Source organism: Ipomoea nil, unplaced genomic scaffold (assembly GCF_001879475.1).
Source record: "Ipomoea nil cultivar Tokyo-kokei standard unplaced genomic scaffold, Asagao_1.1 scaffold0188, whole genome shotgun sequence".
NCBI classification, from domain to species: Eukaryota; Viridiplantae; Streptophyta; class Magnoliopsida; order Solanales; family Convolvulaceae; genus Ipomoea; species Ipomoea nil.
Genome location: NW_017616616.1, coordinates 908,259 through 969,206, shown reverse-complemented (window position 1 = coordinate 969,206; position 60,948 = coordinate 908,259). Strand labels below are relative to the sequence as shown.

Below are 60,948 nucleotides of genomic sequence, written 5' to 3'. Positions count from 1 at the left end.
GTAAAATAAAAAATAAAAACAAAAACAAAAACAAACAAAAAAAAACAAAAATTAAGAAAGGACCATGAATTAGTGACATGCAAAAAGTATATTATTAAATAACTTTAAGAGGAGAATATAACATTAATCAAAGATATTTACACAACCAGTCCTTAAATTTATTATTTGAAATTACATAGATCTTTATGAGGTTTGAATTTTCATTGTAATTCATAGTAAGACAAACTCTTGGATAAGCACAAGTAATGGACCAAATTAAACACCATTGACAGTCTGACAATAGTTTAATGAAAACATCAAATAGAAAAAAAACCCTAAAATTAAGGGAATGATTCCCTTTTATTAGCTCATTCCTAGACAGAATCTTGTCAATAAACTACATCAAAAGCATGCAAATGGAGAATCTCAAGACAACTTCCCCAACCCTAATGATGGTTGGGACTTGGGGTTAGCAATCCCACATGCTTTCCACTGCTTTTCCCTTTGTATTCCAACTTCTGTCAGATAACTAACTCCTCAACCCTATCCATTTTTAAATTCAATTTTCTTTTATATATAAAATAAAAAAAAATCGCTAAAATATTACACAAATCTGATCTTAACTCTTACAATAAAATTTGTTAAAAATTTTTAAATCAAGAGTGTGGATATTATGAATAACTACTCTTGTGTATGTATAACTGTCGAGAAGAAAGGAGGAGTGAATCGTGTGTCTCACATAATTGAACAGTTGAACCACACACCACCTTTGCACTTTTTAACTGTTATATTCGGAAACATTAAGGCCCTGTTTGGTAAAATGACTATTAATTGTTAGCTGATTGTGTTAATTAGAGGGGATAAATAGTTGATAACATTAGCTGATTATTGAAAAATGTTTGGTAAATTAACTGTTAGCTGATAGTTGTTTGTATAATTTCTTTTCTCAAAAAGCTAATTGAAAAAGTTGCTTTGAGTAATTTTTTGAATTTTAGCCTTTTGGAGTTGCAAAAAGCTAATTAACTAAAGATTTATATTGATATTTTAACTAAATTAAACAATTAATAGTGGTCAAATAAGCCAAAATTGGTCTATAAGCCAATTTTTTTTACCAAATAGGGCCTAAGACTTTCTGAAAGTTGTCAAATATTTTTAGATCAAGAGTGTGGATATCATGAAGAACAAACTCTTACATTATTATACGATTTTTTTTTCCTCTTCCTCGGAAGAGGGAGTGAATCACGTGTATCAACATTTTACATAAACAAAACACCATATATTCTGTGCGACTGTCAACAAAGTAAAACGCTTAATTTTTTCTTATGAATTGATCAATCAGTTGAGTTATCTTCGAGACTATTACAATTATTTTTTGGAGGGGTTGGGGAGCACCAAGAGGAAGAAGATGGAGAAAAAACTAATTGAAACATATATATATATATATATATATATATATATACACACACAAGTATTGAGATTTGAGGAGAAGAAAACAAGAAATAAGATATTCATTAATGTCAATCACTCAGATCTACTTACAATACAAAGGATGAAGACATAAATTTTCTTTACCCCCCTCTGCTATATATGTATGAAATCACAAAGATATAACAAATTAAAACTACAATATCTTTGCCTTTCCACCTGCTAAAAATCCCAGCAAATTAAACCTTTCAATGCTATCAAAAAATTGAGAAAGAACCAATAGAAGAATGATGTCAAAAGGACTGCAAACCTCAAAAAAAAAAAAAAGGGATAAATCATAAATGCTTCTGATCTGATCTTCATTCACTGACAACCTCAAAAAACATCCTAGGACAACAAGAACTTGGGATTCTGCAGATCTGTACTTTGAATCATCTGAGATGATTTCTCTGTTGTATCATAGTTTGGAACCCACCATACTCTCAGGCTTCTGTCAAGGCTCCCACTGTACACCATAAACCCACCCCCAACACTAACTGGAGAAGCCTGCAAGCATCTGACAGCCCCTTCATGCCCATTTATAACCCCAACATTAACCAATCCTCCATTCATTCCCTTCTTCCAAACCCTAATACTCTTATCTGCAGACCCACTGCACAGAAACTCCCCCATCACACACAGTGAAAGAACAGCCATTTCATGAGCTTTCACCTCACAAACCTTTTTCCACTTCTCTGAATCTCCATTCCTCAACCACCCCATCACATACCCATCTGATCTTGCCCCATAAACCAAACTCCCATCCCCAGAAACCACCACTCCATTCATTGAAACATTCTCTCTGTGCCCCTCCAAAACCCCCTTCAATGAAACCATGTTCTTCCCTTCTTTCCCCCACGCTTTGATCTTCCCATCTGCAGATGATGAGTACACCACTCCCTTGCTGGCCACCAGCCCGTTTATCGCGTCGTCGTGAGCCTTTATCGACTCCAAACACTTCAGATCAGATATTCTCCACACCTTGAGAGTCTTGTCCCAAGAACCTGAGTAGATATACCCATTGGTGACAGCCAAGCAGGAGATACTGTCCGCGTGTTCTATCCAGAGCTTCTTGTGGTGCCTTCTGGTTTGGACATAGTTACTCTGCCTCAAGAACTTGCGGAGATAGTCTTTTGTGGTGGGGAGCGTATCGACCAGGCGGAAAACATTCTCGGATTTTCTTGAAACCTTCCAAACTCTGATTTTGCTGTCTTGATGCGCCGTGAAGACTTTGGTCCCAACTGTTAAAACCGCCTTAACTGACCCATCTCCCTCTCCGAATTTCGTGAATTGGCGTAAATCTGGGTTTTGCCATACGATGATGTCTTTGCCTTGGGAAGCGCTGAGGACGAACTCCCCGCACAGGGCTATGCAAGAAACGGCGCCGACGTGGCCGGAGAGAACCGCCAGGGGTTTGTGGGATTGGGGGGCCGGGACGGGCATTCTTGAAATCTGGAGATCTTGGGAGTCGTATCTCCGCGACGGCGCGGGGCTTTCGTCCAAATCGCTGCTGGCGGCGCTGCCGTTGCTGCTGCTCGTGGCGGAGAGAGATGAGAGAGACGGCGGCGTTGAGTGTGGGGGAGTAGTGTTTGGAACTGGGAGGTTTGGTCTTGAGTGCGGCATTTTCTTGATTCTTGATCGATAGAAAGAAGGATTAAGGAGTGAAATCTTGGGAAGAAACGAGCTTTTACAGAGAGACGTTAATGGAAATGCAAGATGGAGCCAAAAGCCGGTACGCATAAATAGACCTCGGTAACCCTTTAATTAAGAAAGCAACCACCATGTATATTTTATTAGGAGTTCTACTATACGTACTCTCAAAAATAAATTTTATTTATTTTGTATTCCAAGAAGAGTGACTGAGTGGATAGAGCTAGGGGTGTAAATGAGCCGAGCAGCTCGTGAGCCGCTTGCGAGCGACTCGGTCAAAGCTCGGCTCGAGCTCGGTCAAAATCGAGCTCGAGCGGCTCGTTTAGTAATCGAGCTCGAGCCGAGCCTAGATATTCTAGGCTCGTAGCTCGTTGAGCCGCTCGCGAGCCATATAATATATAATATATATAATACATAATATAATAATATATAAAAATAACAATTAGAAATTAAAATTTTAAACTCAAAATCCCTAAAAGATTTCTATTATTTATGTATGGATAAAACAAAGTAGTTTGAATTTTAAATCAAAAGTATTAAATAGGTCAAATTCAATGTCAAAATCGAGCTCGAACTCGAACAATCGAGCCGAGCTCAAGCAGCCCTTAAAATTACCGAGCTCGAGCTCGAGCATCAGTTCTCGAGCTCGAGCCGAGCCTCCATTAACGAGCTCGAGCTCGGCTCGGCTTGTTTACACCCCTAGATAGAGCATGATCATGAGTTTTTTTTAAGGAATTCATATATAAGATTTTCTTCTCTTGAAAGGTTGAATCTCTAACCCTTAAGGCTCATCACGCTTCCTTCTGATAGAGCATGTGAAATGAGGTAAATCATGGTAATGTGATTTATAGAGGAATAGGGTTTACCTCATTCGTAACTTCGTGTAATGACTACATGGTTCCTTCATCATTCAAAAAAAAAAAAAACCATTTTTTTAAAAACGATTTTTACCTTTCTTTTCAATACTTATAAAATTATTTTTCACTTTATTGTAGTGATAAACGAACTATTAATGCATCTGTAACGTTAGAATTTTGACTACATACAAATTGACCAAGCATCCTTAAAAGATGTGTTTTTAAATAAGATTGGTTGAGTCTTGACTGAATTAGTTTAGATACCATTGCAAAATGAATAGTTAAAGACAAAATTAAATTAAATTAAAAAATAATACATTTTCTTATTTTTCTTAAAATTTGTACAAATAATTACAGCTACTATTTCAAAACAGACAGATATATAATATTAAATTTTGGGATGTTGACAAATGACATGCACACAACATTTACGAAACATCATAATGACGCTTCTGTTTCATTTAAGGAGCGTACATTAAACATACGAGACATTAAAGTTGGTGCTTTTAATATTTATTGGTCCAAATTAAAGAAGTTGGTGTATATATTTTATAAATTTTAAGATATATTTATGTTTTTTGAGTGACGAAAATAATTTACAGTCATTTCTAACTACTGAGTATTAGTGTAATTTTTATATTTAGTTAATTTTTTCTAAACATGATAATTTGTGAAAATAAGCCTGTTAATGGGTTAACACGATAATAATATAAATATGGACACGACCAATCAATGTTAACGGATTAAAGTTCTAAACATGAATTACTATACAAACATAATTTTTAAATAGATTGACACAATATATACATTTAGTAATAGGTTTTGAGTCTGCATTACAATAATTTGTTTAGAACCCGTTAGACATATTAATATAAGTTTCTTTTTTAAAAAATAAAAGTTTAGAACAAAAAACGTTTTATTAAATATAATAAAAAACTAGTAAAAATATTTAATTCATATATAGCATACCATAATATTCATAAAATGGTAAAATAATGTTTAAAAATCATAATTAATGCTAATAGTAATGGGTTAAGACGTTAAGCGGATTGAACCGTTAAGACACACATGTCAACTGATTAATGACGACGGGATACATTACAGGTAAAAACTAACTCATTATTTTCATGTTTGATTTTGTATTGTGTTAACAGGTGCCGTAAATTATAAGCTCTAACCTATGCACATTTTTAGAGTCAATATTATAGAAAAATTTTTTATATAAGACACTAATTTTCATATCTTTTATGTCTCAATCAGAAATAAATTTATCAATTTAAATACTCTTTTTGTTCACACTCGTATCTATATACTAAAATGGATAACCAACCAGCATGCATGTAACGGCTATTTGGAAAATACTACTACGAGGACGCCGCCGGTTCAATTAAACCGCTCTTTATGGCATTTGACCACGACCTAACCACCTTGCTTTGTTTGGGGGGTGTGGGTGTGGGTGAGCTAAGTATTTATGGTCTTTTTTTAAAGATGGAGATGAATTGAGTATAGTTTCATGGCGGAATTTTGAATAATAGAAGGGTTTGTAGAATAATATTGAAAAATGATATATAAAAGCATGAGATATATCGATCTATCTAATGATCGAACTTATAAAAGTGTTCATGCACTGCAATTGAATTTGTTTCATTAGACATGGTAATTTATATGTACATGAATATTTTTGATCATGTATTGACTCTCAATCTCTACTCCTTCATTTTTTACTCCATAACATAGCAACTATTGATAAGTTATCTTTATTATGTGAGTCTCAAGAAAAATGTTTATACCAAAAGTTTATAAACAATTATCACAAAGGGCAAAGAACTCCCATGCATAAAAAGTCAGAAAAAGGTCCATCTCTCCCAAACCAGCAAATCAAGTTGTGCAATAGTTGCATCCACAATGAAATTAATATTGCCGGTAACTATAAGGTGTCAAACTTAAAAACTTATTATAATCAACTTGGTTGAAATTGCTCATATATTATTATATTGCTTGGTAGTTGGTACATAATTACATATATATATATATATATATATATATATATATATATATATATATATAACTTTATCAATACCTTAATCCAATCACCAAACATGCATTATATTGACTAGAAATTTCCACTAATCCACTAGTTCGAAATTTGACTAGTAAACTCCACTAATCAAGTTTAAACTTCAATAATCATTAATTAATCACAAAACTTTTTTTTTTTAAAAAAAGAAGTAGTCCAAGAATAACAATCAAGGTGTAGGCAATTACTATCACCTAATTTGCATGCACTAGTGGGTAACTTTAAGTTTGAACAATTTATAATAAATTATCAATATATATATATATATATATATATATATATATATATATATATATATATATATATACACACACACACACACACGTTATATTATATTCACACACACACACACGTTATATTATATGGAGTATAATTTAACATATTTGTTTAATTATGTAATGATATAAACTTGTTTACTAAAAGTCTAAAACATAACATATAAGAATAAGAATATGATAATTCCTACTGCCTAGTAAGTTAATGCACAAAAAAAAAAAGGTAATAATATGGATATTATGATATTGTGTATATATTTCTGGAATATAAAATTACTTCATTTTGTTTTTCTTTTGACCATGATAGCCGACCAAATTAAGGTTGTTTGGTGTGATTCCAACAAGGGTATCTTCGTCCATATGGAGCTTGCTTGTCTGCTAGGAAATTTACTTACACATTAAAAAATGATTTTAAAATATATAAAAACTAATTTTTATACGAATTAAATAACAACAAATGTAAAAGATATACACTTTAATCTTCGAGTTCTTGAAAATAATTTGAATACTAATAAATTAAAGCAAATTCTCTCTCTCTTATGTTAATTGATTCAAAACGATGGGACCAGATTTGAATTATAAGCTATGGTAGGGAAACTATACAAAAAAAGATGAAATGTCATTTTTTCTGTCAAGATATATAAAAAGGAATTTTTAATACTGAGGTCTATTAGTTAGGCTTAATTGGTAATGAATTAAATATACAATTATATATCTTCGAAATGTTGCACAACCGTGACATGCCGAAAGCACGAAGTTTAATGTGGGGAGGACCACACTCAAATTTGAACTTTAAAGTTTGAAATTGTTAAGTGTATAAACTAGGCTTCCTCAAAAAAAAAAAAAAAAAAAGTGTATAAACTAGGCATCTATTACACTCCATATATATATATATGTGTGTGTTTGTTTGTTTGTGTGTGTGTGTATATATATATATATATATATATATATATATATATATATATTATGGGAATATAAAATTTACAATGTTTTATATCCTAACATAATAACAATTATTATACGGTGGATCATGGTCCAAAAATGCTATCAGGGCAACTGTTATGTTTACTAATCTCATATTTATAATGTGTCCAGAATAAAATGAAATTGAATAACATGTTTTATATATTGAATGTATATTGTCAAATGAAACTGTAGTTGAATTAGAACGATACTTTAGTTGTGTTATGTTATAATGAAACTATAATGTATTTAAAATAAATTGAATACTAGGTCTCATATATTGTGTGTATATTGTCAAATGAAATTGTAGTTGAATTAAAATGATAATTGAATTGTGCTATAATGAAACAACAATATGTATAAAATGAAACAGAATAACATGTCTCATATATTAAAATGATATTTTAGTTGTGCCGTAATGAAACTACAATATATATAAAATGAAATTGAACAACCGATTTCACATATTTGAGTGTGTATTGTCTAATAAAACAGTAGTTAAATTATAATGATAGTTTAATGGTGTTGTAGAGTGTATGATGTCAAATGAAAACTATAGTTGAATCAAAATAATACTTTAATTGTGTTGTAATAAAATTACAGTGTATATAAAATGAAACTGAATATTTCATAAAATATAATTAGTTAGTCAAAATGGGTACTATTTCTTTTTATTAAAAGAAACGACATCATTTTGGATTATGATCCACATTAAAATTTGCACAATAATAAATGTGTGATTTTGGGAGTAAAACCCAAATCAACCAATCGTTATGCTGTGCATCCGTATGCACCATGTATGGTGCATACGGATGCCAAAACGACGTCGTTTTATTAAAAAATGCGCGTCTCCCCTTTAAAAAAAATTCAGGTTCGATTCCCAGCAACAACATTATATTGTTCATTCATTCTGGAATTTTAGTTTATATGAACTAAAATTCCATAATCGATGAATTATAATTCCATAATTGATGAACTATAATTCCATAATCAATGATGGTAGGGAATATCCCGACCGACATAGCTTCACCACGACCGAGGAGCCCTCTGTCCTTGTCTCTCTGTCTTTGCAGGTAACAGGTCGGGCTCTTTGAGAAGAACCCGGTCGGGAACCGACCGGGAGTTGCCCGAGCGATGGTGTCAACCCCGAGCGGTAGTCCTTCGGCGAGAGAGCTGACTAAAGACACGTGGCGGTTCTCTACGACGACAGACAGGGCACCCGGGAGGAGGACACGTGGAGGCTACGTGGAGAGCATGCCGAACGGTTGGAACCTTGTCTCCGGCGTCGCGGCTATAAATACCCACAGTGGCTACAGTGTAGGGGACTTTTGGACGATCGATAGGTTGTAACTAGAGACTCCCGACCGCAGTCAGTCGGCACTCAGAGCAACCAAGTAGATTGTACTTAGGAACTCTACCTTGATCAATAAAGACTTACTTGCTTTACTTGGTCTTGTGTTATTTATATTACTTACGTAGAATTAGCAGTATCATTTTGGCGCCGTCTGTGGGGATCGTGCAACAAGCCAACGTCTTGACGAGCACCCGATCACCATATCAACATGTATCCGTGGGCACACAACAACTTCGCCGACGACCAGGCGGATGCGGCGAGCTCCTCCGACCACTATGCTACCCAACAGCAGGGTCAGACGATGGACCTCAACCTCAACCTTTCACCACCGCATCCGTCAAATGCATACCCGGCCGCCCAGCAACCGGTAAATTACATACAACCGGGATACCCACCACCCGCTCTGCCATACCAACAGCAGCCGATGATGTATCCCGCCCAGTATCCATACCCGGTCCCACCTCCACCGTATGGGTACTGGCCAGGCCAACCGATGTGCTACACCTCCCCGGTTGGTTATCCACCATATACGCCAGCTTATACAGCTCCAGCCGCCGCCCCTCCAGTACAACCGACCGCACAAGTAGAGCCGCAGCGTCAGTCCACTTCCCGGGCTCGACGCTCGGCTCATTCGCGGTTGGGGTCGGGGGGTGCTGATGCGATGGAGGCACCAGCTCAGGCCGTTCGAGCGGAGGACCCTGAGGAGGTTGCCCGCGCGGTAGCTTTCGATCGCCTCCGACCAGAGATGCGCCAGCGTCTGGGACCCCAGGACCCGAATCCCAGGCAAGAGGACGTACAAATGCAGGAAGCTAGCCATGAGGCTTCATCCGGGTACAGCGGGTCGAGATCACATCGCCGTCGACGCGCTCGGGATATAGCCCAAGCCGCCCAGAACGCCGAGCTCAACGAGACCCGAGGATTGCTCTACAATCTCCAGGCCGAAGTTGCGCAGCTCAGGAGTGCGTATCCTACAGCACCCCCGACCGACCGATCGACCCTCCACCAGACGCCTTTCACAGCAGCGGTAATGGCTCAGCCTTACCCGCTCGACTTAAAGGTCTCGGGAGAGAAGAGCTACGACGGTCGGACAGATCCTGAGGCTCACGTGAATGATTTTTTCAGCAATATGATGCTGAAGGGCGTTTCAGACGCCGTGATGTGCAGGGCCTTCTACTCAACCCTCACCGGTCGGGCAGCAGAGTGGTTCCGCACCCTGCCCCCGGGGTCGATCGACAAATTTGAGACCCTGGCGATCAAGTTTGTACGGAAGTTCATTACTTCCAAGGTGGTGAGGAAGTCCTATATGTACCTCGAAAAAGCCAAGCAGCTCGAAGGGGAAAGCTTGACCGACTTCCTCATCAAGTGGAAGGCAGCGGTCGGGGAGGTCGAGCCCATGGATGATGCGACCGCCACTCATATGCTTCACATCTCCCTCCGGGCGGGGTATCTGTACCAGGATTTTATCCTCCACCCCCCGACCACATACGAGGAGGCCCTCCGAAGGGTCACGGATTACGCCAATGCTGGTGAGGCGAATGCCGTGAAACGTTCACAAGAGGTCGGTTCTTCGTCCCGTAAACCGGCCGGCCGGGCGGAACATCGATCGGGAGACGATCATCCCCGATCCCGCACCAGGCCTGGTGAGTTTACGGCCTTAAACCGATCTGCAGCGGAGGCCATGCAGTATGCCCAATCCTGCAATCTCATCAAACTCCCCCATCCCGATCGAGACGGTCCCGACAGAAGTAAGCATTGCGCTTACCATCGATGCGCCGGGCATGATACCGAGGAGTGTACCCACTTGCGCCAATTATTAGAAGATTTGCTCAGCTTGGGGAAATTGGACAAGTGCGTGGGGAAGAGAGAAGACAGCAAGAGAAATACCGATCGGAGGGATCACAGGCGATCTCATCACCGCTCTGATCGGTCGGGTCAGGACCGAAGAGACGACCGAAGGGACGATCGTCATGATGACCGACGGGACCCTGACCCTCCGTCTGGTAGCCGCCCGGCCGGAAAGCCTACCATCCACGTTATTTTTGGTGGGCTAGAAGACGCTTCCCAGCCGAGGACGAATTGCCCGGTTGCGATTGTGGATTCCCGAGAGACCGGGAAAAGACAAAAAATGGAGCCCATAACCTTCACCCTAGAGGACCAACCTAGCAGCAGTGACCACGGCATGGAAGCGCTCGTGGTCACGATCGACGTCAAGGGAACGGACGTCCAGAGGGTTATGGTGGACACGGGTAGCAGTGTGAACGTCCTATACTTGGACGTATTCGAGAAGCTTGGCCTCGACAGGAAGGAGCTGACTCCGGTCGGTGTACCACTGTCGGGATTTACCGGGGCCCTCATTTACCCTGAAGGCAAAATCACTCTCCCGGTCGAGATCGGCACCCCCCCGAAGTCGATCAAGACAGAGCTTGAATTCGTTGTGGTCAACCTCCATTGCGTCCACAACATCATCCTAGGCCGACCCGCCATCATGAAGATCGGTGGGATAATTTCCATGCCCCATCTCTGCATGAAATTCCCCACCCCCAATAGGGTCGGCGTGGTCCGTGGCGATGTCCAGTCCGCCCGGAAGTGCTACACCCGAGCGGTCAACAGACGCGATTCCGGTCCGTCTTCCCGGGTGAATACTATAGCCAAGGAAGAGGCTAAAGAACGGAAGGAGCAACCCGAACCTTCCGAGGAGATAGAAGAAGTTCCCCTGTCCGAGGACCGCCCGGATAGGAAGATTAAAATTGGCCGGGCCCTCACCCCCGAGCTCCGAGCAGAGGTTCTGAGCATACTCAGGGAGTATGCTGATATTTTTGCGTGGGGACCCGAGGACATGCCCGGGATCGATCGATCGGTCATTTGCCATAAGCTAGCCGTCGATCCCGCAGCGAAGCCGGTCGTGCAGAAGACACGACACCTATCTTCCGATCGCCGCGAGTTTGTCAGAGAGGAGGTCAAGAAAATGGCGGCGATCGAGCACATCCGCCCGGTTATTTACCCCGAGTGGGTGGCAAACATTGTTCTAGTTCCAAAGCCCCCAGCTTGGAGGATGTGCATAGACTTCACGGACCTCAACAAGGCCTGTCCGCTCGACCCGTATCCACTACCAAGCATTCATCAAATGGTCGACGAGACGGCCGGGGCCGAGTTGATGAGCTTCATGGATGCCTTTAAAGGGTATCACCAGATTATGATGCACCATGAAGACGAAAGCAAGACAGCCTTCGTAACCCCGGACGGGCTGTATTGCTACCGAGTGATGCCGTTCGGCCTCCGGAACGCAGGAGCGACCTATCAGAGGATGGTCAACATGCTTTTTGCCGATTTATTGGGCCGAACGATGGAGGCCTACATTGATGATATGCTGGTCAAGAGTCGGGACCGGTTCGACCATGCTCGGGACCTCCGGGAGTGCTTCCAGATCATGAGGAAGTACCAGTTGCGGCTGAACCCGACCAAGTGTACATTCGCGGTTCAAACCGGCAAGTTCCTCGGCTACATGATGACCAAGAGAGGAATTGAGCCCAACCCGGCCAAAGTTAAGGCGATTCTGGACATGCAACCACCTTCTACCGTTCGGGAGGTCCAGCAATTGACCGGTCGGTTGGCGGCCCTTAGCCGGTTCCTCTCCAAGTTAGCCGAGCGCGCTTTACCCTTCTTCAAGGTATTGCGAAAAATTAATGGATTCGTCTGGGACGAAGAATGCCGAGCGGCTTTTGACAAGTTGAAGGAGTACCTCATGTCACCTATTGTGCTCTCAAAGCCCGAGCTCGGAGAAGAGCTAGACGTGTATCTCGCCGTCTCCGATCGTGCAGTAAGCGCAGTATTGTGTCGAACCGATCCGGAAGGGGTCCAACGACCGGTGTACTATGTAAGCCACGCGCTACATGGTCCCGAGCTCCGGTACTCCCGGCTAGAGAAGGTTGTCTACGCCCTCTACATTGCCGCGAAGAAGCTGGCTCCCTATTTCCAGGGTCGAGCAATTCGCGTGTTGACCGATCAGCCGATCGGACCAGTTCTCCGCACCGCTTCTTCGTCCGGTCGCCTAGTCAAGTGGGCGTTAATGCTGACCCAGTACGCGATCGAATACCGACCGAGACCGGCAATCAAAGGTCAGGCTCTAGCAGATTTCTTGGTCGAGTGCACCGCCCGGGATACTCGACCCCCCGAGGTTGCAGATCCCGAGGCTGAGTGGTGGTCGTTGGCTACTGACGGGTCAAGTAGCAAAAAAGGAGCGGGCGGAGGAGTAGTGGTCACGAGCCCAGAAGGTTTCAAGGTGTATTTCGCTCTGATGTATCAGTTCCACCCGACCAACAACGAAGCCGAGTATGAAGCATTTGTGAATGGCTTGCAGTGTGCTCGGGACTTGGGGGCTGAATATATCCAAGCTCAAACAGATTCTGCGCTCGTGGTCGGTCAAGTTCTCGGAGATTACGAGGTTAACGGAGAACGTCTACAACTATACCGAGACCTCGCCATGGAGAAGCTTGCACAATTCCGGGGATACACCGTCCGGCACATACCCCGATTGGATAATGCCGATGCGGACATCTTGTCCAAATTGGCCCAAGACGCCCCGGAGCACATGTCAAAGATAGCCCGGATCTTGGTGATCCCGAGGCACAGTATCCACCGTCTACCGGTCAATCCGATCCAACCGGCGGACGACAGTTGGATTACCGATTTAAAGGAGTTTCTCGAGCACGGTCGACTCCCAGACGACCCGCAGCGTGCTCGAAAGGCCAAGCTGAGAGCCCCGAGGTTCCAGGTCTTGGACGGTCGTCTATATCGACGATCGTATGGAGGTCCTCTCATGCGATGCCTGACCGCGTTTGAGGCGGATTTAGTGATGAAGGAGCTTCACTCGGGAATATGCTCCTCACACCAAGGAGGCCGATCACTGGCCCGTCGTATCATGCTGATCGGGTACTATTGGCCGTCCCTCCAGCTAGACTGTGAAAAGTTAGCTCGGGAATGTGAGACGTGCCAACTGTACGCCCGGATGCCTGGACGACCGGCAACGTTCTACCAACCTGTCACGACCGCAATTCCTTTCGCTCGTTGGGGGGTGGATATCTTGGGCCCTTTCCCTCAGCTTTCCGGTCGAAGAAAGTTTGTGATCGTCGTCATCGACTATTTCTCCAAGTGGATAGAAGCCGAGCCTTTAGCCACGATCACTTCTCAGCAGTGTGCTCGGTTCCTTTGGCGCAATGTCGTCTCCCGTTTTGGCGTGCCCGTACATCTCATCAGCGATAACGGTCGCCAATTTGTGAGCCAATGTTTTCAGAATTTCTTGGCCACGATCGGGACAACTCATGTCCGGTCGTCGGTCGCTTACCCTCAGGGAAACGGTCAAGTGGAAAATGCTAACCGGACGATTTTGGAAGGTCTGAAAAAGAAGTTACACTCGGCCGGTCGTAGTTGGGCCGATGAGTTGCCATATGTCTTATGGACTTATCGGACGACCCCGAGGGAAGCTACTTTGGAGACCCCTTTCGCCCTGGTTTACGGAGCTGAAGCCCGACTCCCGATCGAGGCTTGGATCCCGACCGATCGAGAGAGAACCTACAACGCGGAGGACAATGAACACGCCATGGCTGTGGATCTCGATGCGGTCGAAGAAAAAAGAGAGCTAGCCGCTCGGCGTATGGCCGAGTACCAGAAGCGCGTCAAGAGCTCGAAGGACATTCGGGTCAACCCTCGCTATTTTCAAGTTGGAGATTATGTCTTACGACGAAGGGAGGCCAGTCAACCTTTAGAAGGGGGAAAGCTAGCTCAGAACTGGGAAGGGCCGTACATCATCAACGCTGTCATCCGGCCGGGAACGTACCGACTAGAGACAACGACGGGTCGGCTAATAAAGGGGACTTGGAATTCCGAGCACCTCGTTCTTTTTAGGCATTAGCCTATTTTTTGTATTTTTAGACGAAGTGGGGGCTGGACCTGCGAGTTAGTCCCGGTCGTCATTTTTATGTAAATTTTATGGTTGTAAAATTAGTTCAACCGCCTGCGAGCGGGAAAGTTTAATGTATATACGATCGATGATTGCTCGACCGTTTGCATGCGGCGGCACGATCGGTTATTTTCTATCACCCTCGTTATGAGCAGATCAGTTCAACATTCAATCGATCGGGCGAAGTCTGTCGACCGGTCAAAACGCGCTCCACATAGGCGGACACTCAAGTCACGCCACCGATCAGGGAAGCCAGGAGCTCTCGGCATTATTCCCCGATCCATCCAACTTCTTTCCACGACTGCACCCATTCGTGCCTCGAGCGCACAATCGTGTGGGGGCTGGGATGAAGGAAGTGTTTGCAGGCCCGTCGCTCGGTTACATCCTGACCGAAGAGGCTTGCGTATTTTTCAAAATTTCGTCAAGGCCTAAGAACCGGGTAATCCCGCTCAGGTTGGCCAATTTGACGGCGAGTACTTACGGGCCCGTCGCTCGGTTATACTCCGACCGTAGGGGCTTATGCATCTTCACCATTCTCGGCAAAGGCCTCGAGATCGGGTAAACCCGGTCGTGTGGCCAAGTTGACGTCGAAATCTCAAAGCTCCGATCGGGCCGTTGGGGCCATAGGATCGGGTCTCGAACAAGTCGAGCTATGCAAGACCGGGCCATAAGGCCGCAGGGTCGAGCATTAAGGATCGACATTTCTACGTTATTTAAAAGGAAAAGTACGAAAGGGAAGGCGAGCGGCGTAACTTTAGCAAAGTAACTTTTTATTCATAAAAAAGATGCCCGGTACAACTCGGGACCGGGCTCCCGACTAAGGTCTCTTTCAAAAAGAAGAAAAGAAGCCTAAATCTACTTCTTCGCCTCCTGAGCACTGGTGGTCGCCTCTTTCCCGCTCGAGGCAGCCGCCGACGAGGCCCCAGGCTCGGTTGCCTTGGCTTTCGGGGTCGGGGTAAAGGGTGAGGGACCGGGATCTGCCACGTCCGGGGGTAAGGCCGACAAGACCAGTTGGAGATCATCGGCGTCGAGGGCCTCCTCCAACCGCTTGCGGGTGCGTTCAAGCATTTTCTGCTTCCCGGCCGTAAAGGCCCATTTCCCGAACGAGACGATCAACTCGTTCCCGACCTCGTCTCCTCGGGCTGCTGTTAGGAAGGCCGTGCCCAGCTCCTTGTCCTTGAAGGCTGCCCGCACCAGCTCGCTCGGGTTCTCGAGCTGGGCCTTTAGCTCCTTGGCCTCTCCTACCGCCCGGCTGGCGACCTTCTCGGCGAGAACCCGGTCCTCGTCGCTCTTCTTCAAAGCCTTCTGGGTTTTCTCCAGTTCGGCTTGGAGCTCCTTGATCTCCTTCAAGCGACGGGCGGCCGTCTTCTTGTGGTGATCAGCTTCCTCGGCCAGTATAGCCCGACCTTGCAGGAGCTGAGCGGCCCGGGAAATCTGCGAAGATAAAAGACACTCGGGGTTAGCCCGATCAGCAACGCATCAACAAAAAAGCTGTTGGTTAAGAAGAGATTACCTCGGCCAGGTCGTGGCCGATCCGTTCAGCCACTTGGGTCGGGGTCATCGTCCCCAGATCCTCCTTGACCGGCGCGGTGTTGCCGATCCGGGCCAGTATGGACGAGGAGTCCCTTTCTCGCCCGACCGAAGGGCTCGGGCTGTGCTGATCACGGCGGCGCTTCATGCCGCCTACCTCGGTCACTCCCCGCTCGGGGACCTTCTCCTTTCCCCGGGCGACCTCCACCCGAGTGATCAGAACGTCGGAGGGCTCGACGATGAAGCCCTCGCCCGTCGTCACGGTCGAGGCGCTCAGTGGTCGGCCGGAGGGGATCTCCTTCTCCCCGGATGGTTTGGTCTTCGCCTTCTTCTTGCCGCCAAGAGAGATCTTGGCGGGCGGGGGAAGGGGGGCATCCTCATCACCGAACTCGGCCATTGCTGCAAACAAACAAAGAAGAAAACCCAAGTTAGTGCGAGCGTAATATAGAGTTCAGGTCGGGATAAACGGCTCGGGTTAAACCTTTCTTCCTTCGCCTCGAGGGCTTGGCGACCGTTACGCCCATCGGCACGGGCAGGTACTTCTCCCTTAGCTCATAGGTCGGGGGCGGGAGCTGGGCTGCTTCCAGACTGTCAGCCGTCCGGAAGATGGTGTACTCATGAATCTCGCTCGAGATCCGAGCAACCGTTCCCTTGAGCGCCTGAGTCTCGCCCGGCACCACTTGTTTCCGAAAATGTGTGCTCCAGACGCGATCGACCGGGAAGATCCAGGGCTCGTACTTAAGGGAGAAAATCCTGTTTTTCCACCCCTTGTTGTTCCCGGGCAGCCCCTTGATTGCACACATGTCGGCCCGGGATTGCAGCATCAGGAACCCACCCCCGTAGCGGCCCGGGAGAACCTTGATCTGGTAGATGAAGTTAAACAACTCCATCGTGCACTCGGCCTCGTGCCGAGCGCATATCTGTGGGAAGCAGGCCAGGATCCGATGTGCGTTCGGGCAGATCTGGGCCGGGACGACCCGGTAATAGGCCAAGAAGGCGTTCAGGAGGGGGGTGAAGGGAATGGCGATCGGGGCCATCAGGGAGTCGTAGTGCATCCCGATCCACTTGCCCCGATGCCTCTCAATCACGTTTCCCAGTTGCCGACTCGTGTCGAATTCTGCCCGACCCCGGAGTATTTCAGCAATCCGAGCCGCCTCGCCTTTGGACAGCAGGCTCATTTCCTGCTCGACGCTCTCGCTGTTCAAGAACTCGAGCTCGACGGCTGGTGTGGCCGGCCCGGCCGGGTCTCCTTCGGTCTGTTCGGGGGTATTTTCTCGATCACCCCCTCGATGAGCAGCCTCCGGGTGGTCCCCAACCACCCGGGTAGGCGTTTCCCTAACGCCCTCGGTTGGAAAACCCCGCCCGCTTGACGTGGTCCTCTCTTCCTCTTCTTCGCTGGAGCTCCCCGATCCGCTCGAACTCGAGCTTGACGATCCAGAGGAGCTTGATGCATTATCTCGCTCGGCGGCTTGCTCGGGGGCTGGCGTCGCTCGGGGACTGGCGTCCAGGGTGTAGGACATAATGTCCACCTCTTCGTCGCTGATGTGCTCGACGCCCTCGTCGTAATCAGCAATCGAGGCGTTTTGACTGTCCGAGTCCGTCATATCGATCTACTTAAAGGTCGGTCGGAGTTAGTAGGGACTTGAGACGTCCGGGACAGTTAGTTGACCTAACAGTTCTACCTATAAATGAGAGCCTAAAGTAAAGAGGAGGGTTAAGAGCTTACCGATTGGAGGAAGATTGAAGTTTGAAGCTTGAAAGTTGAAGTTTGCTTGTTCGGCTGCCTTGCTAAGCTGCTCTGCTCGGGACTCTCTGAGGGTACCGACTGATGCGAAAGAGTGAGGAAAGTTCAAATGAGGGCCTCAAGGGCCTATTTATAGGAGGGCATTTAGGCGGGAAATGGGCCAACTTGCCTGACACGACCCGCGCTGAATCCGAGGCGACGGATGGGATCGCCGAGGCCGGCAGGGGCCGACACGTGGCGTAGAAGGGAATGACAGCTGGCAGGTCGGCTTGGTGGCTGACGGTTGGGCTTCTTCATCCCGTCCCGTTTTTTCCCGACTGATCAAAAAGGCCCGGGCTGGGGGGCTCTTGGTAGGGAATATCCCGACCGACATAGCTTCACCACGACCGAGGAGCCCTCTGTCCTTGTCTCTCTGTCTTTGCAGGTAACAGGTCGGGCTCTTTGAGAAGAACCCGGTCGGGAACCGACCGGGAGTTGCCCGAGCGATGGTGTCAACCCCGAGCGGTAGTCCTTCGGCGAGAGAGCTGACTAAAGACACGTGGCGGTTCTCTACGACGACAGACAGGGCACCCGGGAGGAGGACACGTGGAGGCTACGTGGAGAGCATGCCGAACGGCTGGAACCTTGTCTCCGGCGTCGCGGCTATAAATACCCACAGTGGCTACAGTGTAGGGGACTTTTGGACGATCGATAGGTTGTAACTAGAGACTCCCGACCGCAGTCAGTCGGCACTCAGAGCAACCAAGTAGATTGTACTTAGGAACTCTACCTTGATCAATAAAGACTTACTTGCTTTACTTGGTCTTGTGTTATTTATATTACTTACGTAGAATTAGCAGTATCAAATGAACTATAATTCCATAATCTAATCTATGAATTATAGTTCATTGAATATGGAATTATAGTTCATCGATTATAGAATTGTAGTTCATCGATTCTGGAATTTTAGTTTATAGATTATGGAATTTTAGTTCATTCATTCTGGAATTTTTAGTTCATAGATTAGATTATGGAATTATAGTTCATCAATTATGGAATTATAATTCATCGATTATGGAATTTTAGTTCATATGTTGTTGCTGAAAATCGAACATGATTTTTTTTTTTAAGGGGAGACGCGCATTTTATTAAAACGACGTCGTTTTTGCATCCGTATGCACCATGTCCGTATGCACCATGCATGGTGCATACGGATGCACAGCATAATTTGCCCAAATCAACTTTCTAAAGTGATTTTGATTGGGCCGTATTTGGTTCACCCCACCGAGGTTTTTAATGGCCTGCTCTGTCTATTGCAGGCTGCATGCCCGGACCAGTGTAAAGAACAATGGGCCTACGTTTTCTCATTGGACAAAACTGCCTACAAATTGGTAAAAGAGAAATATATTTTTAGTCCATCGATTATAATATATGTATTAATTTTAATTAATTGACTATTACAATCATTAAATTAAATATATGATTATTCAATTTGTATTATATCTAATTCTTGACTATTAATATTTTCAAATTAAGTGCATGACTATTCAATTTGTATCATATTTAGTCTTGTATTTAAATTTTTCGGCTAATTTTTGCCCAATTCACCGTTAATCGGTTACTTTATTTAATTTGTATTTTAAAAATTATTTTAATAATTTTTAAATTTATATATATATATATATATATATATATATATATATATATATATTAATAATAATAATAATAATAATAAACGCCGGTCACCCCCATCCTCTTCGGAGACGGAGGAAGGGGGTCGGGGATAGAGAACGTCTGCCACCTCACCCCTTCTTCCCTCGTATCCGGTGTAGACGAAGGAGGAGGGGGTGGGGTGGCCCGTCGTTTTTTTTTTTTTTTTTTTTTTTTTTTTTAAGGTTTTTAATTTAAAAATTATTAAAATAATTTATTAAAATAAAAATTAAATAAATTAGTCACTCACCGGTGACTTAGTTGGAAATTTTAATGGTCAGGACCAAATGTGATACAAATTGAATAGTCATGCACCTAATTTGAAAATGTCAATAGTCAAGGACCACATGTGATACAAATTGAATAGTCATTACCTAATTTAAAAATTTTAATATTCAAAGATAAAATTAATACATATATTATAGTCGAGGGACTAAAAATGATATTTACTCTTGGTAAAATCACTATACAAACTCTCTTCTTCTTTTTGGTCGAAAAATCACTAGACAAGGGGAATTGGTAACTTCTTCTTCTTCTTCTTCTTCTTCTTCTTTTTTTTGTTTTTTTTTTTTTTTTGTTTTTTTTTTTTTTTTTAACAATGAAGGCATAGTTTTTTCTTGTTCCGTGTAATTTGATTGTATTCTTCTTTGTTGTATTAAAAATAAAAATAAAAATAAAAATAAATTTAACAGCTAGAGGTGAATGTTTATATATATCATGCTTTCTTAAGTTCATTCATCAAATGTCAATAACCTTGTGATCTACATTGTAATAGAATCCCTTAAGTAGGAGGTTATGGGATCGAGTCTCAGTGGAAGCGATATTAGCTCTTTGTGTTTCAATTGGTTGAGAGAATAGTTATGAACAAATACTGCATTGTAATAGAGTCCGTAGTATTAAAATAAAAATAAAAAATTCTTTTGATTATTACTGGCCATGCATTTATGATTTATCTATTAATTAATACTCTATTATTTGACTTAGCTTGTTAGTTGGAAAGGAAGTCCTTTGAGTTTTTGCTACGGAGATAAGGCTTCAACAAGACAACACAATTACTTATGTATATATTTAACATCATATTTTAAAGATATTTAATTTGCATTTAATTTATAGTTATCCGCTAATAATTGATTTTATATTTTCATATAATTTTCTATCAGGTATAATCAAATATGATACACCCAGTTTTACTAGGTACTATTAGAACTTGTAAATTATGTTGTAAACTAAAATTTACTATGAACATTATGTAATTACTGAAGGTATACATGTCAATTATAGGTAAATAAATTGAATATGTATAATATGTTAATTGTATATACATAATTTGAATTAGAGTTAATAATGTACATGACGAATCTTAGTCCACGATATAATGATTGATTGGAACTAGTCTTTATTATAATAAAATATGGTATCTGTTAAAAATTTACATCACAAATAATGAAAAATTAAATTCATGTTACGAATGAATAAAGATGTCATTTTCCTTCTAAAAAATTAAAAAAATTTATAACCATGGAAGTGGTCAGCCCTCAACCCCTTCATTGGCAAGGCATCATTTTTGTTAGTGCCACATGTCACATGGTTTTTGACATTTTGACACAAATCTTAAATAGTCATGCATGACCATGACTAGATTCCATGCTAGTCAATTCAATTCACTCATTTTCTTGTTCACTATTTAATTATGCATTAACTTATGTGAGAAGTTATTGGTTACTTATCATTTTCTAACAATTAATAAAATGGGCAAGAAAAATAATTGAACTTATGTTAGTTACTTGACTAGTTCAATTTTTTTGAAAAAAAGGGAAAAAGACAAAATATAACACGTTTTGTGTTATTTATAATTTGTACCTTACGAAAGGTATTGTTAATTGTTGTTTATTGATCGATAGTTGCAATAATAAGTAATATAAAGAGGGAATGATATATTTTTATTAAAATTAAGACTATTTCGAAACATATATAGTTAGCTTATTAGTTAATGGTAACTTATTTAATCACTATTAGATGTTTGACTTGGTTAAATACTTAATATGAGTGTCTGATTAATTAACTTTTGTAACAGTTTATTATTTTAAAATGTTAAAATTTAAAAAGCTGCTCAAAACAGTTTTTTTTTAATCCTTTTTTAGAAAGTTATTTTTGCATATAATCAGTTATCAGCTAACGGTTAATTTACCAAATATTTTTTTACAATCAACTAATGATATCAACTAGTCAAATTCACTAACCCAATCATCGAACAACTATTTACCAAACACCCCCTAACGCAGCGTTTGGTTGGAGGGATGGAATTAGGTTGAAAAAAAAACTGTAATTCCATGGAAGATGAATAATGTGAGATTAAAGTGATAATTTAAATTCCAGTATTTGGTTTGCAGAAATAAAAGTACTGAAATTCTGGAAATTTCAATTCCGATGTTTGGTATATATGGAAATTGAAAGGGAATAAGTAGTATAAAGTCCAAAATGTCCATACTTATTATTATTATTATTATTATTATTATTATTATTATTATTATTATTATTATAAATTCTGAATAACCAAATTCAAATTTTGTTTTTGAAATTTTATGTAACACGATGTAAATAAATCATAGAATTGCATAACAAAAGCAATAAAATAGATAAGAGAGTTTTGAGAAGACATATTTGATTGAGGTTGAACTACTAATTGACGTTCTGTTGATAGTAGAAGAAGAAAACGCGCTATAACTGAAAGAGAGAGATCAAACATCAATTTTAGGTTAAAAAAAAAAAAGAGTTGTAATTTTGTCTCAAAGTTATTTTTTCTTCATAAAATCCATGAAATTGAAATACCAAGGGGGGGCATGGGATTCTTTTTTGAATGCTACTGGTTCTATTACAAATACTTTCTCAACCTACTAAAACACAAAGAACCAATAACACTTCCACTGAGGCTCAAACTCACATCTTCCAAATGGAAGTCCAACCTGGATACCATTAGACCACATAGTCTTGGTGGAACATGGGATTCTAATTCCTTGAAAATGAGGGAAAAATTCCCTCAATCAAACGAATGCATTTGCTTTCTTTCAGAATTATGTGAAAATTAGGTATAAATAGAATTGTAATTCACTACCACCAAACGCCATGTAAATTGTACAAATTATGTTAATCAAATCGACATACAAATCAAAATGCATCGACCTAATTTAAAGAGATTTGATTAAGTAAGATTCGATCAAAACTCGACCAGATTAGTTTTAAATTGCGAAATAGGTATACGAATATAGTATGCAAATCAGACGACATACATGATACAACGTATGTATACAAAATACATTTTAAGGTTTACGCCTACTCCCGCGCAAATACGGTTTTGCCAAAAATGGGTTGTTGCATCAATAAAGATCACGGAACGAAAATATAGGCCGTCACGCATCGTATAATTTCTCCTCAATCTATCTTCCGATGATGTTCGGTTGTGTTCCCAAACAACGAAAAGGCACGCCCCCGAAGAATCTGCAATTGAGTCCCCACAACACACTGATCATCAACACTGCCCTTTGTCCCCTCTTTTACTGAGAGAGAGAAACAAAAAGCAAAAGAAAAAGAGCGAAAGAAAAAGCATTCCTTTTTCAGAAAGAGTGAAAGAAGTGAAGGGCGGGGACGGCGGGGTTCCTTCAGCCGCAATGAGGCTCACCGGAGACGATAATGGTGGTGGTGGGGAAGGAGCTTTGACGGTGGTCGGGGTGAAAATGGATGGCCGGAGTAAAGAGTTGTTGACTTGGGCTCTGGTTAAAATCGCTCGGCCTGGCGATCGCGTCGTTGCTCTTCACGTTCTCAATCTCAATACAGGTATGTATATGTATATGTATATGTATCTTGCCGTAATTCATCTTCTGGGTGTCGATCAATTTCATTAATTTTTTTCATTTCCAGAAGATAAAGGGGAGTTGCTTTCGTTGGTGAAGACGTTTGATTCAGTGCTGGCAGATTACGAAGGCTTCTGCAACTTAAAGCAGGTGCCTTTATTCAATCTCTCTCTCTTTCTCTCTTCAAATGTAATTTCTCTGTGAGATTGATTGTTTATGGATACATGCTCGGGGAGTTTAGTTGGTTCTAGGGCGGTAGATTGTAATTAAGGACACAAGATAGCCTTGTAGGGTGGGAGGTACAACTAATGTGGTGGGCTTATAGCGGGCCCAGGCCAGCCTCCCACCTAATGGACAGTTGAGTCATCGTAGTTTCCCACTCCGGGCCGGTGTGGGCGGCTGGGACGAGGGAATTTTGCGGGTTGAGGTGTGGGGGCTGCTAGTACGAGGGAATTTTGCTTTTTGTGGGCGAAGATATTAGTTGTCATAATTCACACGGGCTTAATTTAATGTTTCAGTAGACAGAATTTGAGAGAAGATACTAATGTTTGAACCTCGGCCCCAGCAGTGTGGGGGTTATACTTAAAGTGGGCAGATTCCTTGTGAGTATTGTCATTTGCTCCTATTTGCTAAGCGTTGCTCTGTCGGGCCGGGGTTGGGGATTCAACCTTTTAGGATGAGAACATATTAGTTGTCATAGTAATTAGGATAATAAATGTTTCTCCATTGTGGTGATGATGATGATGCAAAATAATTGAACTGTGTAAGTTTCATAGTAATTAGGATAATAAATGTTTGCAAGATAATTGTTGTATATAATTATCTGCAAATAAATGCAGTTTTAATTTTCATCTTTTGCTGATACCCTTTCTGGCATTACAATAATTTAGGAATGATTAAGGGTGGTTATTGTTAGTCCTATGTTGTTCTCTGAATTGTAAGCTGGCAACTGCTCTTAAGTAAGGTGAAATCTTTTACAGGTTGATTTGAAGTTCAAGGTTTGTAGAGGATCACCGGTGCGTAAGATCCTAGTCCGGGAAGCGAAAACTTATCGAGCTGCAAATTTGGTTGTTGGTACTTCATCCACCCACCATACTATCCGGTCTTCGGTTTCAGTTGCAAAGTATTGTGCCAGGAATGTCGAGAGGAGCGTCTCGGTTATTGCTGTTAATGACGGGAAAATTGCCTTCCAAAGGGGAGCATCGGATTTGACTGGCCAAACGTGTCACGTTGATGTTCCCGGAACAGCACAAAGTAGTGGTGGCGGTAATGAGAGTAACCCTCTAGCTTTGGTGCCCGTCGAGTCTATGGACCCGCCTGAATCAAAGCCGGGAATGGGATGGTCGTTGCTTAGAAGAGTGCATCTTCAAAACGGGAAGAAGTCTGGAAAATCTGCAAAAATGTCGTCTTTAGTGCAACGGGTTCTAACTTTGCAAAGTAGGCAATCTTTTGCAGCTATCTACCCTAGAACGGATGAAAAGAACGATGAAATTGCATCTCTTTCCGTTCCTAAGGAGCTCGAGGATCTTTCGAAAAAGTATGCATCCGTCTGCAAATTGTTCAGCTACCGGGAACTTTTGACAGCAACGTCTAATTTCACATCTGGTACGTGGTCATTCTTGAACCTTTAGAGACGTTCTTTAATGCTAGTGAATCACTAATTCTTCTAAATCACACTTCCAGAGAATATAATTGGAAAAGGCGGGAGCAGTATGGTTTACAAAGGGAGCCTTCCCGATGGCAAGGAAGTAGCGGTGAAAACGCTTAAGCCATCACAAACTATGGTGACCCAATTTTGCTCAGAAATCGAGATTCTTACAACTTTGCATCACAAAAACATTATATCGCTTCTGGGGTTCTGCTTCGGAGACAGCAATCTTTTGTTGGTTTATAATCTGTTATCCCGAGGAAGCCTCGAAGACAATCTCCATGGTAGATTATCAGTTTGATTTTCTCGAAGTCTGCATTGCTGATATCATTACTGACACCTGTCTTATGTATACTAGGTACCCCAAATGTCGGGAATACATTTGGTTGGAGCGATAGGTACAAGGTTGCTTTGGGCATTGCTGAGGCGTTGGATCATCTGCACAGTTCAGCTGATGAACCTATTATACACAGGGACGTTAAATCTTCGAATATTCTTCTTTCTGACGATTTTGAGCCACAGGTGCGTATTTTTCTTGTATTTATTAACTTAAACACATAATAAGATGATACTAAGAAATATTTTGGTCCGACAGCTGTCTGATTTTGGACTCACAACAATGGCTTCAAGTTTATCGTGTCACCTAGAAAGCATTGATGTTGCTGGAACATTCGGGTAACGAACACATTACTGAATTCAGGTATTCCAAATCATTATGAATTTCTGCTAACTAACCATTCTCGTGCAGCTACTTGGCTCCGGAATATCTTACCCATGGAAAAATAAACGAAAAAATTGATGTGTATGCATTTGGTATTGTGCTGCTCGAGCTTTTATCTGGTAGGAAGCCAATTGATAATCGGAATGCCAATGCACAGAAAAGCTTGGTTTTGTGGGTAAGTTTTGTCTTCCCGAACCAAACTTGAATTCAATCTCCAATTTTACGTACAATCTAACTTTGGATTGGCCGACAATGGCTCAGGCGGAGGAAATATTGAGGGGCGGGAAAGCTACAGCGTTGCTAGATGAAAGGTTGGTTGAGGCATACGACCATGATGAGTTCGAGAGGGTAGTCTTGGCAGCAAAACTTTGCATCAACCATGACCCGAGATTTCGCCCTGAAATAAACATTGTAAGTCTTCCATACCTTGCTTCCATTCAATGGCCCCGCTTTCATTCCCAACCGTGGTATTGATCAAATGCTCGGGCAAATTTAAACAGGTGGTTAGACTTCTCGAAGGCGAAGCGGATGCAATTGATTTGGCGAGGCAAGATGTGGATGGGTCGGAGGAATTGGATAGTGAAAAATGCGGAATTAACATCCAATCGTTGATTAATCTTGCATTGTTGAATTTGGAAGATGATTCACCTGCAAGTAGCAGTAATGGTCAAAACATCTCAGTGGAGGATTATTTGCAGGGGAGATGGAGTTGTTCCTCAAGCTATGATTAGGCTTTCTAACCAACATTTTGGTCTGCAGACAAGCTAACAGTGTTGTTTTATATGTAAATCCCCCTTCCCCTCCCATGTAGTTTCTTGGTTTGGTTTTCTTGTAATTATGGATGGGTATGCAAAGCTGCCTCATCCTTGCTTGATTTGTTCTTAGTTAAGTTCCTACCAGAGTGTGTATAATCAACATTCATGTTTGTAATCATGCTGAAGATGAGATGTAATGGCAAATTATACCATGACCAGAGTTTATCTTGCATTGTAGAACCTGGTCCAAAAATAACTTTCAGAATCTATATCTATAGTTAACATTCATGCCTTTAATAGTATCTGTACATGTAGCTATCATATTATGTATGGTTGACACATTCTGTACGTGTCAACAATTATCAAGATATTTGTACAGAATTTTTGTATCTAGATTTACAATGTAATATGAACCCTGGTAAATAAACTGTGGCTTCTTCCCATTCAAAATAAGTGATGAGTTCATAGCAGGCCAGTTACATATATGTAAAACCTGTCCAAAACAGCCAGTGAACACACTACTATTTAGAAACCAGTACCACAATTGATCAAATTTTGCATTGACAAAAGACTACATTTACACATTAATCACCCCCCTCCCAGATATATCTATCATCCAAGTTGATGACTTCATTCCCTTTTCCTTCATTTCGAACCACGACTACATTCACACATTCATCACCCTCTCCAACTTCCCAGATATATCATCCAAGTCGATGACTTCATTCGCCTTTCCTTCATTTCGAACCATGTCCAGCTCTGCATACAGCTCAGCTATTTGCTTCTGCAGCTTCTCTCCTCTATCAGGCAATCTCATTCCCTGAGATATTAATAAAACAAAAAAAACTTCAATAGTTGAATCCATGTTAAAACACATGTATAAAAACTACTGTTGCAAGAGATTCTTCAACACCTTTTCCGCAAACATGTGTGACAGTCTTTTGATTCGATCTCTAATTTCAGACTCAGTTGGATGAGAAACGACATTGTATGATTTCTTTGGCGCATGTGACTTCACCACGTCTTTTGGATTGAACGCGAATTGTGCCCCTCTGGAAAACATACCAATGTAACAATGTTACAAACTCGTAGAGAACATGATATTTTCAATTCAAAAAAATATGATGTATGCCTAAACAGTCCGGGATTTACCCAATGACATCAGGCTCAACTGATGAGCGTGATGGTGCATTTCCCACATACACAGCAGCCGCTCTCACACTGCATCCAGGAATAAAAACGTAGAGTTAGCATCCCAAGTTAATGCATATATGCATACTCTATATGAATGTGCAATTTAATATCTGACTCACCTTCTAACATCCTCATCATCCAGATCAACTGTTACAGGGGCTGTTTTGGAAAATAGTAAACTATGTTGACTAACTCCTGCTATATCCAACGTCTCCAAAAACTCCATTTCGGCTTTTGCTGACCCTTCCCTGCAAACAAATGACATAACATATGAGGAAAGGGGCGAGAAAATGCATGCATGGCCATAAAATCAAAAGAAGAAATTTTAGAAGCATTGGAATACATTTTGTGGTGGTGATCATGCTCTTCATCCAATTGTTGTTGAGTCAAAGATACATCAAAACCCTGTTGAGGAATACTGAAGAGCTCCTGAAGATCCTGAAATTTAACGCACATATTACATATGTATACAATGTATATATCACATACATGCATAAGCATAGATGGTGGTCTTAACAAAAAGTGGATAACATTGTATTCTGAGCACACAATTTACACATACCCCTTTACTGAAGTAACGGACTTGTTCTCTATGCTCAGTTGCACTTTTGAACAAACCCCCCTTGAAAACCTGTATTAGGATTTTTTTTTTAATAAAAATAAAATTAGAGAATTAGGTTTAGAAGTTGTCATCAAAGCAACAACCAAATTATGAAAATTAACTAGAAAATTTCAAATTCTTCAAATCTGTATATATTTCAGAAACTTAAATAGACTTCTCAAGAAAAGTTAATCAATGATTTCAGATATCAACTTGTAATGCATTTGCCATAATTAGTATCCATAGGCTACAGGATTTAATTGTAGAAGTACTCTTGAAGAAACAGAAGTTTGCAACTGCAAGTGTTAAATGAATAAATAAATATGTATGGACCTGTTTTCTGTAGATCTTCTCCTCAACTGTACCACAGGTCATCAATCTGTATACAATCACATCCTTTTTTTGCCCAATACGATATGCTCGGTCAACACTCTGATTGTCAGTACTGCAAAGCATCAAAACTCCTCTGGTAAGATTATGCATATGGAAAGCACAAACATTTTCAACAATTAATTGTAAACTTAGCATCAAATGTCACCAAATATGCATATCAGTAAATATCCATACAACACTGAGTCATCCAAAAAACCTAAAAGACAGATTTTCAACCATGTACCTTGGATTCCATGCTGGATCAACCACAATCACACGATCTGCTTTTGTGAGTGTGAGACCCAAACCACCAACTTGAGAAGTTAAAAGGAAAATAGGAGCACCGCAACCCTCTTGAAAATCCTATAAAATTAAGAAACCAAACATAATTATGTGAACTTGTAAAAGCATAAGATAAACTCTAAGAAGAAGACCAACATTAACAATCTTCAATCTATCAGCAGCTTTAGTAGTCCCATCAATCCGCAAGAACTTAAAACCACTGCAGTTTAAAGAAGCCTGGAACAGAAAATGGTTAAATAATAATCACATCTACAGTTAAGGAAAAAAAATTTTAAAAAAAAATACATTAACAAAAGTGGTAGTACCTGGATCTGATCAAGCATCCTACGCGTTTGTGAAAAAATAAGAACATGGTGTCCATTTGGAATCAAAAATTCCTACAGTAAAGAATCACTGGCATTAACAAAATGCAATTGATGTAGGTAGGAGATATGTATTAATGTTGATGATAACTAACCAATAATTGCATTATAAAAGTAATCTTGCACGAAATATTTTGATTCTCCTCAATATCAAACTTCTCAGCTGCATCTGCCATTTGCATTACCAATCTTTCAGCCATAGCATGATCCTCTTGGCCTGGGACTGACATTGATTCCATTCCTTCCAAAACTTCTTCAGCAGCTCTTTTGGTTAATAAAAGAGGATGATCACAAATTTTTTTCAAAATCTGCATGCAGAAAATTGTATTTCCAATCATACTTCAAAGTTTAAAATATATTTTGAAATTGAAAAATAATAGTACCAATAACTTCTTTTAAAAATTCAAATCTTCTTTATAGAGAATTAATTTGTTTTCATTAATATATGATGTTTTCAAAGAAATGAAAGTTTCCACAGATATTGGAAATATAATTTTATAAAATTTAGTAGATAAAATTAGCATTATATTTAGTAGATAAAATTAGCATTCTAAGTTTCCACACATGCAAGTCTGTAGTAGCATTATATTGTGGTTCACTATGTCAAATATACAAGATAGCATTCAAAATAAATTAAGAATATAACAAAATAGAGCTCTATATACTATATAGAATACAATGAGTGAAAGTAAACTTTCATTTAGAGCATTACCGTTAATGCTGCCAATGGCGAGCTATCACAAGCTGAAAGTACTATCTCACTCTTTAAAAAGGCAACGTACAGTTGTCGCTATACCAAATAACAGAGTATAAGGTGAGGATCACTTCAGTTAAAAAAAAAACCTTCAGAGGAAGAAAGGTGCATATTTATACCTGGCAACTAGTTAATTTTAGCCACACACACATCTCATTTTTCTTGGAAAGCTTTGTGCTAGTTGAGGCATCTTCTGAAAATACCTCACTTTTAAGACGTCGCAAAAAGTAAGGTTGTATACGATCTCGTAACTCCTGTTAAAACAAAATTTAAATTAATAAAAAAAAATTAAAAAAAATTAAAAAAAAAATTAAAAAAAAAAAAAACCAACAACAACAACAACAAATTATAACAAGACATAAGCAATCTATATGGTTAGAACTTAGAATTTAACTATGTCAAATTGTCAAGTGCAAAGTCCACTTAGTTAAGCTTTAAACCTAGTTGGTGGATTGAAGCATTATGAATTATGAAACACGCTATAATAGAACATATGACCATACATGCACTAATGTCCAGAGTCCAGTTACATTTGTGCATGTGTATCAAGACATATGCAAATACATACATTTATTAGAAAAGAAAAAAGAAAACAAGAATAGGAGATTTCAACATGCCTAAATGAAGCCATAAATATGCTAAATAGGGGATAAAGAATCAAAAGAGTGTACAAAAAGCACTAAACAGGAAATACTATTACATGGATGTACAAACTTTGTTTGGTATACAAACTTAAGTTCAAAAAATAAAATAGAAACAACAAGAGAAAATTGAATCTACACCGAACCATTACCTTTGCCACTGCTGAACCGATACGCTTTTCCCTATCAGTTGCATTTTTTTCATTTCCCCGAAGAATATAATGTTCATATTTTTCCTTAAACCTGAAGTGAAGATATAAAATAGGTTCATGTCTATGAACTTAAGATCTTAGCAAAATTAGATTATTCTCAAGAATGATGATAAGTACCACTTATTGTCACCAAGCAATCCAGGTGAACAAAAGTTGAATAGTGCCCACAGTTCCTACATTAATAAAATGAAAACGATTAAAAAAGCTGCAGCAATTCTTGACATTGACATCCCTTAAAGTGAAAAGGACAGAAAAAAAAAAATTATATAGAGCTCAAAAGGAAATAGTAAAGGCTACTGCAAACAAAAAATACCTTTAGATTGTTCTGAATAGGTGTTCCACTAATGATGATACGATGAGCACAAGGTATTTCATGCAAACTTTTTGCTCTCTGTGTACTGGGATTTTTTATCAGATGTCCCTATAAGGATTTAAAGTTCACGCATAAAAAGGCAGAAGTCAAGAATCTTGTATGCGCTGTTTAGATTCCAACTTTTACAGAATGTACTATCAAAATTCGCACCACAAATCCAAAGGATTGAAACTGTTTTCTCAAGTTATAAGGATGAAAGTGAATCATTCTGGGGACATGGATACCACCAAAGAAACAGAAAACAAGGCCCAGAAGAAGTTATGGAAGCTGACAGATTAAATTAATTGGAAGCTGACAGATTAAATTAGTTGGTTACCTTGTGTAGCAGAAATAAACAATGAACTATTCTGTTTTTAGTTTTTATTAGTGGTGATCAGGAAAGTTGGCGATATTTATTATTAGTTATGGAATCCTTGTAATAGCCCGATAAAAGGGAGTGTTATTGGGAATACTAGACAAGCAGAAACTTCACCCTAAACAAAGGGGCAAGGGGGTTTGGGGTCTCAAGCAAAACCCAGTTTTTCTTCTTATTTTTCCAGCAACCCCCCTTCTCAATTTTTTGCCTGTGATGTTTATATCAGAAAGTCCTGCTATAGTTTCCAAATGCTGATCATCTTGGAGCAATCATGTTAGAAAATACCAACATCTTTTAAGCAAAAAAGTAACAACATACATACCTATATATTATCAATACCCATTATGTACAGTGTAATGAGTTCAGCCAAAAATAATTTCTTGCATGGATCTCAAATATTGGACTAGAACTCACTAGAATTATAATGTTTAAATCTCCTGAATGGCCCAACCTTTTCTTACTTTCGTTGAAAAAGCAAAGGCTAGAAGGTTATTGTACTTAGACCTAGAGACCAGCATGGTATCCAACGTGATAATTTCAACAGTTTCTAAGTTGCTAATGGAACTTTGAAATGTAAAAAATGCACACCAGTAAAAACCCAACAAATATAGACATAATCATAATATATTATTTACAATTATAAGACCTGTCAACATATTGAAATTGAGATTAAAAAAAATCTAGATTAGGACCTACCTCATCAAGAATCATGTAATCCCATATAATATCGTCCTCACTTCCATCACCATAGCGATAATAATCCCCACACAAAGATTTTACATTATTTCGAACAATGTCATAAGTTGTGAGGAGAACACCTTTGTCCTGAAAAACGAAACAGAAATCAGATCCCATAACTAAGTATATAATAATAGAATAAGATCAACATCAATGTTCTCAAATTAAAATCAGGATTCAAACTCAGTCATTGATAAAACAAATGAGCACTGGGTAAAGAAGAGCAGAGGAACAATAAAACATTAAATGAAATTTAGTCAACAAAATAAATTAATTTCACTCTTGTTGAAAATATATTTAAAATATTAAAAGGCATGAACAAAGTGGGCATTAGCTCTATCAAAAATTTGGAAAACTCAATAAAAATAGTTTCAATATGATGATAGTATGAAGAAGACATAGACTAATTGTGTTAAATACTTCATTGCACGAATTTTGAAGATGAAATCACGCACCTGCAGTATATATTGGAGTTCATAGTCCCGAGCTTTCATACTAGTCCCAAAATATCTACAGCAAAAGAGGGCAAATCACTTCTCCATACAAAATATGGTGCAATAAATAATAAAGCAAAGAGAACTATGAACACAAAGCCTTACTCTCTAATCATCTCAGAGAGCCCCACAACAGATAATTCTTTGATCCAATGAGGCATTAGTGTTTTGGGAGCAACAATCATAGCCCTTTTAATCAACTTTGAATGAAACAACCCAGCTAAGAAGCCACATATCTGAAGCAAGGTACACGTACAAATAAATTTCTATCCACATAATGATGTTAATATTATTCTTTTAGGGGAAATGTAGGATCTTAGGATTCATTACCTGCATTGTCTTTCCTAGACCCATATCGTCACCCAGAATGCCTCCCTTCCCCTGACAGTGAATAGACCAAAGCCACTTCAAACCATCACACTGATGAGGGTATAATATCTTTGCAACTTTTTCAGGTAGCTTATAACTATAGTTTGGGCCATCCAAAGTGAATGAATGTTCTTCAACTGAGACAAAATCATCTCCATCATCCCAGTCACGGGGCTCCTGTGCAAAATTCTTATTTGGCCTTCCCGCTCTTTTAAAATCATTCTTGTCACTCATAAGTACACAATCATCATCACTGTCATCTTCTTGAGCATTATAAGAAAAACTAGTCTTTTTCACATGTTCTGATTTTCCCACCACTCTTTTAGCTTCATTTGTTTTTTGTTCTTCCCTTAAACTCCTGATCCTGCAATCTCTTCCACCTAGACTCTGAATCTCCAGGTCATTCCTTGACCCAATATCCAAAGGAGACTGCTCCTTAATTGCATCACCTGATCCATTGGCAGAATCAGATGAGAGAGAAAATGAAGAATCAGCACTTTGGTATTCAGGAAGCTCGTCCTTCGTTTCAGTCCTGTCAATGTGCTTTTTAACCCCTTTCCTATCAATTGAAAGAATCTCGAGTCTTGAACTTAAATCATTCAGGATATCCCTAATTTCACTCCCACCACCAGCATATTCACTCTCAACTGCATTTTTCACTTGGGGTGGTGAGTCAAAGTCTGAAATCCCCAAACCATTTGCCCCTTCATTGCCATTCAGATTCTTTTCCTTTCTATCAATTTCATCTGAAATTTTGCACAGGCGACGTCGACCTTTGATCCTCCTCTTTACAACTTTTTCCTTCTCTCCTGCAAGGTATGCACCCATTTAAACCTCACCAATGTGCAAAGTAAAAAAGAAATACAAAAGATAAATTCTGGGTTTTTATCGCAGAAAAAAAGACAAAGTCATATATACATATTGGCTGGGGTAATATGTAGAACTGTAGAAGGTTATTACTTCAACCATTACTGGTAAAAGGATTGTATTTTTTTATGGAATCAATTCATACTTTTTGGAAACTTTTAGATTTTTAGTGTAAACCAGCTGAACTGCTACTGCAAGTAAATTAATGATTAATTGGCTTGATGATCAACAACTTTGCACATGGGAGATTGGGAATTCCAAGATTCAGTACCAGGTACATGTGTGCTGGTATAAGCAAAATCTGATAAGTGCAAAAAATCTTCTGTCAATGTACTTCAATTCCAATTTTGGAGTGAACAGCTAATTCATCTTCAAATGAATTATCAAATCTTCTATCTAATCTATCTAAATATGTAAGACTGTACGATACTGGAAACTAAGACAGTGTGTAGTGAGTACCAGGCAGATTAGAATCAATATGAGCAACTTCTGAGATGCGAGAAAAGTCTTCTGTCAGTGTATCTTCAATTCCACTTTTGGAGTGATCAGTTAATTCCTCCTCCTCAAAACAACTCTTGGGCCTTGTATCTAAAGCAGCTACTTCAGAGCACTGAGGGACAAAAGTGTCTTCGAGAGACTCTGATTCTTCGGTTGGTTCCTCTTTATATTTGATTAATATGCATTCAATACATAGCATATGCGTCAATAATAAACTTATAAGAATCCTTCTAATTAATATAAAAATGCAGACCTAGCCCTACACAAACATGAATTAAAACATGAAAAGTAAGACATACCAAGAGGAGGAGAAGCAGTAGGAGAATCAAAACCAATTCCAAAATTAGGAATATCGTCATTTAACTCATTTTCATCTTGGAGATTTTTCCCAGCTGTGATCTCCTTTTCCTCTTTAAAACCAATCAGACAGTGAGTATACACAAGCCCCAAAATATGCAATGTCTAAAACATCAGTTTGATAAAAGGAAGCCATACCGAGAGAATGAGAATCAGATGGAGAGTCAAAATCAAATCTAAAACTAGGAACGTCATAGTTTTGTTTTTCATCTCCAGAATCACCCTGGGCTCCGATCTTCTCCTTTTCCTCTTCAAAAGACAATCAGACAGTGAGCATATGCACACGCACCCACAAATGCAATACATTGATATGTAGTAAAAGACTGAAAGATCCAATTTTTAACAACTAAACAGCAGTCTGTGATCTATAAATGCTGTCAAATCAAATGCATAAACAAACAAACACAGTCATGTTTGGGGGCGGAAGGGATACTTACGATGGAAGCGAGAAGATGGAAGGGGTTTGGAATGGGATGCAGAAAAGTCTAAGAGGACGCGGTTGTGACGTTGATTGAGGCTCAGGTGTTGTTGCTTCTTCTTCTGATCGGCCATTTCTTCTTTCGTTTGCTGCAGTGAGTTTCTGCAACTCCGTGAAATGGGGATGCTAGTCTGGCGTGGGGTTTTAAGGTCGCTCTTCCTTCTTAGGTTTTATACTATTCAGTTTGAATTTCAAATTCTATGGTTGGATTGGTTGCCCGTTGGGTCTTCCCTCTACAATTTCCTTTTTTATATATAGATTTATTTATTTATTTATTTATTTATATTTATTCTAGGATTTTATAAACAACATGAAATATCTTTTGTTAAAGTATACTTTTAGTCACTCAAACATCTTCTGTTCAGACGACGGACTCTCTAGAGAGAAGGTTACAAAATGGACTGTAATATATAGAAAATTTATAAAATAGATACTACATTGTATTTTTGTAATATACTCAATAATACTCAAAAAAAAAAAAAAAATACATTAAGTCATTGTATTATGATTATTACATTACGTTACATTCTATTCCTAAATGTTCAACTGATGAAAGAATGGGTTGACCTCCCAACACATCGTATTAGTTATTTAATTTGTAAAAGTATTTAGTAAAATTAATTCTTCATCCGTTAACATGCAAAGTGATATAGAAGGGGTCCGACTGCTTTAGCCGAATTCCAGCCGTTGAATAATCAACTCTGCCAGCTGGAGGCCCAGGAGGATATTTATTGGAGGCAACGAGCAAAGCAGCACTGGCTACGTGGAGCGGACTCCAACACAAAATTTTACCACAGGTATGCTTCTGATCGTAAGAAAAATAACTTTGTTACTAGATTGAAGAATGTGGATGAGATTTGGGTGGAAGGGGAGAATATGAATTCAGTTATCCTGGAATACTTTAAATATATTTTTGGCTCTAGTAATTCTATGTGTAATGATCCCCTGTTTGATAACTTTGCCTCTCGTGTCATCGTGTGTCTCCTGCTCAAAATGATACTTTATTGCGCCCGTTTGAGCCTGATGAGGTTAAGCTGGCAATTTTTTTCTATATTTCCTGATAAAGCTCCAGGCCCAGATGGACTGAATCCAGGTTTTATCAGCATTTTTGGGATGTGGTTGGGCGAGATGTATCTACTTTTGTGGTTAATTGCTTAAATTCATGTGTTTTCCCGGAGGGATTAAATGATACAAATGTTGTTTTAATCCCAAAGAAAAGTGTGCCAGAGACAGTTGCAGATTTGAGACCTATTGCTTTGGGGAATGTTTTATATGGAATTATGACAAAAATGATAGCCAACAGGATGAAACCACTTATCGGGGAATTAATTTCGGAAACCTTGAGTGCATTTATTCCAGGACGGCTAATCACTGATAATATTCTAATAGTTGCTACTGGTTGGGAGCTTTAAAATTGAATATGGCAAAGGCCTATGATAGGATGGAGTGACAATTCCTATAAAAGATGCTTGGGGTTATGGGATTCGATGACCGGTGGATTAAGTTAATTACGCTTTGTGTGACTACCGTAACCTACAATATTACGGTAAATGGCGTGAGTACTGGTCAGGTAATACCTACTCGTGGCCTCAAGCAAGGAAACCCTCTATCACCCTATTGATTTATTATTTGTGCGGAGGGTTTATCTATGTTACTGCAGAAAGCTCAAATGGCAGGCTCAATACATGGGTGCAGATTAGTTAGAAGAGCCCCCCTATCTCACATATTTTCTTTGCAGATGATAGCCTTCTATTTTTCAAAGTCAATATCCAATAAGCCAGTGTGATTAAACAGTGTTTGATAAGGTACAAGGAATTATCTGGACAAATGGTGAATTTTAATAAATCAAGTATCTGTTTTAGCATAAATACCCCGGAGAATGTTAGGGAGGAGGTGGTGTTATCCAAAGGGGTTGTGCAAGCCCCAAATTTTGTAAAATATCTTGGCCTACCTTCATTTGTAGGTAGGAATAAGAGGGTTGTTTTTGCCTATGTGGAGGATAAAATCAAACAGAGGATCGGATCATGGAATAAGAAGCTGCTCTCTCAGGCGGGTAAAGATGTGCTCTTAAAGAGTGTGTTGGCGGATTGGGATTCAAGGATCTCCGTGCTTTCAACCTGACAATGCTGGGAAAATAGGCCTGGCGATTCCTTACTGATCCTACCTCCCTAGCTGCAAAGGTATATAAGGCTCGTTATTACCCCAAAACTTCTTTTATTGATGCCACTTTAGGGAACTGCCCGAGTTATTGTTGGCGGAGTATTATGGCAGCACATGATATGGTATGTTCTGGGGCCCGCAGGAAAATTGGAAACGGTACTACAACTTTGACCTGGGACACCCTTGGTTGCCTGATGACCCCAGTCCATTAATTCAAACACTTATGCCTGATGAATTGAAAGAGGCCCTAGTGGCAGGTTTAATTGATCAGCAAATGAATGAATGGGATCCTCATATTTTATCTGACCTGTTTGAACCGGAGGATGTGGCTCGTATATCTAGAATCCTGATTAGTTCAGAGTATGAGGACTCATGGTATTGGCTTAGTGACCCAGGTGCTTTTGATAAATGGGTATCATTATGGAAATTGAAGGTTCCACCTAAATGGAAAACCTTCCTATGGAGAGCTTTGTGTGATATTCTCCCCACCACTAGCAACTTAATTATAAAGAGGGTAGATGTGAACCCAACATGCTCAATGTGTGATTTACAACATGAAGATGTTATGCATTCTCTTGTTCTTTGTGAATACTCTAGACTTGTATGGAATGTTACGGAGTTACCTATCACAAATATTTTGGCTAACTCGTTTCCAATATGGCTCATGGGTGCGTTGAATATTTTGACAGAAGAACAATGTGGTCAATTGGTGGCTGTGCTTTATTATCTCTGGAATGCCCAAAACACAGTCGTGTGGGAGGGTACATTGTTCCGGGCCGGACAGATATGGCGACGGGTTGATGCCGCCATGCACACGTACGCCCAGCTCCACCGGCGTCTTCCTCACCCTTTGCCGACATCAGCATCTGCAGAACCGGAGCAGGTCCGCCCGAGGTGTTTTGTAGACGCGGGATATCGGCCGTCCACCGGAGAAGCTACAATTGGCGTTGTATTACTCTCGCAAACAGGTTCGTTTCAAGCAGCCACAAATGGACAATTGCCGGGATGTTTTTCGCCGCTTATGGCCGAAGCACTTGCATGCAATGAAGCATTATCTTAACTCAGGGAACGAAACGTGATGGATGTGGATCTCCTAACGGATTGCTCAGAACTACGAAGTTCTTTACTCTCGGCTCCCACGGCTATTCGGTCCTATGTTGGGGTCGTTGTGGACCAATGCAGGACGTCAATTTCTTTGTTTAATCATTGCTCTTTAAATGTTATTTCTAGATCGTTAAATTTACATGCTCATACTTTAGCTTCGGTAGCTTTTGATCAGGAACACTCTATGGTTTGGGACTCCGTCCCCCTGACTCTATTGCTTTACTCATTCATTAATATATAGCTTTGCTTTATTTTCAAAAAAAATAAAATAAAATTGAATAATAATAATAATAATGGTCAAGTAAGTCATTGAACTATATACCAAATTACAATTGAATTATCGAACTCATAAAATCTACAATTAAATCCTTAAACAATGCAAGATTTTAACTTAAAATCACCTATTAACCTGGTATCTGCTAACAATCACTAATACAATATGCTGATCTAGTTGTAATTTTTTTTTTATTAGATGACCTATTTGACTATTATTCACAATAATAATAATATAATAATATAATACTAATAATAGGAGCAACCCCCCATTTTCTTTTACCACATCAGTAAGAAAAGTATGAATGAAGTCTTGAGACTCTTAAATTGCTTGCCCATTCATTGTCCATCTAATTGGGTGGGTAAAATTGAGGAGTATATTCATTTATTAAAGGAGTCTTTAAGCCTCTTTTAGAAGTTATATATATATATATATATATATATATATATATATATATATATATATATATATGAAGTGGTGTTTTGAGAAAATATTTTTTTTTTCTCCAAAACACCAACAATCAAGCACTATAAAATGCAATGTTTGCAAAATCAACTGTTTGGTAAACAATGACAAATTCGCCATTTACCAAATTAGGCAAAGGTGAATTCAGTTATTATGAAGTATAAATCTTAAAAGTTATTAGGTGAGGAAAATAATGAGAACCCATATGCAAGATTTTGAGATCTATGTGATAAGAAAAAAGAGTTAGAGATGTGAATTAGACTAAATATCAAAGGCATAAAGGATGAGGTATAACTGTATAACGTGATAAAAAAATATATAGGTCCACGTGCAAGAAGACACAAAATTAAGAATTGTAAGGTGCAAAGGTCTATTTAGAATGTCAAATATGAGGACGACAAAACCAAATAATAGCATATGAAGGGGCAACATTCTCCTCCACCTTGCTAGTGGGAATGCTGACCAATGCCCCCACCATGCCTACATGTGCACCAAAGGGTCGCATGTGGTTACTAATGGTCGCTAGCAAGTGTCAGTGACTGTCAATTAACTTTTAGGCCAAGCGTATATGGGGTGTTTTCACCCCTCGCCCTGTTGTGGATTTGGGCGGGGACAACAAGAGCTATCGATGGCGGATCAACAATGGAAACTTGTCTGGCAACGTGATAAGTAGTCTAACTTGGCGGGATAATTAGTCGGCTATGTGGGACACGTGTAGTTGGAAATATCTGAACATCCTAATTCACCTGTTGTTTAGAATTAGCAACTATAAAATTAGTATAAACGGGTGTGGTTGGGGAGATCATATTCTATTTAGACACCATTATCTCTTCTCACATAGCATTCGTCTTTTGGTTCCTTGTTGTCCTCAACAATAGAAAAAGGAGTGCTTGGAGTAACTAGTGGGGCAGTGATATGAGTGAGTAGTTTCTTTATTTTTATTTATTTTTATTTTTTTATTTTCCCCTTGTATTTAATTAATTATTTGTAATCCAATTACATTATTATAGGGTCAAAAATCATGTGGATATTTATTCGAAACTTTTAAAATGTACTCATATTTTTGCTAAATATATATAAATATAAAATATATATACAAAAAGTGCACTATTAAACTTGTATGGTCTAAAACACATATAATGGAAACATTACATTATATATAAAATGTTCGAACATATAATGTGTAATCTCGTCCCGAACGAATGAGATAATTGAAGTATTTTCTCGCGTTAGCGGGAGGATATATATAATATTTTTCTACTTACAAAATAAAATGCACAAAATTTTGAATTATTTAGAATTATTTTGGTACATCCCACAAGTAAATTACTATTACTAGTAAGTATAAAATCACTATTATACCAAGAGGAATTTGTAATAATGACTTATTTGCAATTTTAAAAGAGTTAAATGATTTATTTGAAGTTCTTTTAGTTTGAGGGTTCCATTTGTAATTTTAAAAGAGCTAAAAAGAGCGATGGTAGTCAATGTGAAAAGAGGGGTTTAGGTCAGTATTTTGAAGAGAAGAATCTGGCGCCATATCGTCTCTTTCAGGGAAACATTCAGAATTGAGTTTATACCGAACAGTCAGTTGAGCGTTTCAGAGCAAAATTCTGAAAATGGAGACCGAAAGAGAAGTAGCGTGCAGGGAAAACGAAGAGCTAGCGGCGCACATGTGGAAGATGGCGGAAGACAAGAGAGGGATATCAGATAATATTTATAAGACTCTTCACAAGGCCTACACTAACGTCTGCAACTCCAAGGCCCCTATTAAGACCCTCCGAGACCTTTCTCAAATCAAGTAAGCAAAGCGGAAGTCGAATTAATCGTGAATTTCAGTTGTTTTTGCTTTGTTTTTATAGATTTTATATATAAGAGAGATCAGAGCTGTAACGAGGTTGCTAATGGTTGAATTATATGTAGGGGTGTGGGGAAGTGGATTTTGAAACTAATGCAAGGCTTTTTTGAGACTGATTCGGAGGCTCCTGGTAATGAGAACTTGAGTGATAAAGGTAATCCGATGTTTATTAATGTCGAGTACCGTTGTGTAGTTCAGTTTATGAAATTAATTTGAATATTTTGTTTGATGCTATTTTGATTGGTTGAATTAAAGTGATTTTTTTAGTAATGTGTTGGTTTGTGTGTTGTAAGGATAGTAAAAGTACTCTGTAACATTTTTCAGGGAAGAAGAGGAAGGGAACTAAGAGGTATATGCCACAGAGGAACTCTGTGGCATATGCCTTGATAATCACACTCTACAGGTAAATTAATTAAACTATGTTTGATCCTTTTTGTTTTGTTTTGTTTTGCTGATTTAATTTCTTTTTGTTCATCATGCTTTCATGAAATGAAAAATGTTTGACTTGTAGGGCCATATCAGATGGAAAGGAGTTTATGCGCAAACAGGAGCTGATTGATGCAGCGGAAGCGAGCGGTCTTTCCCGTGCTCCAATCGGGTAATAATACATTATTTACTTAGTTTTAGTTTTAGTTTTTTTTTTTTTTTTTAAATTTAGTCTGTTAACATGTTTAGCACATATTACATGATGAATTAGATGGCTTTTAATTTTCTGTGCAAATGTTTGTAGACCTGAGAAAGGAAAAGGGAAACCTGGGATTGGAAACTCACCTAGGGACTGGTACAGTGGATGGAGCTGCATGAAAACACTAGTAACTAAAGGGCTGGTTGTCAAGTCTAGCTGCCCGGCCAAGTAAGCATGCCTTTCTTTTTGTCTTAACCTAAAAATATACTTTTATATATATGCTGTTATGCAAAGATGATGCAATATGCAAATTGTGGTTGATTTTTTATGCAATTATATTGTAACCTAATATACCTTCAGAGAATGAGTAGGCCAGACCCTCTATCTAGTTGATGTGTACTTATATTCTTTATGTTTTTGCGCCTCCCCTAAATTCCATTATGAATATGAAAGTTGTTACTATACTTCAATCTACCCAAAAGGGATTAATTTTTTGGATTCATTGAAGAACTCAAACTGTGTAGTAATAGATTATCATGTATGAGAGTTAGGGTGTCTTTGAAACTAGCAGCAATGCAGATCATTCAGTTTTCAGAATTTTAAGTTCTGTGATGTCATCCATTTCTCACTCAATGCATATTTTTAACATTATATTTCCATTACCAAGGACACATCTGCTTCAATTATTTTGCTGGCTGTTGCCTGCTTGTATCCTTGTTGCTTGATGCTGATTGAAGACTTTATCTCTTCAATTGTCAACCTCACCCTGCAATATGTAGAGTCATTAGTCATTACACGGAAATACAGAACTTAGACTGAGACATGAATAGTTAATCAATTGGTGGTCAATCATAGTATTTGATGCTTGAAGTTAACATTGTAGATACATTCTTGTAAACTTAAAATCTGTATATGTTTTTTCTTCTCATTTTCAAACCTTTAATTTGGGGTTATAATACATTGACATCCTTAATGAGGATTGCTGCAGGTATATGCTAACAGAAGAAGGAAAGGAAACTGCACGTGAATGTCTATCAAGATCTGGAATTGTTACTTCTGATGAAAGTCTGGCCAACATGGAAGAAATTTCAAATTTGGATGGGAAGGTCATGGAAGATGAGGGCTTCTCAGAAAAGGACATGTCAGATGTGGAAATTGAAAGTGAATCTTCAGAAAAACAAGTAGCATTGCCCTCTCTTCAATTGGGTGGGCAGAAGAAAATGATTGATATTCCCCCAGGGTGTTTTGACAGGGTATTCCTATGTTTTAAAACTTGAAGTATTTATTCTGCCAAATACTTCCTATAAGCTCCTTGCTTTGCTGCACTGCTCTAAGGGCTGCCTTTATTGCAGAGGGGCCAGAAACAATACCATTTTCTTATTCTGTTATATTATCCATGAAAAAGGGAAATAAATACAACTTAAAGTTATGTCTTAATATATATATATATATATATATATATTCTAGTCATGAAGCTGTTCAGTTATTTCTCTCGTGAGAATTTCATTTTTGCTTCATTATATTGCTCTTAGTTCCCATATGAATGTAGTAATTTCATATGATTTATTTCTTGTAGTTTATGGGAATGGGGTTTTCCAAGGAACAAATTACTCTTGCTTTTTCTAAGGCTTCAGAGACCTCACAAGGAAAGGACATATCATCACTTTGGCCGACTGTTCTGTGTCAACTTCGAGAAGATCAAGTCTATGGTTTGTTTGTCATTGTTTTGCTTTCTGGCTTTATTGTTTCTCATAGAAAAGATCTGGATGCCCAAACTACAGTTGAATATGAGGATAGATTCTAGTAAATAGTAAATACTGGTGGAACTGTTGGGAAGCTTTACTTCAATTACTTGAAATGACCTCATGCCTTCTGGTGGGCAGGCCTAAGTTCTAGCACAGTTGAGGAAAGAGTAGTCAAGACTGCTTGCAGGGGACCATCCGATGATCCAAAGTCTTCTAGCTTTGCAGATTTCAAGCAGAACTCAACTACATTGATCGCCTTCCCATCCCCTGTAAGTTTAGTCAATTTGTACAATGAAAAAATTTGTCTGCAAATTCCATCATACGAACAATTTTTTTATACCTTTGTAGTTTACTCCATATTTCTTTTGCACTTAGCTGAAAATTATTCTGGTCTTGGTGTGCGAAAAACTACTGATGTAATTATTTAAATGAGGTTGATGCCAAAACATCCAAGAGTCAAACTTTATTAGTTTGTAATTATTTTTCTTGAATGATACTCTTGTGCTGCAGAGAAGTGTAATGGGTTTCATTTTGTTGATCATCCCAATTTCTGATTAACAAACCTTGGAATTATTACTATGGTTATCATTAATTTTTTTCCAAGTCTTTTGAGTTTTACATCAAGCACTTCCCATTCACAGCATTGGGAACTGGGTTTGATTCTCTTCATTAACTGGTTGTAGGCACTCTCTGTAGGCAATAAGGGTGGAAAATACTCAGAAGCTAAATCTAGTATTTTATCAATGCCACCTCTGACTTATGGAGAGAGGTTTGAAGATGTTTATGAAGTAATTTTGATATTGGATGATCGAGAGCAATTTGTTAGTCAAGGGTGAGCATTCCATCTTTTGTAATACTCAGTTTTAAATTGAATGTTAAAGGCAATTTTTGCATTTTGATTTGCAGTATGTTCTCTTGCTATAAAAACTTTACTATTAGAAATGTCACAATTCACATAGGATTAGTTGTTCCCAAACATGTAGATTTAACAAGGGGTAACAGGGTAGTCCTTGGCTCCTTGCATAGAGGTACTTATGGAGTTCCTAAACCCCTTACTGAATCTTTCTCTCTCTGCACCTCCTTGGTGCCTTCTTTTTGTGAACAAGTTGTTTTCTTATCATATGAAGTATGAACAAAAGGTATAAGAGGAAATACCAAATTTGCCAAGGGCTCCATTTGATTATAGATGTTTGCAACCATATTGTCTTCTAATTAACTGTTTCTTTCTTAGAGAGTTAGAGTGAAACCTTTCTGTATTATTTAGTGGTCTAATGTGACAAATATAGCTTATCATTTTCCTAGATGATGTTTCTCAAATCTATAAAATTTTACAATCACATTATTAATTTCAGGTCGCGTTCTAGGAAAATTGTTGAGAACATCAGTATGCAATTTAAAATTCGAATAGAGGTGAGTGGTAATGTCATAGCTCTCTTGTATGTTTTCATCACTTTGCAATATGCTTTATATTTTTAAGTATCCTCTATTTTCGACCATATTTTTAATATCAGCCAGTTTAGGGTGTCAGTACATGGTGACTAGCCATTGGGAACATATGTGCATCTGCAATGAATGAAGCATGCACCCTTGTTTTACTGTTGAGTTATCAGCGACACCATTTGGATTAACAAAATGCATTGATAACCGAATGAAACTTATATGGCATATGGGCTTAAAATTTATCAGAGGGAATAAGATGAAAAGGTGTAAGAAACTAAAGGAAACTAACTTTTACCTGGCTCCCTACAGTCCAAATTAACTCATCATTTATAGTAGTAGGAAGGAAAGAGTTAAGTAGTGGATGGTTTGATACTGTGATCTATGAGGTGGTTGGCCTCTAATGTAAACTTTATTCAATATAAAGGTTAGTATAGTTGTTAGGCTTGATAAGACACTGAGTGGACCAAATTTAGATCTGCCAATTCTTAGAAGTGTATATATATTAGAACTGTCACATTTGAATATCTTTTGTTATAATCTAAGATTAGGCCAAAGTCACTCAATTGGACTATAATGCACATGGGCCAAACCACACTAAAAGGCTGAATCTAATCAATTAGCTAGTCTAACTCATAACTTTATAAACCCATATGTTTTCTCTTATATTTTTAATGTGGGACTCTTAACTCACCCCTCAAGTGGGCAATTAGACCATTTCGAATCTAACCGATTGACCACTTAAAATTGGATTGGACCCCTCCCCTGAAACAAAAGCTCTGGACGCCACCAAAGTGGACCTAACAAGCAGGCTTGGGAATTGGACTCTCGCCCTCAAACGAAAGCTTGGACGCCACCAATACCACGGGTAGACAACCGGGTGAATACAAAGTGGATTGAACAAGCTTTGATACCATGTTATAATCTAAAATTGGGCCAAGGTCACTCAACTGGGCTATAATGCACATGGGCCAAACAATTAGCTAGTCTAACCAATGGCCTTATAAATCATATGTTCTCTTTTATATTTTCAATGTGGGACTCTTAAGATCTTTTAAAACAAATATGTTTAACTCCCTACTGTCAATAGGTTAGACGGTTACCTGTTGGGGATGCAATCTGGATAGCTCGGCATAAAAATACTGGCAGTGAATATGTTCTTGATTTCATTGTGGAGAGGAAGAAAGTTGACGATTTGCGCAGCTCAATCAGAGATAACCGATATAAAGATCAGAAGTTGCGGCTTTTGGTATTTGCTTCCCTCTATTCCTTTTTCCTTCCTAAATTATTTCTGCAAAATTCAGCCTGATAATCTGAAGATTTTATTTGCTTTCATGCAACAAATGCATTTGCATCCTAGTTTGAATTTGAATACTGTTTTGTTTTTTCTTCTTCTCTAGTGAAAATCACAATGAGTGGCAATTCTTAAATTTGCCTATTTCCTGCTGTGAAGGGCTTCTTCTCTTAGAACTTCTAGATTTTCTTTAGTGCATTGGAAGCTGAAAGAATTAACTTTTATATGTCAATGGCTGCACTTGGCAGCACCTCGTTGGTACTGTTTTAAGACAATTTACATTAACTCATTAAGTATAAAATCTTACTGCCATATTTTTTGGTATTGTATTTCTCCATGCAAGAGATGTGGGCTCAAAAAGATGATATATGTAGTAGAAGGAGATGCAAATGTATCAGAAGCTGCTGAAAGCATTAAAACAGCGTAAGTTTTCCTTTTTCATTTTTCATTATAATGATTACTAGCTATTAAAATGCACTGAGGTTGAGTTCGAAACAGTTCTAAAATTAACCACCAGCCAGTTAGGCGGAAGCAAAATATGTGAGAAACCAAAGAGAAAGGAGAATAGAAAGAATATATTATAATGAAATATTACAATTGGTTGTCTCTGTGTGTTCTATACCTCTATATATACTAAATCAATCCTAATAGGAATAGGAAACTAAGCGCACTCTTACTAGAAGTTTCCTAATATTCAACAATTTAAAATTTGTGTCCAATTTGACACCATAGTATTGGCTTTGCTAAGCTATAAACCCATACTTCTTACGAGTGAATATTTTATAACATCTGTATTTAATAGACTAAGTTGTTAGTTTCTTCTTTTTTCCATTTCAGTATTTTTTCTAATGAAATAAAAAATATACACTAGGTAGATGCCTTCAAAACAACATGAAACACCTTTCCTTACACAATTTCAGATTGACCAGTTATCATTTGAAATTGCAGATTAATAGATTTTTGAGAACTTTACTTAAATCCGTTTGATTATTGCCTATTGGCAGTTGTTTTACGACTGAGATCTTGGAGGGATTTGATGTGCAAAGAACAGCTGGTTTGGGAGATACATTAAGGAAGTATGGCTATCTTACTCAGGCAATTGATCATTACTATAAATCCATGGAGGACAAGCATAAAAGTCCTGAAATGTGCCCCCCTTTTAAAGCATTTATTAGGAGGTGTGAGGATTTGGACAAAATGACCGTCAGTGATGTATTTGCCATCCAACTCATGCAGGTATATATTAAGTTGAACAAGTTAGATAACATTTGAACTCTGTGTAGAGGTAATTTTAGAAAACCTTTTTGTTTGTAATCTCTATGATTTTCAGACTGGTAATTTTTATATATATTCTCCCTACTTATAGGAGAATATAAGGAGTATGATATATTGATATTACACCCTCCCATATCTTTTTATCCACGTTGAGATGTTTTGTATTGCTCTATTGTGATGTATATGGAGTACAAGCTTTTCTCTTTTTGGTTGAAATTGTGTGGTTTGCCTTTTTAACTGATTAGTTTGTGCAGGTTGCACAGGTAACAGAAGAGGTTGCTTGGACTGTTTTGGATATGTATCCAACTTTGTTTTCTCTCGCACGGGCATACTCTCTTCTGGTCAGCTCTCTAATCTCTATTTGTGGTGTTCTTTATGTACCTTGTTCCTTTTTATGTGTCTAACCAGTTTATTGTACCATGTTTTAGTTATCCCATTTGGCTAATATACAGAATGAAATTTACAAATATTATTGAACATATCATCTTTGAGGAGGCTCATTAATATATTATAAGTCATGATTAACTATAAGGTAAATTGTAGTTTTCAAAAGTTAGCAGCTTATGCAATTGCATTTTTGTGGATAATTGATTTTAGGAAAAATTAGGAGGCAACTACTAAAGTTGCACCTTCAAGAAAAATGGTGAATTGAGAATTCTTATGTCACAAAATTTGAATACTGTTGCTTAAATATCACTTCAAAATACATTTCATGCTGAAAGATGTGAAAGAAACAGTAATGTATTTGGGATCCTAGTATTATCTAAATGGATTCTTTTTAATAGCATTTAAAATCTCTTACTCATCTTAATAGTTTTTTCCCCCCACTTGGCTCTGGTAAGGATGGTGATGTACGTGCACAGGAGGAATTGCTTAAGAAGCAGAGCAGTAACTTAATCAGTGCCACCGTTAGCAAAAATATTTTCCAACTGATTTGGGGGAGTTAATCACTGCATGCATTGCCTTTTGGTCACTGCTCAGAGTTGATGGTAGGAATGCTTAAGGGAGGATTTGTTTTTCCAATCCCGGCAACACATGGTGTAAATATGTGATAGGTTTTATCTGGTTAGCTTCTTTGTATGAAAGCACATTTAGCTCATTAGAAACAATATTTTCTTTTGGGAGTATACATTTTTTGTATGAATGTTTCTACTCTTTTTCATATTGTTACAGTATATTCAGCTGAGGTATCCTATCTAACTCTACTTTCTTGTGGCTTTGGTGATCTGAAAGCTGTCTCTTACATTTCCTGAGTTTGCATTCATGTACTGCAAAATTCAAGGGGCAAAGAGTTAAAAATATCAATGGCATGTTATTCAGATGCATAATATGCTATATGCCTGATGTGATTCTATCATCCGGTAAACCGCTGACCTCAACTTTCAATTCTTTCTTTGTCGCATGCAGTCTTGCATATCCATATTCAGATATTCTTATCAAACTCCAGCTATCAGCCTGAGCATAGAAATTTCAATGTTAGTTCGAAGAGAGGAGAGAAAGTGGTAGCCAGGGAGTGTGCTTACAGTGACAGGGGAGGGGTCCAAATGAAAGCCACCCATTCCGATAACAGCATGAACCGGTGCCTTATAATCCGTGTTATTGTAAGTGTCGATTCCTCTCCTATCTTTTACAGGCATTGCTTTGCATTGCTTGGCGTAAACAGCACACGTCCTCTCATAGTTATGAACATGCCCCCACAAAGCAAGATCAACCTATATTTCATGCTTTCCTATTCAGTCATCCTATATTATCCGATGTCATTGTCTTGTCTAGGTTTAGAATATGTGCTTACCTTGTTGTCTAACAATAGTGGCTCCACCTCAATTACAAAATTCTTGTCTACATTATTAATAAACAGCCCTGTATAAGAGGAATACATGGGACGATGCCTGCATTGATGAAAGCCATGAAAGGAGTGTCATACCACAAGTCTTTGTTACAAGTAGGGAGGTTGACATTAAAGAGCCTTAATTACCCTGTAAAAATTAACCAAGGTGTTCTTGCTCGATCTACTGCAGACATGTCCCTCTTCATCCATTCATACTGCATAAAAAACATTGAGGTAATTCTTTTAGTATTTGATAGTCACATTAAACTCTGAGTCTCTGACTAATTCAAAGTTGAGTTGTTGTATGGACACCATTTAGGAGTTCCATTCACAAGGCTCGAACTCTAAACCTTGCTTAAAGGGAATCAAGTTTCTTTTACTCAGATCATAGGTCATTGGCATCATATAGTATGTAAGATGAACAAAGTGATGAAGTTTATACATTTTGATTATATAGTACCTGTTCTGAGTTTTTGTACCAACTATGCTCCGTTGAAATGACAGTGAAGTGAACACTGCCTTGCTCTATAGAATACCAGGGCTTATCCTTAGCCGGTGTTGGCATGGGAAAATATGTCTCATAAGGTATTCCACATTCTCCGCCTGAATCTGGCAGTTTGTAAACCGAACCTGTTCCTACATAATCCCTGAATCGAGGCAGAGTGGTTATGCGGTGTTATATTGGGGAACAAATGGTGCCTTTCCTTGCCAGTTGCCATAGTGATGCACGCAAAAGAGAAGAATATATACCTCTCGTGGTTCCCAATTGCAGTCATGTAAGAAATACGAGAAGCAATTGGAGTTATGAGGTGCAGGAAGTAGTCCCATTCTACTAAGAACCCTGTGGCGTAGCTTATGTCACCAATGTGGAATATGGAGTCCACTTTCCCTAAAGATACTTCTTGCACCAAAGCTTTCACCACTGACAAAGCTCCTGGCTAAATTAAGTAAAACCTTTGATGAATAGAATCCTAGTCAGATCAATTCATGAACATTAAGGTTTGCAGAGGTAGTTACAGATAGACAGTACTTGGGTGTAATGTTCTGCAGATCGATCGCGAGGAGTCTTGCCCATATCGCCAAATGCTAGAAATCTCACTTCATCTGATCCCCCAGCAGGTGGTGTTTTGAAGGTAATTTTGTTGCTCCAACCACTTGAGTCACTGCAATTTAATAGTTTACTGGTATAAATCTTATGCTATGAGCCCAGAAAATGCTTTTATCTTTTGTGCTTTTCTTAATTTACCTTCCATATGTATATGTGTATGTGGTAGAAGGCTCAAGTCCTGTCATGATAGCAGAATGAACATAGCCTGGATCATGCCATCCAAAGTCTTTGGCTGGACTTTTTAGAACAGCACCTTTTTACAAGATATGATCAGTTAGAACTTACTCCAACATCATTACATTGGCAATAGAAACATAGGAATTGATGGCTTGATTTATTGAGGTAATGAACTTACTGCACATTTGATCTTGGGTAAAGGTGGTTACTACTGATTTCTGAGATTTTCCATTGGCATACTGAAGTTGTTGAGGGGTTTTATCCCCACTAACCCACGTTACTCTCATCTGCATTCATGAGATACAGAGATATATATCGTTTTCTAGGTCAATCTCGTATTGTCATATAATCATACATAGTCTTACTGAGGTTGCAGTGGAATCAATGCTGGACAGATGGGCATACAAAGGGCTATGGGGGTTGGAGAAGCTCAAAGCACCTGATCTTGCCAGGAGGCAAGGGGCCTCAAATCCACCAGAAAACATTACAAACTCAATGTCTGTTCTGAAATTGATTACATGAAATGTTAGTGTGGCGCTGCAAGTCTGCACCACGCACTTCCCATTAACGAGCATTTGGCATTCCTTCTTCCCGCAGCTTAGGTATGCAGGATCACTACTCACATATTGTGCCTGCACCATCCATATTCATCATCTCACTACTATTACTCCTACAAATCAATCTCATTGGTAAGCAGAATGCTACTTTTTATTAACCAATTTGTTCTGTATGATGTTCTAAATGATGTGTCTTGTGATCAATGTTATAATTTTTCTTATTCATTATCCGAGAATTATTGAAACCCATTATATAAGTTCAGACCCCATATGTAAAATATAAAGTAAATTTAATGCCCTCTTAAAATAGTTACCAAAATTGTTTCTCATCCAAGGAGTTTAGTCATCCAAGTACTTGTTAGGTACAAGTAGGAGTTGTTATACCATGGACTAGGGTCCACCTTGCAAGGTGGAACTTGGTTCTAAACTATTATAAATTGTGTATTTTTAGTATTGGAATTGTGAACTTTTAAAATATAAATTGTGTTTTTAAGTCAAAATACATAAAAACTGTAGAAGGGAATTTCTGAATCTTAATCTGTTAATATTGTGTGACTGCAGTATTTGAAAGGAACTTGTGAATACAAAACAAGGTAATCAATTACATATATGTTATAGAGTAATATTATGTGTCCGTAGTATATAAATTGTGAGTTTTTAAAAGGTAAATTGTGAACATTTGGATTCGGGTCCACATAATAATTTGCGTACAGCTAAGTTAGTCTTTGATTAGTTAGGGTAGACATATTTCTTGTTTCGTTTCGTTTTTGACAACTTAGTTTAAAGGAATCACAGACAAGAAGCACTTAGAATTGAAGTTTCTATGTAACTAACTTGAGTCATGAGCGTCATTGTCTGATCATGATCTGTAACTAACTTTATGGCAAATAAAGCACGTCACGTTGGTGTGCTACAGCCTAGACTCCTAGAGGTTGAGTTAATGGGTTTAATTAAGGGGATGGGTTGGCACGATAAGCCTCCAACTTGGAACCTTTATGCCAATTTCACATGGAATTGCCGATAAAGTGGAAGAAGAAAAAGCTCATGCATATATGCCCAATTTTTGTAGGGTTTATGTCATTTTATTTTTGCATACTGTATTAATATTCATATCTATAAAATGAAACTAATTTAATTGAGTTTTAGTTAGACTCCATCCAAAAGTACTAAGGTCCATAGATGTTTTGTTAAGCAAAATAATTTCGGTTTGTTAATACTACATTAGTTCGGTTAACAATTAATTGTTTTGAATTGATGAAAATAAATTCAAAAGTCACCTAATTAGTAATGAATTAATGATAAGTATTTAATAATGGTGCTAAAGAAGTCAGAGTATTGATGGGCATTAAATGCATGGTATTCCCTGGGCAAGCCGATCTACCAAATTTAAAACCAAAAAAATCCCAACTTGCGGATCATGCAGCATAGTCCGTGGAAAATTTTTAAAACACAAAATCCTAACTAATCTGTCAAAACTCAAAAGCTATATATCTAAACGCCTAAAGCGAAGCATGAGGCCGGCAATTAACCGGAACAACAAAGACATGAGTTTGAAGAAACCAAAAAAACGTTAAAGAAACGCACACTTCTCGTATTGCTTACCTTAACAGGATAGTGGCAAAGCAGAGGAAGTTTGCTCAAATCTCCAGTCTGTACGTACTGTAGCACATTCAATGGACAATCCGAAACACTGCACACACACACATAAAGGTAAAGAAATGACAAAAGAAAGAGTTCGAAACCAAGTTTAAGTATCACTTCACAATTTACAGTACTAGAAAGGAAGAATGAAATGGCACCAATTCAAGTTGTGTGAGTTCAGTCTCAGTAGAGTTGGTATTGACTCTTTGTATTTCAGAAAGTAATTATGAACAGATACTACATTGTAACAAAGAAAAGGAAGAATGAAAATTATTTTGTTACCTGGAATGGGAAGGTGAGACGAGAGCAACCCAGTGGCTCTGAGAGGGATGCAAAACTCCATCGACATGAACCCTAACATATTGGTCGTCGGAAAGGGTAGCGTTGGAGTCGAACCTGAGTTTAAGGAAAGCGGTTGTCTCCAGGCACTGCTTCAGAGGTTTTCTGTTCACTACGCGAAACTCTGAGATTGCAGTGTGATTGCGAAACTCCGCCGGCGCCGACTTCACTACCACGTCCGCCAAGGAAATTGGCGAAGAAGAAGAAGAATGCACGGCGGCTGCGGCGACAAAGAAGAAAGAGAGCAGAAAGAACAATAATAGTCTTGAACAAATCTCCATCGACAGGTGCATGATGATTTGGAGGCCACGGCTGCAAAAATGAGAAATATATACTAGTTAAGGTTTCTATATATAGACAAATAGCGGCTCGATTCATATTATTTGTTGTAATATAATTACTATTATTTGTCGTTTTTAATGTAATCGAGTAGCTTTTTAACTGCGGTATATATGGAAGAAGGAAGAAGGAACAAAAAAAAAAAAAAAAAGAAGCTTGACAAATTTATTTTCTATGCAAAAGAATTAGAAAGAATGCCCACATAAATTTAGCTCATTTTAAACTAATTAACAACATTATTAAATGTAATTATGCTATTCGCACTCCTAAAAAGAATGCAATTTTTATGCCACCACAAAAGCCTACATTATAATATACACGAGAACCTATTTTCAAGATTTTTTTTTTAATTTGTTTATTTGGTTAGATGTAAAGGCTCTAAAGCAAGAGAAGAATATAAGCCATGTCAAAAGTAGTAGTTATTATCTTCAACTTTAAATTAAATTGTATAATACTTTGTAATATTATAGAGTGCACTTTAATTTCACATAATAGAGACACTTTGTGTTGTTGCTTAAACGCACTTTAAAGTTTGAATTATTTGTTTAAATGTCAACGCTTTTTTCTTAATTTTTGATTTAAAATCGTTAAATTTTTTCAGATGAACAATTAAGATTGATTTTTAATTTTTCTAAAAAATAAGTTTTCATTTTATACATACATACATGATACACATACAGTGGGCTCAAATAAGAATAATCCCGTTATATGAAAAGTGAGCATAGATCTAATCATCCATCAGGTTCATCCATGTTTGATAGTTTTAATAATAAAAAAAAACAATGTCAATTTTATAATTATTGTAAATTTTTATTTGCAATATTTATAAAATTAACCGCACTTATTTTATTTTTAATTTTTTTAGCAACACTCGACTGTTGATGATCTATCCAAATGGATGGATTATATCAGTTTTCACTTTTTTTTGTGAGAGTATGTTCTCACATGAACCCTCTTGTGTATATATACAAAAGTATGTTAAAAGTTTGTGAAGAATAAAAGTATGTTAAAATTGTATGGATGTATAGTAGAGAAAATAGTGATGAATTGCAATATAATGATATGATAGTAAAATTTATTTTACAAATTCGAAATATAAATATGTAGCATAACTATTTGATGCCATCCGCAGATGGAGATGTTGAAATCATACAACTTTTGACAGCTTTAATTTGTTGGTTGTTTTATAGGATGGGATGTGAAACCACTAGAAAGTGTAGTATAATTTTTTTTGGGTGTAAATTACGAGATAGTCTGGGTCTTTCTCTGTCCGTTTAACGGTCCAGATACACCTGATTAATTTCTGTTCGTTCCGGGAGGCTTTGGGAATTGGTCCATGGGGAATGGCCACTTGTGGGAGAAAGTGTAGTATATATAATAGAATGTGATGTCTAATGTCTTGGTTCCACACTCATTGTTGTACTTTTTGGTGTGAACACTAGATGGCAAATTAAAGCAGATCTTTGTGCAGCCACGGACATTATTTTGCCTTAGCGTTATTCAATCTTAAAACCTAAGCCATAGAATTTATTGGATCTTAGGATATTCATGATATGATGCGCATGTGCATGTGATTTGTAAAAAAGACCTGCTTCACATTATATTTAATTAAATTATTGTAATTAATTTATTATTATTGCATTTCGTAAACAGGTGAAAATATATTAGACTTAATTGATGTCAAGCACCTTGTGCTTAGATGGTATCCGAGTTAAACTACCATATAGGAGATTGTGAGTTCATGCCTCAGTAGTCAGCTAATCTATTTTGATCAGAACACAACATGTATTGAATTTTTTGAACTTGAATACAAAATATTTGTTCTGTCCAATTATTACCTTCTCGTTTATAATTTTCCAAAAATTATTTAGTATTAAATTAATACTATCAATTTTTAATTTATAATTAAAAATTGATTCGTGTATAATTGTCTATTCATATTCATATTTTTATTTTAAATTTTTATATTGTGACATCCTTAATAAAACCACCACCAACAATAATACAATCGTAATATAAATGAGATAATATTCCTTAGAAGGGAAAGAGAATAAAATTGTGGAATATTTCATAGGACATAACATTGTTTTCCACAACGTGCCTTGTTGGTTATGTTCTATAATCATATTCTACGGCGAATTACCCGTTCTTTATTATTATTATTATTAGTATTATTATTATTATTATTTATTGTTTTACCATCGAGAGGAAGTCATTAGAATGTAATGAATTCAACTAAAAAATTGTTAGTAAAAATTAAACTCATAATTTTTAATATGAGGTCAGAATTATGCTATACCTACTTCGATTCCTCCGAAATTCTTTTATTTTATTCACAAAAAATAATATTTGTAGAGCTATTGTGATGGTGGGTTCCTATGCACTGCGTGTTGGGTTTACAATTCTCCATATATCTATCATTCCCTAACCTTTTTTTGGGTATGAACTCGTCGAGTCATCGCTTGTAGTGATTGACTTAATATCTTCACATGATTGCCATTTGACTTTCTACTTTGCAACATTTATGCGATTTCACACGCAAATTTGTAGAATGAAAAGTAAGAATACGATTTAGGACTTATTCTTTTTATGACAAGAAAAATGTATAATTATTATTTAATGATATTGATAAATTATGTTCTTGTGTAATTGTATTCTCTATTCAGGGACGAAGCCAGGAATTCTGTTGAGGGGGCGAAGAAGCAGGGACAGATCTAAGAATTTTTTCTAGTGAAGGCGAAACATTAAAACAAAAAAAATAATTTGAAAAAAAAAAAATTACCTAAGAAATATAGGTATAAATATTGTTGGATATGAGCAAAAAATAAAACACATCGAAACTTTATAAAAATATTCATTACAAAATATGAAACATAATTAATTAATTTGATAAAATAATTTGAATAGAAAACACATTATAAATTACACATCTTATTATTAATATAAAAAAATGTAAATGTGTTGATGTCCAAATGAAATTTGAACCCCAACCCTTCATTATAACCAAGCACATGCTTTGCCAACTAATTTAACTCACTTCTCATTAACATTCATCTATTTTTTATACTAATACTAAAACATGTACTATATATACATATATACATACAAAGGTTATATATGGGGTGGGGATGGGGGCAGCTGCCCCCCTGCCCCCCTGCCCCCTTTACCTCCGTCCCTGATTGTATTAGGAAGTTCTTATATTAGAGACTTGATCAATATGTTCTATGTTGTTAAAAATTGAATTCGTAACCTTTAAGTATAAGTGTTATGCTTTACTCATTCGGCCATTACTTTCGAGGTTTGGATATACTCTTATTTAGTTCTTGACAATGTGTGATATTTGAGGTTAATACAAAATTTCTAAGAATGGGTACAGTTTCTAATTAATTTTAGCCACATCAAGTATTTTGTGGTTTGATGACATCGTTGTGGCGATGCGCGATCCTTCCAAATATATAGAAGGCCACAGACTCGAGTCTCATCCCAATTAACGTTGTTGACATAGCAGAAACTACGAATATGTTAGATTGTAGTAAAAAAAAAAAAAATTATAGCCACATTTTCTAATATCATATCATTAACGAAATAAATAGAGCAAGTCCATTAGTTTTTTTTTTTTTTTTTTGGTGGATTTTTTCTATGATATGAATGGGGAAGTGATGCTATGGAATGGAAGAGCCCGAGAGATGAGAAAGATGAAAATGAATTTGCAATAAATGTGATTTTTTGTGGGGCCCAAACGAAGAAGAAGAAAAAAAAATGAAAAGAAAAAGAGGAGAAAGTTTGCACATGCTGTGCACAAAGCGCTTGCTAGGCGTGTTAAACACAATCCTAGTTGTTGAGAAGGTTGTCCAAAAGCGGTATATAAGGCGTATCCAGTAAAACTTCCAAGTAAATCGGATAGAAAGATGGTAACTAGGGTTGCTGTTTTCATTTTCTTTTTATTTTAGAAATAGAATTTCAAGACTCCAAAAGTTCTATGCTACGATCGTTTATTTACAACGGAATGGTATACAAAGTCAACAGATCTCAATGAATACAATAGGATTTATGGCTACACAAACTGTTGAGAACAATTCTAGATCTGGTCCAAGACGAACTGCTGTAGGTAATTTATTAAAACCATTGAATTCGGAATATGGTAAAGTAGCTCCCGGGTGGGGAACGACTCCTTTGATGGGTGTGGCAATGGGACTATTCGCGGTATGTCTATCTATTATTTTGGAGATTTATAATTCCGCCGTTTTATTGGATGGAATTTCCATGAATTAAATCTATAAGAATCACAAAGTCCTTGCTTTTGAATCTAAAAGAGATCATTTTGAGCTCGGATTTCTAACTCATTCTATTTTTTTTGGCAGCTCGATCGCGCAATTTCTTTGTTTCTGTATTTCCGGAATATGAGTGTGTGACTTGTTTACTTTTTTGTTTTTTGTTTTTTGTTTTTTGTTTTTTTTTTTAGTAATACTGGCTCTGTTACAGTGTAGTATCTATTCATAACTACTTTATTATTTTTCTGACAACTTTTGTTTTCCCCCTCTCATTGTAGGTGACATGAAAAACTCATTCAAAAAAACTCTTCTAATGGCCTTGCTCTAAGGTATGGCAAATTATACTGTGAATCACGTTGCACAATGCATTGTGGTCCAGACATCAAAACAGTGTCGTTTTTTTTTTAATGAAAAGAAACGGCATCGTTCCGCGCCGTTTTGCAAAAAGTAACTATGTTTGTATAACATATTCAGTTCATTTTATATACACTTCAGTTTCATTTCAACACAACTACAGTTTCATTTCAACACAACTACAATTTCATTTCAACACAACTACAGTTTCATTTCGATAGAACTACAGTTTCATTCGACATTATACACTTAAATATGTGAAACTGTTATTCAGTTTCATTTTATATACACTATAGTTTCATTAGAACACAACTACATTATCATTTCGATATAACTACAGTTTCATTGGACAATATATACTCAAATATGTGAAACTATTATTCAGTTTCATTTTATATATACTGCAGTTTCATTTGAACACAAATACATTTTCATTACGATATAACTACAATTTTGTTCAACATTATACACACAAATATGTAAACTGTTATTCAGTTTCATTTATATACACTATAGTTTCATTACAATACAACTTACTGTATCATTTCGATATAACTACAGTTTCACTGGACAATATACATCCAAATATGTGAAATTGTTATTCAGTTTCATTTTGTATACACTGCAGTTTTATTTTAACACAACTACAATTTCATTTCAATTCAATTACAGTTTAATTTGATAATATAAAAACAATATGTGAGGCAGTTTCAGTTTAAGTACAATGTAGTTTCATTTTGTAATTAGCACACCAAAAATACGCACTCCATTAAACTGTAACGACTGCCGCTTTTTTACTTAAAAAAACGCCGTTTTTGGACCATAGTCTACAAATGATCCACGATATAATTGCTCCTAAGGTACTAGGCAGACTCAACAAGGCCAACCCATAGCTAAATGGGCTAAGATTTATAGAAGCCGAGGGAAGTGTTGATAGTGAAAAGCCCATGTGTTAAAGCCTATATAGCGAAGATAGTATTTAGATCCACGAGCAAAGGCCAATTGTTATGCTGTGGAATGGTGTCTACTTTGCAAGATGGACAATATTTTATGTTCATAATTACTGAACTATATATTCATAATTATAAATTTGTATATTCATAATTTTTGAACTTTATATTCATAATTATTGAACTCTATATTCACAATTACAGAACTCTATGTTTATAATTACTGAACTATATATTCATAATTATAAAGCTATATATTCATAATTTTTAAATTTCATATTTACAATTATTGAATCTCCATATTCATAATTACAGAACTATATGTTTATAATTATGTTCGCAACTATATGTTCATAATTATAGAACTATATGTTCATAATTTTTGAACTATATATTCATAATTATGAACAATTTGGGCGCCGTGTCTATATTGCAAGGTAGACACGGTTCCACAGCATAATTTGCCCATGAACAATAGTTATGCTGTGCAACTGTGTGCAACATGCAGTAAAACGACGTCGTTTTGACTAAAAACGCGCGTCCCATTTAAAAAAAAAAACCAGTTTTGATTCCCCTCAACAGCATTATGTTGTTCATTCATTGTGGATTTTTAGTTCATTCATTGTGGATATTTAGTTCATTCATTCTGAATTTTGTGTTATTCATTCACTGTGGATATACAGTTATAAATTTGTGGATACATAGTTATGAATTTGTGGATATGTAATTCAAATTATGCACAAAAAAATGCTATTGCCGAGAATCGAACATGAATTTTTTTGTAAAGTGGGACGCGCGTTTTTAGTCAAAACGATGTCGTTATGGTGCATACGGTTGCACAACATAATTTGCGTCATGTAGGGGTGAGAAAAAAAATCAAATCGATCTAAAAATCAATGACGGTAAATTAAACTGCTTGACTATTTCAGTTTTCGGTTCAATTTTGATATCAAGGTACAAAAAAATCGGTCATTTCAACTTTTCAAGAGAAAAAGATCAAAAGCTGACTGAAAAATTGAAGAAAAAAAATCTAACTTCATTCCATCTACATTTTGCAAGTCTATTGTCTATCACATTAATTTTAATGACCTATTGAATTACATTGCATTTATTGATAATACATCCTTCTATATATTAAAGTCATATAGCCATGGCCAATCAAATTGCAGTATTTTCCCGCCTAGTGTGAACACATTTTTTTATAAATAAAAATAAATAGAGATAGGGATTTGTCAGATATCCTCTACTAAGGAAAGAATATTCTAGAAAGCAGTTTATTTATTAGAGCATCCACATCAGTGGATATTATGGAGATAATGTCAGATGAATTATCTCGGGTGGGGATAATAACAAGTGTGGGGTGGGGTTATTGGTGGAGATATTCCTCCTGCAAATTCAAGGAGAATGCAGAAAAAGAAGAAAAAGAAAGAGAAGAAAAAGGAAGCTGCTGTGCGCGTTTCGCGCACAGCAGCTCGCCCACACAGGCGCGTCAGGCGCGCCGAACGGCGCGCCTGACTCTTTTTTTTTTTAATTTTTTTTTTTTTGTTTTTTAATTTTTGATTTTGATTTTTTTGTTTTTTTTTTTCCTCTCCTTCCCACATTCTCTCTCCTAATCACTCTTACATTATCTCACAATTCTCCCCAACCATTGTGGATGCTCCTAATAAGT

At 38.0% G+C, this 60,948-nt stretch overlaps 6 protein-coding genes across 11 annotated transcripts; 3 read left to right on the top strand and 3 right to left on the bottom strand.

Moving 5' to 3' along the window:
• Positions 1-1,456: 1,456 nt before the first annotated feature.
• LOC109180698 (protein will die slowly-like) lies at positions 1,457-3,210 on the bottom strand. Its single transcript, XM_019330407.1, has one exon. It carries the CDS (start codon positions 3,181-3,183, stop codon positions 1,792-1,794), a length of 1,392 nt encoding a protein of 463 aa, XP_019185952.1. The 5' UTR covers positions 3,184-3,210; the 3' UTR covers positions 1,457-1,791.
• A 9,600-nt stretch (positions 3,211-12,810) lies between these two features.
• On the top strand, positions 12,811-26,779 carry LOC109180603 (serine/threonine-protein kinase CDG1-like). 2 transcript variants are annotated; one of them, XM_019330279.1, is made up of 10 exons: positions 12,811-12,816; positions 23,154-23,369; positions 23,454-23,536; positions 24,367-24,991; positions 25,070-25,321; positions 25,393-25,556; positions 25,630-25,709; positions 25,783-25,930; positions 26,017-26,166; positions 26,256-26,779. In XM_019330279.1, the coding sequence occupies exons 2-10, from the start codon at positions 23,204-23,206 to the stop codon at positions 26,484-26,486; spliced, it is 1,899 nt and encodes a 632-aa protein (XP_019185824.1). In that variant the 5' UTR covers positions 12,811-12,816; positions 23,154-23,203; the 3' UTR covers positions 26,487-26,779. The 2 variants fall into 2 exon arrangements, with proteins under 2 accessions (XP_019185824.1, XP_019185832.1); XM_019330287.1 differs by lacking the exon at positions 12,811-12,816 and having other exon boundaries at positions 22,955-23,369; positions 25,070-25,318.
• A 147-nt stretch (positions 26,780-26,926) lies between these two features.
• LOC109180540 (protein CHROMATIN REMODELING 24) lies at positions 26,927-35,723 on the bottom strand. 2 transcript variants are annotated; one of them, XM_019330182.1, is made up of 25 exons: positions 35,438-35,723; positions 35,139-35,249; positions 34,943-35,053; positions 34,605-34,805; positions 33,240-34,087; positions 33,015-33,145; positions 32,871-32,925; positions 32,374-32,502; positions 31,263-31,370; positions 31,067-31,122; positions 30,890-30,980; positions 30,216-30,350; positions 30,055-30,132; positions 29,438-29,650; positions 29,286-29,357; positions 29,116-29,196; positions 28,922-29,040; positions 28,639-28,750; positions 28,267-28,335; positions 28,048-28,142; positions 27,824-27,952; positions 27,663-27,731; positions 27,424-27,562; positions 27,193-27,330; positions 26,927-27,102 (listed from the first exon to the last, which is right to left on the bottom strand). In XM_019330182.1, the coding sequence occupies exons 1-25, from the start codon at positions 35,550-35,552 to the stop codon at positions 27,088-27,090; spliced, it is 3,420 nt and encodes a 1,139-aa protein (XP_019185727.1). In that variant the 5' UTR covers positions 35,553-35,723; the 3' UTR covers positions 26,927-27,087. The 2 variants fall into 2 exon arrangements, with proteins under 2 accessions (XP_019185727.1, XP_019185720.1); XM_019330175.1 differs by having other exon boundaries at positions 26,927-27,330.
• Positions 35,724-37,762: 2,039 nt separating this feature from the next.
• Positions 37,763-38,698, top strand: LOC109186273. The gene has a single exon (XM_019336200.1). It carries the CDS (start codon positions 37,763-37,765, stop codon positions 38,696-38,698), a length of 936 nt encoding a protein of 311 aa, XP_019191745.1.
• A 2,279-nt stretch (positions 38,699-40,977) lies between these two features.
• LOC109180575 (crossover junction endonuclease MUS81) lies at positions 40,978-48,920 on the top strand. 4 transcript variants are annotated; one of them, XM_019330236.1, is made up of 15 exons: positions 40,978-41,282; positions 41,405-41,493; positions 41,664-41,742; positions 41,851-41,937; positions 42,070-42,192; positions 42,953-43,217; positions 43,592-43,673; positions 43,848-43,978; positions 44,393-44,541; positions 45,062-45,119; positions 46,237-46,395; positions 46,784-46,863; positions 47,445-47,676; positions 47,970-48,056; positions 48,558-48,920. In XM_019330236.1, exons 1-15 carry the CDS (start codon positions 41,101-41,103, stop codon positions 48,660-48,662), a joined length of 1,908 nt encoding a protein of 635 aa, XP_019185781.1. In that variant the 5' UTR covers positions 40,978-41,100; the 3' UTR covers positions 48,663-48,920. The 4 variants fall into 4 exon arrangements, with proteins under 4 accessions (XP_019185781.1, XP_019185772.1, XP_019185789.1 ...); XM_019330227.1 differs by having other exon boundaries at positions 43,541-43,673; XM_019330244.1 differs by having other exon boundaries at positions 43,541-43,673; positions 48,530-48,589.
• Positions 48,796-53,691, bottom strand: LOC109180596 (nucleotide pyrophosphatase/phosphodiesterase-like). The gene is made up of 13 exons (XM_019330267.1): positions 53,309-53,691; positions 52,988-53,075; positions 51,194-51,460; positions 51,007-51,115; positions 50,790-50,904; positions 50,574-50,706; positions 50,294-50,481; positions 50,004-50,190; positions 49,691-49,758; positions 49,508-49,604; positions 49,239-49,427; positions 49,090-49,170; positions 48,796-48,983 (listed from the first exon to the last, which is right to left on the bottom strand). Exons 1-13 carry the CDS (start codon positions 53,656-53,658, stop codon positions 48,918-48,920), a joined length of 1,938 nt encoding a protein of 645 aa, XP_019185812.1. The 5' UTR covers positions 53,659-53,691; the 3' UTR covers positions 48,796-48,917.
• Between the last annotated feature and the right edge of the window lie 7,257 nt (positions 53,692-60,948).

Excerpts from the sequence above, each read along its gene's own strand:
- LOC109180698 (XM_019330407.1), bottom strand. The coding sequence starts at position 3,183 with ATGCGTACCGGCTTTTGGCTCCATCTTGCATTTCCATTAACGTCTCTC.
- LOC109180603 (XM_019330279.1), top strand. The coding sequence starts at position 23,204 with ATGAGGCTCACCGGAGACGATAATGGTGGTGGTGGGGAAGGAGCTTTG. Across the intron at positions 23,537-24,366 it reads GCTTCTGCAACTTAAAGCAG|GTTGATTTGAAGTTCAAGGT; the intron begins GTGCCTTTATTC and ends AATCTTTTACAG. Across the intron at positions 25,931-26,016 it reads AGAAAAGCTTGGTTTTGTGG|GCGGAGGAAATATTGAGGGG; the intron begins GTAAGTTTTGTC and ends ACAATGGCTCAG.
- LOC109180540 (XM_019330175.1), bottom strand. The coding sequence starts at position 35,552 with ATGGCCGATCAGAAGAAGAAGCAACAACACCTGAGCCTCAATCAACGT. Across the intron at positions 30,981-31,066 it reads TTGCTTGGTGACAATAAGTG|GTTTAAGGAAAAATATGAAC; the intron begins GTACTTATCATC and ends TCTTCACTTCAG. Across the intron at positions 30,133-30,215 it reads TAAAATTAACTAGTTGCCAG|CGACAACTGTACGTTGCCTT; the intron begins GTATAAATATGC and ends TATTTGGTATAG.
- LOC109186273 (XM_019336200.1), top strand. The coding sequence starts at position 37,763 with ATGTTCTGGGGCCCGCAGGAAAATTGGAAACGGTACTACAACTTTGAC.
- LOC109180575 (XM_019330227.1), top strand. The coding sequence starts at position 41,101 with ATGGAGACCGAAAGAGAAGTAGCGTGCAGGGAAAACGAAGAGCTAGCG. Across the intron at positions 43,674-43,847 it reads TCGAGAAGATCAAGTCTATG|GCCTAAGTTCTAGCACAGTT; the intron begins GTTTGTTTGTCA and ends TCTGGTGGGCAG. Across the intron at positions 45,120-46,236 it reads AATTTAAAATTCGAATAGAG|GTTAGACGGTTACCTGTTGG; the intron begins GTGAGTGGTAAT and ends TACTGTCAATAG.
- LOC109180596 (XM_019330267.1), bottom strand. The coding sequence starts at position 53,658 with ATGCACCTGTCGATGGAGATTTGTTCAAGACTATTATTGTTCTTTCTG. Across the intron at positions 53,076-53,308 it reads GTCTCACCTTCCCATTCCAG|TGTTTCGGATTGTCCATTGA; the intron begins GTAACAAAATAA and ends GTGTGTGTGCAG. Across the intron at positions 51,116-51,193 it reads TTGATTCCACTGCAACCTCA|ATGAGAGTAACGTGGGTTAG; the intron begins GTAAGACTATGT and ends TCATGAATGCAG.